Genomic DNA, 61724 nt, shown 5'->3' with positions numbered 1-61724 from the left:
CAATTCGTTTGGCCCAGAGAAATGATAAGTTGGTACGCCTGTGGAACATGTGAATGACAGCTATCACCTATGGCAGAGAATGCGAGAAGCATGCCAGAGAATTTCTCTGCTTGGAACAGACCTATTTACAAAGAAATTTGTTGACACTTAGGTTATGTTCATCTCTGTGGATGAAATCGTTGTTGTTCGTGTTTTCATAGTTCGGGTTTACAGTTAGTTGGAAAAACCTATTAAGGTTTGCTCGATTTGTATGAAATATCACGTAAGCGACGTTGCTATGGATTAAATTGTCGTTGTTCGGGTTGTCAAAGTTCGTGTTTACAGTTACTTGGAACAAACCTAGAGAGGGAATCGGGAGAGATAGAAAAAAACTTTCTTCGGTAAAGTTATAGAGAATTGAATTCTGAACGAAAATGCCCAAAGAAGCTATTGCGTAGAAAATACAGGGTGGTCCGAAAAATTGTGAAAACCTGAAAATTTGTGTTTGTTCGAAAAGTGCTTGTTTATCATCAACTTTATTTATTCCTTTCAAGATTTTTTCGTATGTTCTTCAATTTTGCCGTCTTTCCTGTCAAAATAATCCCTTTTATCCTCAATTTAATTATTGACAGTGTCGAAAATGAAGAAAAGTAGTTGAGAGGAACGGTCAAAACGTAAACGAACTGAATCGCTATACTTGTAGTATTTTATTACAATTTTAGGCCGAAAAATGAACTCTGACACATTATATCTGTTACTAATAATGATAGGATGATTGCTAACCTCGTTCTTGATTTATACAGGGTGGAACAGAATCATAGATAACAAAATGATAATGAAAAGAGTGATATTGACACTAAATTCGATTCTAGAATGGATCATATTGGACAGAATGATATTGAACTGCGATGTATTGTAATTCGATCAGTTTTCGAATGGATGATTTTGGACTGGACGATTTTCGACAGAATGATATTGGATCGAACGATCTTGGACAGAACAATATTGGACTGGATGATATTAGACAACACGATTTTGGACGGGCCGATTATTCATAGCACCTCGTCAAGGATCGTTTTGATTTTTAAACGTTGTTATTGATCATTCCTGATTGTACATTTACATCGTATGAATTTGCTATGTTTTTTGGTTTATGACTTTCTTAATGCTTCAGTGTAATTTGCCGATGGACATATTATTGGGCTTCGGCCTGTCTGTCGATCGTTAAACTGATAAAAAAATTTAAAAAAAAACGTTCCCAGTGACAATTACGAGGGTACCGGATCAAAGTGACGAAAATTTTTTGTTGGTTCGCCAACCTCAGTATCCGAGAAAAATGTATACATGCATCTCCGGCTTCATGGAGCCAGGTAAATGGTGATATTGTTAGGTAACCGTCACGTTCTATTAACCTATTAACTATATAAAACATAGGAGAAACACTTGAAGATTCAGTACACAGGATTCATGAAGCGAAAACAGGAAAATGTAAATTTCTAAAACGTTTTTATTTTCCGATTTTTTACATCACACATAAAATGACATACACATTTAAGTTAGATATATCATTATTCATATATTTTTATAATTTTTGAAATTACTTTTAGTGGGTTTTCAATTTTTATTTTTTCATTTTTTTTTAATATAATTTTTTTTTGTTTTATTTAAATCATTTTTTTCTTATAACTTGTTGTTTTTCATCATTAATTCATTTTGTTGGTTTTCTGTGTGTACTTTTATTTATTTTTTTAGTTTGCTTAACTAATGATTCCTCTTTTGTTATACTCATTTTTTTTGTTTGTTTTTAAATGCATCTTATGTTTATAAATAGTTATTAATTACATAATATGATTAGGTTAATATATTTTTACATTTTCTTTCTTTCATTCTGCTTTTATGTTTCTTTTTCTTCTTCTTCATTTTTACTATCAATAAATATATAATTCTGTAATGATGCGTTTCTCTGGTATATATTTGAAGGACTCGATGACTTTTTGAGTGTGTGTGCTTGTGTTTCCACTAGAATGTTTTTTTTTCTTTGTCGGTATACATTGAAAATTAAACGTTGCATTAAGGAACATTTAGAAAAAGGAGAAGGTGCGGTCATTTGATGGATTTTAAAGGATTTGTAGTGACTAGGATTTGAATGTTATGATTGAAACTTTTGTTTAAAAATTCTATCAAAGTAAATTAGAGAAAGATGAAAAAAGATAAGTTTTATGAAAAGATTTTCTTTTTTGGTTAAGTGAAAATGGCATTCCCTAATGTAACATTGAAGTTCAATATTTTGTTTTTTTGTTGTTGGATGTTGTTTCGTTTATAGTTAAATGATTTTCTTTTTTAATTTAAATGTTTCTTTTGTTTCTCTTTAATTATATCTGTTATATTATAGTGTTAATAATATAATAGTCATATAACAACAATGCGCTTACAAGTTTGTTTGTTTTTTTGTACAAAAAAGAGGAGTTTTCTTTAATCATCAAATTCATTTTAATTTTGTTTGCCATTTTTGTTTTTCTTCTTAATTTTTCTTTTAAATTTAATTTCATGAATAACAATTTTTTTTCATTTACTTCAGAGATTTTTGTCTTAATTTATGCTCCATTGTTTCCCTTCAATGAAAATTAAAAGAAAAGAAAATCCAAAAAATTTTAAAGACTTTTTTTGGTTGAATTTTTCTTCTTCTTCTTCTTTAATTACAAATATTAGCTTGCGATGACTAGAACTCTATATTCTTTTAATTTTATTTAAATTTAAATATTTTTTCAATTAAGATTTTCCTTCAACTTTTCTTGTGTTTGTCAGAATGAACCTCATTTTTTTCAATTAATTAAATGGCAAAAGTAAAAATTACATTTTTTTTAGCTAAATCTTCTTCGCCTTCTTTCATCATTTTTAAATATAACTAGAGAAAAAACATTTTGTTTGGAAAGTAGAAAATAAAATTATTTCAATAAAAATATTTTTTTTTAATTTTACATTTTTAAATGTTATTTTACTAATGCGCTGAGAAGTGTATGTATGTCATTTTGTTTTTTTTTTATATACTTTAAATGCTGAAAAATATGATTTTTTTATGCATTAAATTTAGATAACATTAAAGTTTTGGGTTTTTCTTTTTCTTTTGTTGAATTTAAACTTTAGATTTTTCTGATACAAATGTTTTGTTTTTTTATTTTCAGATTTTTTTATCTTTATTTATTCTTTGGTCTTCATTTTTTCATGTTTTTTTTTAATTTCTTCTTTTTATAAACTTTATATACTAAGCTACTTGTTTAATATAAATTACAAAATATAATTAGTTGTACGGATGAGACATTTGATGGTTGAAAAATTTTTAGTTTTAGTTTTTTTTTAGCTCTCTTCTCATCTACATAAATGTTTCACTAAAAGCATTTTTGCTGAAATTTATGGATTTAAGCTGGCAGTGCTTTTCTAAACTAATATTTTTCGAAAAAATAAATTCAAAATAAAAAACTTAAAAAATGAGTTTTGATCAATATGTAAACTTGCGTAAACTATTTCAAACTTAACCTATCTCATATCCGGGTTGTGCAACACAAAAAAATGATTTCGAATCAGGTTCGACAACATTTTATGTAAAAAAGAAAAGCGGAAACGGGAGATTTTCTAAAAAAAACAAAAATTATGTGGCCGTGATTCTGGTCGTGGAAGTGAAATTATGAGAAATTTAATTTGAAATCAGTTTCCAATTCGAAGAAAGGTTGGTAGCCTAATTTTTAAATTGGTCAAATAAACAAAACAACCGAGTGTAATCGCAATAGTTAACCATCAAATTCTCATCCCAAAAAATTTGCAACAATTGATTAAGTGTTAATAAATTTCAATAAATATTTTTTTTGTTTTTGTTTCTTATTTTTATAATAATTTATGCGAAAAGCATTATTATTATCATCAATTTTTTTACTTTCTTTTTCACTTTTACCTCACTTGTTTTTTTATTTTATTAAATTTTTAAGAATTTTTTTTAAATTTTTTTAAATTTTTACTTTTAATTTCATTAATTAATTTTTCTTTGTTGTTATTGTTTTTAGTTTGAAAAAAGATGTGGTAAGAGAGATAGTTGCTTTTCTTTAATGTGTAATTTGTTTTTCAAATATGAGGTTAATGTGTGTTAAGTAGAAAAAGATTATTTCAAGTGAAAAATATAAATGTAGTACCTTGAATAAATGTAGACGTTTTTTTTCCTTTTCTTGTTAAAAAATTATGTGCATGTTGTGGTTGTACTAAGAAACAATTTTTTTTAAATCAATAAAAATATTTTTCTGAAAAACTTTTTTATTTGAACGATGAAGGTTAATTAATATAAATTAGAAATAAAAAAAAACTTTTTTTTTGTATGGCATTTCGTTTTGTATCTTTGTGCAAAATTTCAAATTGGCGTTATTATAATATAAAGCATAAGCTAAATCATTTTTTGTTTTTTTACTTCTTCTTTCTTTCATTTACAGAATAAAAACAAATTATTTTCACTTCATTTTATTTGGTTGACAATTATGCAATTATAATCCTGTGCGATCCTGTGTGTACATTTGTTTTTTCTTCCTTTTGATATAAAACTAAAAACAATCGAACTAATCCAACGAATGAAAAGTATAATCAATGAATGAATAAACTCACTACTATTTCAACTAAACTAATTTTTTACTTTTTAATTTTTTCTCTAAAATTTTACAATTTTTTTTTCTTCTTAAAGAAAGATGAGCTCATTTTCAATTATAATTTTATTGGCACAACAATTGATTTTTGGTATATTGTTACCTTAAATAGATTTTTATTTTGTTTAAATTTATCACTGTCATTGTAGAATTTTAGATTTAAAGAACAAACATTCTTTATCAAAAAGAAATGCTCATCGAAATAATTTAAAAACAAAAAATAATTTTCCTAATCAAATAATTTTTTTAAATTTTTAATTTTAATTGAAATTATAGTTTCTGGGCTTTTCATTATTCTTTGGTTGATTAAACGTTGTAAACTTAAAATAACAAAAAAAAAAAAATATTCTCGATTTGGTTTGTTTGGTTTTTTTAAGAAAATAGTTTAACTTATTTGTTGTCGAATGGAAATTATGATTCCTGTAATTACTGAAAATTGGAATTCAAATGCAGAAATAAATTATTTCTTCAGTGAGAATGTACTTTGTCCTTTGATTTCTCAGAAAGCCGAAAACAGTTTTGTTGTTTTAATTATTTTTTTTTTTTAATTTCTGAAACGAAGACGACTTATGTTTGATGGATTTGATAAGTTATTCGATTTCACCGAATAAATTTCCCATCAAAATAAAGCGATGAAATTTCGTGTAAGAGAGAACATGCTTCCGTCTTCCTATTTTCCGGTCAAATATTCTTAAAAAGAAAGATTTCTTATTTACCGTTACTGGATTTCAAGGAAATCGCAATTGACTTCCTTTGTGCGCATCATCAATAAATTATGTTGAATTGTTCATTCAATTTTACGAATAATTTTTTTGACATCAAAACCGACGATATAAATTTAAATGAAATGTTGTGTGTTGTGTCTGTTTAATAATACCTTTAAAAAAACGATTCAGTTGAAATTTTGTGTTAAATGACTAATACAAAAACATAAAATCTTTGTTACGAAAAAAAAGGAATGTAAATCAATGTGCGAAATGCAAAAATACTTTACGTTTAAAACAAAAAAAAACGAAGATTTTTTTTGTTTCTTAATGGAAAAACAAATCATTGCTGTAAGTCCCTATTAATCATTGAAGTATAAAAATTGTGCGAGAAGCATAAAAATATTTTCATTTGTTTCGTTCATTGTGTGTTCCAATCTCTATCTATAAATAACAATTTTCGATTTTTCCCTTGACACAAAGTCATACGTCATTTAACAAAAAATTTCTTTGAATTCTCATTCACCGGTATTTTTTGTTTGTTGCTGGTTGTTCCGTTATTTTTCCGTACTATAATGAGCTTAGATTTAACCTATCACGAACAGCAAGTCGTCAGTATTATTACCGAAACGTAGTATTTTTCGACAGATTGAAACAGAATCTTTTACTTCATTAGTTTTAGCATAACTTTTAAAGGATGCAACAACCAGAGCTGTTCATCGATTATTTTGGTCGTCTCTTTCGATAACAGATACCGTCCGTTAAAGCTTAAATTCCAGGGAATATCAGCAGTCTAGCGTTTTTCTTCATCCACCTCCTCTATTTTGTGTGTGTTCAAAAAAAAGTAATCATTTTTGCAAAATTAAGTTGTGAAAAACACAAAACTATCGAAACGAAAGAAAAACCAAACGAAAAATTTGCGAATTCTTACATTTCATTTTATGGCTTATGTACTAAATATATCAAACGATAAGCTTAATAGAGACCACAGCCTCGCAGATTATTAGCTATGATAACATCAGTAACAGCGTCGAACACAAATTGAATATTATTAGTGTCTGTGGCACAGGTCATATGACAGTAGATTTCCTTTGATGTTGATTTATTCTTTGCTTCAAATTGTGCTTGAATGTAGGCGGCTGCTTCTCCATATTCTTGTCCTCCTACATTGGAATAAGTTTTTATTATTTCCCCATCAATCGTCTAACATTAATATATTGACCCATTACGATAGCGTGGTGCCCAATTTTCTTTAAAAGAAATGAAGCCGATAACCCCTAATACTACTGTGACTACGAAAATAACACAACACCGATATCGTCCAGTTGGGTATGGGTATTCGGTATAGTACACCATATGTTTATACAGCTAAATCCTGCGTACAGTTACCTTTGTTCTACGTGAGCATAACTTTTACCAGAATTTTATAGAAATTGGCTACAACCTAATAATCGCCATATGCTGTCTCAACCTTTCAGATCGTTAGTTGAAGCATTGTGTGCCATATCATTGAACACTTTAATGGCATCGACAAAGATTTAATTACATTTTTACATCTTCATTTCGTGTTAATCTTGTGCTGGTAACACACAGATGCGAATCGTAATTCTTTTCATTGAAGTGATGAAATTGTCCGATAAATCTTCTTTTTGTTGTCTCTTTGCAAACACCAGATCCTCCGATCTACCGTTCACATTTAACCAATTCCTTTTAGTGCTATGAGCAACAACAAAAACGAAACTCCCAAAACCGACCATAAATTTATCTTTTCTATCTGTCTACCCACAGTAATATAATAATAATCAATACAGCACACGCCATTCAACAAACCACCCACAATATGAACTAGATAATTTAAGCGAATGACACCATTTATTGTCCCATCGTGTAATAGGTGTGTGCAGCTCAACGTACCTGTATATTCAGGGAAACATATTGTCAGTGGACTTTTGCGAATCTTCTCTTCAAACAAATCCTTTTTGTTTAAGAAGAGAATTATAGATGTGTCTGTGAACCATTTGTTGTTACAAATTGAATCGAACAGCTTCAGCGACTCTTGCATTCGATTCTGAAAATAAAATTCAATTTCAATTTTATATTTAATTGTTATCATCCCATACTGACGGGTATCGATTCAAGAATTTAATTGAATAAACTGACTGAAAGCATAACAACAGAATAGACGAGTGTTTTGTGGCACTAATTTCCAGAGATTATCATCGTTCGATGGATACAATCGAACAGGCGCTACAAATTCAATTTATTTCAATTATATCATGAACAGGTTTAGATTCGTCTTGACCTAAATTTCTGCCGGAGAGCTCACACTGATAGACGTACATTTAAATGTTGTCACTTTAGTTGGATGGCCACTTTTATGGAAACAATGAAGACAAGAGAAAATTAATTTACAGACGAAATAGAAACCAGTTTCCTATTGAGTAACGCAATAGATTCAATTTCATCGGAATCCAACATTAAATCATTTGACAATCCACCCCGTGAAAGTGCTTCGTTTTACATGCCACAATACTAAATCCTTCCCACGTATGCAGTGTGTTATATTGATTTGAACGAGAAAGAGCTAAGGGCGTAACGTGCATAAACTTGTATTTCACACTGAGTGTAATTTTTCACGAATGACGCCACCGCTCAAGGAAAACAAATTCGAGGAAATTCACCATGTAAAGTGGACATTTATATGCATCTACCAACAATCTTCAAACGAGCATCACTTATACAGTGAGTTTGTTTAACGAATTTGAATTTTGGTAGATTCGCAGAGGGTTTGCACATTGGAATATCCTTAAAAAAAAGTCAGCCAATTTTGTAAATAAATTGGAATAACTGGATTGACCCCATTACTTTAACGGAGATTTTCACATCAAGAAAGATTCCTTTTTTGCCATTTTCTTTTAAATTTTCATGAAATCCCACAACGAGTACGACTGACTACAGTTAGCTTACGAAGTTCGACAATGTAAATACTTTTTAAAAGTAGAAAATCCATTCTTCTTTTATGGTTATTTTATGATACCAGCAAAGAATCTCGCGCGTGTAACTTGGTACGTGTTTATAGTTTACTTTTGTATAAACATCAAGACGTGCAACAACCAATTTTCGTGTATCCCTCAAGTAAATATTTAAGGACAATCAGTTGACATTCACGCACGCGCGATATTGTTATTAATTCATAAGTTATATACCACGATTCGACTGCTACAACGGACGAATCATCAGCTAAAGCTAATATGCCCACACATTAACTGCATTTTCACAGAAATAAAAAGGGTATATGAATATAAAGTACATTGTCTTTATGCACCAACCGCATCCAATTATGATAATGTGCAGTGACGCAAATGTCGAATGCAACAGTTCCGACAGACAATTTATTTTCCAAGTATTTTCGTTGTTTCTTCTCCATTTCGCAGATAACTATAAAATATAATGCATTCGTTGTGTGCTATAGACGAGGAGAGCTGTTGCTCAAGTTTTTGATGTTACTTAACATGAAACATTTGAAGACAGTACAGACCGTATCATTTAAATGTACTTGATGTGTGTATTTCACTTGCTGAACACAATTACACAGCATTACACATCATGTTATGGTGTATCTGTTATCGGTAAGCCATTCAAATTGGTATATTGTGATGTAAAATGGAACAATAAAATGTAAATCAATGACCAGCAATCACTGTACCTTGAAATTGGTGTTGAGTCGGTCTTCCTTGTTCCTCATTGTCATAACGTTTGAAGTACTTGTTACGATCAACCGTTAATTACAATACATATAGGGTACAGCAGGTATAACATGTTCTATTGCGGTTATCTAATTGCTTATGCGTCTGGTGCTAGTGCATACAAATTTCACCACAATTTAGCAGAGTTTCTTTTTAACTTCTTTTTTAAAACTTTTTTTTTTAGAACTTCAGAAGTTTATGTGTAAGATGTAAGTCTATCACCTCATTGCAATCACTGCAGACATGTCTAGCATTTTAAATCGTGTACAAAGTGTACATCTGTACGTCGAAAAAATAATAATTTCGGTTCATAAAACAACAGACCACTGTTTGTGTCTCAGCTGTTGAATATGTGGGAGGGACGTTATAAGTTTTGAGCACACTAAACTTTATTATTAAATTTTGCCTTGAAGCAAGAAAATAATCAGATTTTAAGTAATATAAAAAAAAATGCTTTACTTCATATAGATGAGTCTGTGACAAGTATGCGTATAATAAGAAAATAATAAAAAGCAATTCGTCTGCATTTAAATTGATTTGCTAAAATAAAGAGCCCAACATTAAATCAACACGAAAAAAGAAAAATTGTTTCAGTAATTTTACATAAATTGAGCTACATAGCAGACAAATTTGCAAAGTCTATTATTAGGGGAGCGGTGAGTTAGAGCATCCCCAACAAAATGAGTTTGTTTAAAAAAAAAAAAAAGGTCCACTTCTTATGACCGAGAGGTAAAAGACCGGAACAGAAGCAAACACAAACATCGTCATATTTAAGTCAATCTACAATTTTGATTACTTAAAATCTGAAGCATACCAGAAACCAATATGATGAAACTATTGTCGACTCTTTTATAGAAACATGTATCCAATACATGAATGCACTTTAAACAGCACAATTTATAGATACAACTTCCGCCCACCCTAGGAAGTAAGAGACGATAGCCCATGTACTAGTATGGTGTTGAAAGTATTGTCGCCTTTACAAGGGCGGCAATATGCGCATATTATTTTGGTTCTTTTTACTTTAGTTATTATTGATTATGAATATTGAAATTTTCGCTCCTCAAGCCGGAAGGATGATAGTATTATTCAGTCAAAAAGAACAAAAAAAATTGATCAAAAACAAGTAAACTTTGAGCATACGTCGGTCACTTGTTTTTCCTCATTGCTCGATCTCAGACCTCGGAACAGGTCCCTTGAACAGAGCCTGAATTTTCGAATCTTAACTCAAACTGACCTGGTCCTAATTTACCTGAAATCTGAAAATCAGTAAACATTCAGGTAAATCAGCTCATATCTGGGATTTTTTCAGGTATTACTGAAATCTGACCTGATTTACCTAAATTTACTGATTTTCATACTTCAGGTAAAATCAGGTCAGGCAAAAAAGTTCAGTTCAGGTTCAATTCAGGTTCAGTTCTAATCGGATTCAGATAATCTAAACTTTATGTTTCAGGACAGAAAATCAGAAAAATAGGAAAAAACATTTGTTAAAAACATACGAAAAAATACTATTTTCGTCCGGCTATCATGTCTATCTCAGGTCAAACATCTACTTATTGAAGTGATGTTAAAACATATTCGCAGTTTGCATGTCGTATAATTATATTCCTAGTTATTGCCTTGCAATCAACGTTAATGTGCGGAGGTGTTTTTGTGATGATGTTCTTGTCAATTAGTTGCGCATCGATCCATAAACAATTTGTTTATGTAAAAATAGTTGACAACAAATTTATTTTGTAATTCAATTAAAAGTGAATTATGTCTAAATTGAAACTGGTTTCTAGCATTTTTTGAATTTGCTCTTGAACATTTTTATTACAAATTTATCTGATATTTTTGCACAAAATGAGGACGACAAACGTATATATATTTGAAAGAAACAACAACAACTACAACATCAACAGAATCGAAGAAAATTGATTCATTTGTGTCTATATATAGATGGAACATTTAACAAGAAGAGCGGTAAATATGTACATTAACATGTGAGTAGTCTGGAATAATCAAGACAGTGACATGTTAAAAAGGGCTAGACACCAAACACTTTTAATTCGATTGCCGAATGACAGAATCGTTGTATACACTCTTTGTGTGGGATTTAGTTCACTTGGTAAATATTGGAACAATTTATGATGAATGAGATCGATTGGCTATCTTAACGAAAGATGAGAGATTATAATGGGGTCAACAAAATGACCCCCAATGACAACAAAAGAAATGCGACGATAGTTTTGCGGGACAATATTTGTGTGTTCAATTAAAATTCCATTAAATCGAAAGAAAAAAAATCAATTTCTTGTTTACTTACAGTAGTTTCGTCTTCGTGTAGAACTTGATCATATTCCGACATTGCAACGCAAAATATAATAGCGGTGACATCCTCGAAACAATGGATCCATTTCTTTCGTTCCGATCGTTGACCACCAACGTCAAATAGTCTGGATGAAATAAAAAAAAAACGGTTTATTTAACAAACATTCAACGTAACCATTACACACTTGATAGTAACTTACTTAAAGTTAAGATTTTTGAATGAGAAATGAACTTCGACAATACCAGTTGTTTTCACTCGAGTTCGGAGAATATCTTGCTCTGTCGGTTGGTAATCTTTAGCTCCTAGTCTATCCAAATCGTCAAGGAAACTGCAAAAAGAGGAAACATCGGGTTAATATTGAGTGCCGGGATAGTTTAATCAAAATTTCAATAAATATTAACAAAATTGATTTCAGATTTCTGTGGAAGAATTTCCTCCGGGGAAACTAGATTTTCGTGGGAAAAATAAAAACAATTGAGAAAGCAACGTCGTCATTCTTACAATCGTCTTCTAACACAACCTTTTCGGTTCTGATCTTTGATGTAAACGAGCGTATTTTAGTATTTGTGAATGACGATTGACGACCTCTTTCTGCGTAAAATAACATGCAAATTATAAGCATCCGGGATAATCACTGCGTGAAGCATTGATCGTTTTGCGTTTATACACAACATTTTTCGAATTATAAATAAATTGGATTGATTTTCCGGTTCTACAATGAAAATTTTCAATCAAGAGATTCTTTCAAACGTTTCGTGGAAATGACAGTCTCACTAGTTATTTAAGGAAAATGTGGTGTCTGAAAACAGTTGGTGTTGATAAAACATTGGCCATGGAGTTCATCGGACTTTTTCTTACACTATTAAGAACAGCGTATCATGGGTTATTGAAAAGGACGACAATACTCTTTATTTATCAGAATATACGTTAAAAGTAGACACGTTTTAGTTTCATTGATACATTAAAATGCTTTAAACAATTGAAGTAATAGATTTGGATGTTATACCGTGAAACCACTTGCCGTTCCTAGAAGCGTAAGCGTTTTATCAAAATCCAATGAATGACTTGGAAACCATAGCTTAATGATTGAGAGGGCAATAACAATTACTGTGACCTTACAACATTAATGTCTAGATGTCTTTTCGTTTCATGAAAAGCATCCAATGCGGCAGAGTTATTACTACTTCCTTAAATTTTGTGCATTATAATTTGTAAATAATGCACATTATCGATCAACTATCCTAAGAAGGCTATTCTTAACTCGAAAAAATCGACAAGAACATGAAGAGTAATCAAAATTCAATTTACAAGCGGAATCAATAATGCGACATTGCTGTGACAATATTACAAAAACAAAGTCCATTTTTTATGCTATCTAAAATCGTTCATTCACAAAATCATTTTTGTGGAAATGACTGGGTGGATTTGATATTCCTTTTATAAATAAATATAAAAAAAACTGAATTTGTGTAGTCGCCATACATTATTACTTGTATGTCTCGTGTATACGTTCTCTAGAACGCACTAACTGACGACAAACAGTCTAGTCCGATATAGATTAGCTTTTTTCCCATTAATTCGTTATAGTGCATTAGCATGGGTAACATTATAATTTACATCTGAGAACGTGTTTGTTGAACCGACATTAAACTTTCATTATATTTAACTCGACCACTAAATTAAGTGTAATTTGTTATTTACATATCGGATTGTCAGCACATAAAATGATTGACGAAAGGAGCTTGTATTTACCGCTGAAGTGGAAGTAAATTACTGGAGTGTAGTTGTTCCATATTTGGTATTTGTGGAGTGAGGAAAATACATCACAAAGTCAAGCACAAAGTTCGACTTAGACTTTTCGTGTTTTATTAAACTTTTTGATTGCAGATTGGTAAACAGTTAGCGAACACAAACATTAACCTAATATCAATATCGAATCAACTCAGACTCGTATACAGAATTAGAACAACATCGAAAATGTTGGAGAAAACAGAAAATAAATCCACTGAAAAAACACTCGGAATACCAATTGCATTTCATCACTCGGAGCTATGTACAGTCAACATAATGGGAAAAAGTAATTCAACTTTGCATCAATGGATGTTTTGGTGCGCATACCGTGCCATTGTACCTACTCTATTAATTTTAATCAGCTATCATACGACCGTTTAATGTGAGTAATCGCATAATTCGGAACTTCCGTGAACACTTAACACAGAAAACAAAATAAATTATAGTCTGCACAGAAACGTAAAGTCCGTGCAGCCATGGTGCAGACAATGGAATTTTTAATGCAATTGTCATCTCACTTAAATTAGCGCTAAAGCGCCAGTATACTGTAATAATGAAATGATAGAATGCGAATGGTATATAACTGCATTTAATTTTTTCGTTTTTATGAAATGTAAATGAAAATGCATTTTACAATTTATTAACAAATTGAGTTGGTTATAACGAAAATTGATTGAAAAGCATCTTTCGTAACGTAAGCTAAACAAATTATGACATAAAAATGGTTGCACATTAGAAGTAGATAACAAAATAATGCAACTAGAAAATTTATGGGTGCAAACAAATGTTATGCAATCGAATGGAATAACAATAATCGGTTGCGAGCAATTAACCTAACCGTAATTTCCTAGTGGAATGAATATATAAAAGAAATTGAGTAATCGCTGAAAAATTCTTATTCATTGATCGCAATTTTCAAATGATTTCTTTTAATGGCCGCTGAAAGCACAAACACAATTGACCCCGCAGGTTCGTATAGTCTGAGCTTAATCAATGATGTTGATTTATTGTGGATACTAATCATACCATTTATGAAAAAGTGTGAGAGAAATGGCAAACAGACTATGTGCCGATTACGTACCGCATAAGCCCCATCATATGTATTTTACACGTATCTGCTTTTTTAAATTCAATTTTTTAATGGTTTCTAGGAAGGAAAGTACTTGACGCGATACGAAGAGCAACTACAGAAAAAAGGCTGGTGCAGCGAGGTAGTGTTTCTATTCGTATTTTACTCGCCTTCTTATTAAAATATTTCTCATCAAAGGGATATTACATTCACATCAATTTAAACCTTAAATCAGAGATAGAGATGCCAAAGTTCAATGTAAAGTAAAGATATTTCTAAAAGCAAAAGGAGTCTTGGTGGCATGGGAAAAATTATTTAGACTAATGACATTCGAGTTAATATCCAGTTTTCCAGGCCGTCAACGCGTTGACTGCAATAACGATATTAGTCAAGTGTAAAATTACCTCACTAACTCAGACAGAAATTTGTATGTCTCAACGGATTTGCATGTAATCGGTATGGTACATGACACTCATTGGAGCAGGGAATTCGGACAGATTTGAGTGAAGCAAGGAATTCTGTACATAAAGTACATGTATCGACCCTCATCTCCAATCATGCCAAAAATCATTTTCCTTCCGTTTGTCTTTAAAATTGTCAACAAACAATCTTTAAAATGTACCGCAACTTTACGGTACCCGCAAATATATGCAATAGAATCAACAGCCGAAATTGTGTAATCAAATTGTATCCGATAGCCATTAATCGATATTAAAAATGGAAAAAATTTAAGTTCAAGATCACCATCGGCTATGGTGTGACCTTACGATTGCATTTATCGAGTGACGAACAAAACTACAAATTTAAATGACAATGGCTACGATTACAGTCAAGTTTACAATGGTTAGCAAATACCATGGGATGAATAGACTTCGCATGATTTGTATTTTACATTTATGGTAGTTGGTCATAAAGTCTTTCCCAAGCATCTATTAATTTGAATATGGATATTGCCAAATTTCTTAGGCAAATAAGAAGCTTGTGTGGCGATAAAAATGTACAGAAAAAATTTTTGTATTTGAAGAAGGTTAAATTTTGCTACACTACACACATTAAATATTGGAATATCTATTTAGACGTGCCAATGTGTATCACACGGTACCGATTATTAGATAAACATTAGACTTTTCAATATAAATCGTATCTATGGGAAACTTGATTATCATTTAAAGTGCCCTCAACTGACATGACATTACCAGGCAAATACAGAGTAACCTCGCAATTGATTTCAATTGCACGAAGTACGAGTGACAAATATATTGCGTCAGTGCTCAACTTATTGATTTCTTGAACGGAAATTGGGTTAGGTTCTAACATTACTAATTGTATGTCGTGTGTGTGGCCAAGATGACGACTGAAACAACTAAATATGCCAATCGTAAATATTGCACCTCGTTTAACATTTTAATGTCATCCGATTTCCACTGTTTTTGAAAAGAAAGAAAAAAACGCGCGGAATTCGTACGATAGGCAATGGAAAAATTCGGTTTTAGTTTCGAGTTAAAATGATGTAGTCTAGACTAGATCATTCATTGTGAAAGAAAATTAAAGTGTCCGCATTGTTTTTCATTGGATGTGGCTTAAAGCAGCCAGCCACAGATTTTATTGAAGGAAATTTCTATGGAATTTGAGGAAATTGTTGTTTTAAAATACATGTTTCAATGAGATGAAAGTTAGTTCGACATTTTTTGTGGTCTGTAAAGGATTTGTTTAACAAATGAAAATCTAGATTCTTGATATTAGTTTTTAACTCGTCTTGCGGGCGCGTCACTAACGAAAATTTATGAAATAAAAATCTAGATTCTCATTTGTTCAACAAACTTCTTGTGGAATCACTTACCAAAAACCACAACAACTGCCAAATCATAAAACATGTCGAATGTCAATCTTCTCTACCTGCAGGTAAGGAGAGTTCAAGAAGAGTTTTAGGTCCAGTTATATCACCATAATAAGAAATTCGGAAGGATCTAATCTTACACGGCCGAACAGATAAGTGATACATGCTATTCCTATCCCATAAAGAATAATCATCTGTTGTCGATGGCGATGACAGAAATAACCTATAACCTACGGTTATGTGGTCTTACATAGCCAAATTTGTGATAAAACGATGAGAAGTAGAAAAGATGCAATAATATCATACAAACACGTTAAGGAAGTAGCAACAGCCCCTACTCACGTTAAAAAAATTTGGTTCAGATCTCTCGGAGGAATGTCGATTTCGTTTCATTATCGGACACTAAACAATTCTCTAGAACATCATAATTGACAAAAAAATGTTTCTGAGTCGCGCAACGCATTTGAAGTTTACATGAAAACGCATAGAAACGCATGGTAACGCATAGAAACGCATGGTAACGCATAGAAACGCATGCATTTTCGATTGCGTTGCGCGACTCAGAAACAATTCTTTGTCAATTATGATGTTCTAGAGAATTGTTAAGTGTCCGATAATGAAACGAAATCGACATTCCTCCGGAGGATCTGAACCAATTTTTTTTAATGTGAGTAGGGCTGAACACGCGCAGATAGGATGTATGTCATGGGGCTTCACAAAATTTCATGAGTTTTTTTAACTGGAAAATTACAAAAAAATCGGGATTCTTTGTGAAAATATGTTTAAGAAATCTAGGTCCTGGTTATATAGAGGTAGAGACATCCTTGCCGTTTTAAAAGATGGATATTTTTCTGAAATAAAAAAAAAGCCTGAGAAATTAAGGAAATCAGGGAAAATATTTCCACAAAAATAGGTCTGGTGACTGATACGGTATATCATTCTATAAAACTTCGAACAATTGCTGGATGTACGACTACAACGAAATTTAAACTTATTCAATTACTCGTGTTTCAATCGCAACAAATTCTTCAAATCATATCAAAGAATTGGTAAAGACTTTTACAGGTACAAAACGATCTGTGCAAGTCACTTGAAACGCTCTTTTTATTCATGAAATAAAATTATTTTTACATGTAATAAATTTGAAACGTGCTAATATTTACCAACTGTGGGAAATGGTAAATTGTTATAAAATCAGTTGTTTGTGGCGGGGTATTTATAAAATGAAACGATGCGATCTGTCGCTATTTAGTCGGCTTTCGGTTCGTGCGCGGACAATTTTAAAATAATTTTTTCATTCTTCAAAAACTTATTGTTATGATTATTTTTCCAATGTGTAACCGAACATACTCTTCAATGAATGTTTTATATTACCTAAATGCTTAACCGAACATACAACCATAAAATTACATGAATAAAATTCGTTTTCTTTTCGCAAATCAGTGAATATCATCGAAGTGGATAGCACTTTTTTTTCGCTTTATATGAACGAATTGTGTAAACTGTAAAACTGAAATTGTGGATCGAAATTGAAAGTGCCTTTGTATAGTGATTACATGACAAAAAAAAAAGTGTTTATAACTCAAGTTTTGATTGACACGATGCAGTTCGAACCGTATTACATACGTTAAAAATGCCAGTGATACAAAATCAATAATTATATTACCGTTTGGAAAACAATTTAATTAACTTGAGTCTTAGGTATGTAAAATTGTAGCCAATGGAAATAAAAATAAAATTCATCGACAACATTTTACAACTACAATTGCGATTCGTTGGACTGTCATTAAGTCATTTATAGCTCATGGCTAGACCGTTTAGAGATACATAATTAGAGAAAAAAGAATAATTCTCTTCTACTAAGAAGGGCTTGCTTTGCTGACTCAGAATATTCAAAGAGAAAATGTTATGGCGACTCGATCCCTTGATCCCAATTTCAGCATTGTAGGCAAATAGGAAAGAATAAATTTATTTTAGGAAACGATCGAAATTGCAAAAATGCGAACACAATGTCAGATTTCTCAACATAAGTTATGGATCATTTTGAAATGACTGCAAAATTTATCTAATTTTATTTTGCATAAAATTCCATAAATTAGCAAAAAAAAAAAACCGGCACGGCGCTTGTATGACAATGTTACTATAAAGAAACACCTAATAAAGCACAAGCGAATTTCATGTCATTGTTGATATTTCGTATAGAGCGATAAAAGTGGTCAATTTACATATACGTATAGATCATCCAATCGTGTCAAGTAAAATTAGTCTCGTTCGAAGACCACTAAATTTTAGTCTGATTTTATTATTTGATTCGATTTATTATGTGACCCTTTCGAGAAAAGTTCAGAAAAGTGGTAAACAATCTGTTTGCATCGGCGACAATGTTTTTCTGTTTTATAATGAGGAATGCTCAGTCATTTTTTCTCGTTGTTAAATAACAGAATCTTTTATCACTCTGCGCCTGAATATCAGCAATTTCAATTTTCCACAACACCTTTTTCTGTACTAAAATTATTGGCTAACAACCACTCTGTTGACCTCAACCTATTAGTAATATCATCTTGTAAAACCAGTATAACCCTTCCAAAAGAAAAATGCTGAACGTAACTCGAGAGAGAAAAAAATTGTGTGGATGACATAAGCCCAACTGAAATAAATTTAGTTCATTGATGTCATGTACAGTAAAATGAATAAAATTCGTGTTTCGTTTACTTCTTCCATCATACAAGAAAGAAAGACAAAAAAATACCCATACAATGTACATACCTACATACCTAAATGTAATGTTAATTATCTTTAGCTTTCTATAAAACCGAAACAAGTTTTGTACACAATCAAACTCTTTTTAAATGTAATAACACTACTGCAGCGTACAGTTTAGTATTTTGGTTATTTGATGCGGAATGCAGCAGATGATACTTTAAATGTAACAAAAATATGTAACGACCGAGAATTACACAATCACTCAGGGGACATTGTTTCGACGCTAGTAGGTGGCATCATCATATTTGTGTTAACGAACAGCACAAATTATGCTTGGTTGGTTGGTCTATCTTTTTTTCGTATTCAATTAAATTAATTCAAACAAAAAGCACATATTCAGAAAGTGTGTACGGTCTTTTTTCATAGAAAAAAGGCATAAAACGATGGTACTATGAAACGCGAATGTAATAAAGCAGAACTCAACCCTCCCACATGTTTGCTTTGTCGCTCGTTACACATACCTACCATAACTTTATATAAATTATTGCAGGATATTTTCAGAACACGAGATAGTAGAGGCAACATTTCTTTTTTCTCTTTAATAAGTAGACCCATGGGATAGGAAGTATAATTCAGAAGTAAATAGAAATTTCGTTCGTCAGACACAAGCATATCAGAAACATTTAACTTTTAGGCACGGTGTCGAACTATATGCTAGATTGAATGATTCAATGTTCGACAACATTGATTGTTACTCAGAATTCGAGCAATTTCTTTTGGGAAACGTTTACTAATCTCCACGAAAAACAAATTTACGCGAAAAATATTAAGTTAAAAGCTTTGCTATGACTACATTTTATCGGCACCGCAAGCAAACACAAGAGTTCAGCATTGATAAATGCGTACAAAATTGAAAGTCAAATTTAAATGTATTCAAAGTCAACACTTTTCTGATGAGTTTCACAAATAAAAGGGAAGATCTAATTGGATTGAAAAGGTGCAAATTAGAATGAAAAAAAATAATTTTCAAATTGACGAGTTAATCGATAGAAATGACTAGTCATGTGCAAGGTCTATAATTGAAATTGTCGTGTCACAGCAGAAAAAAGAGCGCTAAATGAAAGTGAGTTTAGAACAATGTTTTGTGTCGCTAAACAATTTATTAATTTGAAATATTCATCGAAATTAAAAGTTTTGCCGCAGGTTCAATATTGTCATAACTTTTGAAAGCTTGTGTTAAACTGTTTATATTAAGCAGCGAAGCTAATCATTATAACGAGAATAAAATGCTGTGTAAATATTTAACAGACTCTGAATAAGAATAAATTGGTGTTCACGTGTCATCTGTTCCAATATTATAAAAACCAAACTTGCGTATGAAAAGTTTCTTGACAATAATTTGCCTTCCAGTTACACATGGCTATAAAAGAAAATCAACACAAAGTGGGCCCAAAGTGTTGGGTTGTTTGAGTTTTCGTTTTTGTTTGGTTGGTTGATTGGTTTTCTATGTCGTGAACAATTACATATCATGTTTGTTCACTGGTGATTCCATCGAAATAAATAAAATTTTGCCAATTTAAGAATTTTAAAGCTTTGCTACACATTGCTAGAAAGGAGACTCTATTGGCTCCACTTAGGTTCTTATGTGATATCAATTATGATCTCTACGTCTAAGCCTAGTGTTAATTTGATTATTATCCAATCCACTTTTTGTTGTAAAGTCATTCATACGCACTGGGGCTATGAAAAACATTCCAATTAAATTTTATTTGAATTCAGTTTGCCTTTCTAATTATGGAATTCGACTTTTCGTAGGTCGTAGACTAGACAAATATAAAATTGGTCTTGGAAAGGAACTCTAGGCAATGGAATATTTTGCGTTCATTAGTATACAAAGACAAATTAGCGCGTTTACCGAATATAGACAAAAGCGAAGTGTCACTAATAGATACTAAAATGTGATCAAAATGTTTTTTTTTAATTAGTGGGATCATCTCACAGCAACGTGGACATTTTACTAATTTCATTTACATGATATCGGAGTGTTAATAGAACCTACTTCAATTTTCAGAACAAAAATGGCAGCTCGCGCAACAAATGCACTCGTCAAACGTGCCTCATTTTCATCGGCCGTTAACGTTCTACCAGCAGAGTTAAGTGAAATCGAACCCGATGTCATCAACAATAGAATACACATTGAACATGATTTTGCACCAAAACCATATAGCAGTATTCCCGGTCCGAAAGAATGGCCACTTATTGGAAATTCATGGCGATTTGCACCGATTATTGGTAAGAAAAATATTTTTATCCTACACGAATCGACCGCACAAATCAGCCGAAACTCGAGGCGCATTGTTATTTAATAGTAGGTGAAAGCGCATCATATTAAATTAATATTGGCACTCATTTCACATCGAATGAAATATTGCCACAATGATCTGCAAAAATCGACAGGTCTAGGATTTCGTAACTAATTTTGTAATTCGAGTCTGTTGAATGTTTAACGACTTTTTGATGTAGTTTAAAACGTTGCTGTTCAATCAAGGACTTAATTGAAATAAAGTAACCAAATAAATCTTCCATTCGTCTCTGTGCACAGCGCATGCATGCATATGAAGAGCGTAAAGGTAGTGTGGTGATATAAAACCGTCTAAGCATACACACTTGCCGTTAAAGTTCAAACCCAGGCTATAGATAATTATAGCAGCGGTTTTTCAATGTCGATTTACATCCACCTACCATACCATTAGCTACTCCTTGAATAATTGATTCATAAAATATCTTCGAATGAGTCATTGAATCAATTAAAACAATAATGTCGTAACAGCAGACGGTATCACGATGTATTGAAATTGCTGAGTTCACATTCTACTATCATTTTTGTCGATTCGGTTGATATTCTAACACGAATTGAATTTAAACAAAGGAATTGAGAAAGCTTCGGTGATATAGGTATCCTTCGACAGTTAAAATTTTGGATTATCAAGCGCCACAAACAGAAACTGAATTATTGAATAGACGTCGCGCTCTTATATTTTATTGTTAAAAAAAAGTGGTTTAGTGAACCGGTTACAATATTGATAAAATAATGATAAATGTTGATATCTTTCTGAACACGCAATCGTCGTGCTGTCATACCTTATCATATTTTAGAGCGTACATTACACAATGTTCCCACAAAAAAAAATGAGAACAAATAAGAACGAAATTTTTATGTCAAAAATATACACAGAACTTCTACGAAACCAACCCATTTTCGTCGATATTAGCAAAGAAATTATTGATTTTCTCGTTCGTCCAACAAATTCTATATTTATTGTTCTAAATAAATTCACCGACTCAGGCATTGAATAAATAATACCGATCAACGGATATAATCGGTAAATATTTGACGCGCCAAATATTTGCCCGAATTTATTTTATTTTATAATTATCGAGACGGACAGAGGAGTGAAAAAAAAAAACCTGAACAAAACGTCGATAATGCTTATAAAATAGGATCATTACAACATATTCTAACAAATACAACCATTTCATAATAGCTGATCGATCAGCTATTTGCTCATTGATTAGCAAAAAAATTACTGGCGCAAAACAAAAATGTTTTTTCATACTGAACACCTAGCCACAAATATTTTAAATACACAAAGCTGTTCAATGACAGAGTGTTAATATGGGAATGCGAGCAATGTAATTGCTGTTGCACAATGTAAATAAAAAATAAAATAAAAATAAACTTCCTCGACTGATGATCGCCCTGTTTAATATGAACTATTATAACAACAATCAACAAAACAACAAAAGACGAGTGACATAACTTCCATATTCTTTACTCGCAGCATGTACGAAGAAAAACGTTTTTTTTCGAAGATCTTAACTCTTTGCCTCATTTCTCAAGATCATCATCTGAACGACAACAAAAAAAAAAACGAATTTAACCTTAACATACCGATCGTACGCAATATACCCGATATATCTATCTACGTAATCGTCTCAATTAGCTTTCATTTCTCTTTCTCTGAAGATCGAGATGTCTGGAGAAGTGTCTGTGTCTGCAAGTTGTAATTCACCAGACGAATAATGTTGTTTAGTCATTGTCTAATTTATTGAAAAAAATTTATCTAAAAGATTCGAATTTGTTGTTTTTTTTTGCATGAAAGGAATTGCAATCATTAGACTTCAACGGCAAGAGCTTTTTTTGTGGTTGTATTTGATTCTGTTACACCTGTAATGTTGTTGTTGGTATAGGTGATTGTTTTGTTCATTCACTCGTTAAAGTGAAATGTTTTGAATGAATCATAAGCAAAACTCTTTGTTTCTATTGTAGTACCTGCACCTGTTTTGTTACATTTCGCACAATTATGGCACACATTCATTGCATGGTTCTTTTATATTAATTTCATTTTAATCTATTCAACCATCCATCAAAACATGAAGCATTAGTAGAAATTCGAATTCCGAAATACTTAGCAGGGCAGAAATGTATATGAAAACATGTATATACATCACCTTAACATAGGTTACTTGAATGGACGAAAAACAGGTCATGAACGCTAATTACGAATATAAAAAACAAATCATTCGTCAAGTAGAATCGTTGATTATTCATCAATTAAAAAATGTTGTTTTTTATCAATTGAATAATTAATTTAATTGAAGGAATCAGTGAGCCAATCACATTTGACTGTTGTAAGGAAATACGTTTCAATTCAAACGGTGAAACATCATAGCACACACAATCTAGATCTATTTGGCTACACTAAATAAGTTTCTTTGACCCCTTAATATTACGCAATTTATCATAACCCTACCTCCTGGTAAAACAAAATTGAGTGAATGTAATTCGACTACCACCGCACAATATCAAATAAAAGTGTAGCTGAAACAGTAAAGTAGATATGCATGCTTAAAGGTATAAGAACGAACTTTTACGTTCAAAAAAATCAATTTGAATATCAACATTGTGTCCGCATAACATCCCTTTGTATAGTCAATTTATAACAAAATAATCGTTTTGGTCACAGAAAAGCTTAAAGACATTATTTACTGGTACGTTGGCTACGACGCCATTGAACGAAGCGTTGAATTTCAACGAAGCGTTATTGTACACTGTGAATCTCAATGAAATGTGTATGAATTTCATGGAACGACAACAGAAACGCAAAATGGTCCATTTTTACCTTTGTGTTCCGAGTCTTTATGGATCTCAACAAACAATTTAGAGAAATGCAAAGAACGAAACAATTAAAAATGCGAAATGTAAAAAAGATTTCTTTATTGCCGTCATTCACCTGGTAACAGACTAACTAACTGTTCGCAAACAAGCATCTGAGAATTATTTTTTTCTTTTGTACACTATGTGCCAGCTCAAAGGAATAAAGATAAATCAAATGCAAAAATGTTGCTAATTAATTTCTACATCTGCGAGACATTAAAATTGAATTCATAAAATGGTTTTTTCTGTACACAGACACAAAGACGCTAAACATTTCTATTTGTCTTACGTAATGAAAAAAATGTATAAACTAGTAAAGGCGTTAACTATGTTCCATTAATAAAACGGTCATACTCGCTAAAACAGAGATATAGAGAGAAAAAAAACACGTATGAAATTACACCACTTACGAATCAATAAAATGCCTGTAATCGTGTCTAGAAAAAGCGCCTGTATAATTGAATTAACACTAGGCTGAAATATTAAACAACAAAAAATCATAATTTTATGCAGAGTACTTTGGAAAACCATTAAGAGCGGTGTGTGTCTGCAAGCTAAATTTCTGATCTGACTCGGTACAGACACAAAATTTTTACTTTAATTCAGCAATTTATAAGAAGAAAAAAAAAAGTTTGGTATTTGTGCACTGTGCACGACGTATCTTCGCCGTAATAACGATAAAATGATTTTCATGTTGTACTTAAGCGAGTAACTGCACATTTATAGTGAATCTATTACCAAATAGTTGTTATCGCGACAGCAGTTGTTACTTATTTCGCAAGAGATTTTTCCAATTACATTTCACAAATATTTTTCGCAAATACTAAAGATCAGACCTGATGTATGTGCTTTATGATAGCGAGAGGTATGAATGAAGTAAGTGGGTATCTGCTTTTTAAGTAGTACAGTAAAAGGCGCACGTAACACCATACCGCTGTCCTAGTTATTCTAACATATTTTATGTTACACGTAAATATAATTTGTATTTTAAGTAAAAATGGTTACAAAAGTTACATAATTTTCAATTTCTATTCGCATAGATTGCTCATGCGTTTAAGACTTTGGGTTTTGTTTCATATACAAAAATCTTATGTCATCATAATGCCATGATTGTCAATTTCTTTTCAAAATGAACAGCCAACATTGTTAATATAGGCCAATTAAAATATTACGATCCGAAAAAGTGTCACGCACCATGTAAACATTAAAAACTATTTTTTTTTTGTGGGGCGTAATAAGTTGCATAATTTGAATGTTAATTTTGCGATAAGTCATTTCAACGAAAGTGTTCTTGATCAGGTTTTGCAAAAAATAAAAATAAAGCGAACTGGGTGAGCAATTTCGCTTCCATTCTTTTTCTTTAATCCGCAGTTCATTGTAACGAATCGAATTTGCATACAATCTAATTCAGAGATTCAGAGAGATGTAACATGAGAAATAAAGGTGCGCATTACTCGTGCATTACTCATTTTTTATTAAATTGTTTTAAATGATGGCTGAACCATCTTGACAAAAATATTTATTTTATTCATCCGTTACATAAATGAAATTATTTCTGATGTTGTGCTTATTGAAAGTAAATTGCACTAACATAGGTGTCACCTGTTGAATATTGCAACATATTATATGTATGTTACAAGAGAAGAACCAACTATTTATGGGAATCTTTAATTCATTATTCATCTTTACGACATACTTTAACGATGTAATTTTAAAGCTCGTTTAATGCTATGGCAGTAATTTCGTTCGAGTTTGTATGCTTTCTTAAATGGATTCTTACGAGCGAAAACGCGTCAGCGGTTAACGAGTACATTACTCTCGCGGAGCGCGTTCTTACTTTGGTATGTCAATCAATATTCAACACTAAATTCTTTTCTATTCTTCCAAAACAGGACAATATCGGATACAAGATCTCGACAAAGTGATGAACTCATTGCAGAAACAGTATGGAAAAATTGCCAAAGTCGGTGGTCTGATTGGACATCCGGATTTATTGTTTGTATTCGACGGTGACGAAATACGCAAAGTTTTTAAGCGCGAGGAAGTCTTGCCACATAGGTAAATGATCAGTGTACTACACAACGCATTAACATTGTTCAATATTTAATCATCTTAATGTTTATCGTAGACCTTCAATGCCGTCATTACATCACTACAAGTCACATCTTCGCAAAGAATTTTTCGGTGATACGGCCGGCGTCATTGGAGTGTAATGATATTTCTTAAAGTAACTAATATTTTCAAAACAGACCAATGACCTAACGAATTTTGTATTTTTTTCTTATTTTTGAAAAGGTTTTTCAGTATATCGGAAAACTGAACCGTTTTCGTTAGTCTTTGTCGTTGTATACTGGACTGGTAGGGTATTGGGTTAAAACTTTCCAGTCATTTTGTCGATAATTTTTTTTTTTTTTTTCTTAAAAGCATTTCATGTTCAGATCTAAGCATTTTCATGTTTTTTTTTTTTACTTCTTTCATGTATGCTGTCGTGATTCGCTCTAAAAGACTGTTAAACGTTGTGCAATCGGTATATTACGATACAAAGTTCGTCTTCAATGCAATTTATATCGCTCCATTTTATACACTTTTGATGACATATAAAAAAAGGGGAACAGGGACCGTTTGTTGGGCGTTATGTCAAACAATTTTTTATATCCATCAAGGCAATTTCAATATTTTTATCGACGAAAAATGTTTTAAGTTATTGCATCTTATCTCTTTCAAAGGTTTCGATGGTTTTATATTTATTGTGTTCAGACGACGTTTATAAGTGTCTATCCGATTTGCTTTTAAGTAGCAAACATGTAAAATGAACACAATTTTTGATTTGAAGACACGTTGACAAGTGACGATGGCCTTTTATTATCTTGGAAAATTTTCGTTTTTTTTTTCGAATAAAAGAAATCTCGTAAATTTGATTCACACTTTTTAATAAAAATGTGTCCTTGAAATGTTTACTGTGTCGCTACATCCGAAGAGTATATTGTTCTCTACACGTCTTGACGCCATAATCTCTTCGAATTCAACAAACACAATAAACTTGTCCTTACAAAACGTTAAAATTGACGAAAGCAATAAATTTCAACTTAGGAACGATTCTTCTTTCCCATTCCCATTTCGATCGTTTGAACGGAAAAAGGGATCGAAATTTGAATTTTTTGTCAAATATAATTCATCACGGAAAGGAAAAGAAGAAAGGAAACTGAAACGGCACACATCAATAACTAAAGAAAAGAGAGAAGGAATAAATGGACAAATAGACAGTAAATAGCACAGACACGTACATTCACTATCACGAAAAATTTGTATGTAGTACAGTACAACGAAAATTAAATGTTGAGAAAATGTGTCCGAATCAAATAAATATTTCCAAATGCTAACGTTTATCTATAACCGTACAGACATGGTGAAAAATGGGATACATTTCGGGCTCAAGTTCAACATGTTATGTTACAGCCGTCAACAGCACGAAAGTACATTGGACCGTTAAATGAAATTGCAAACGATTTTATGGACAGGTTGGGCAGACACTTATTTCATTTGATTTTTTTTGATTTTTTGTTGTTGTTAAATTGTGCAATTGCAAGTCGGTGAATGTTAATTGAATTTTGAACGAATTTAGAGTACACGAAATGCGAGATGAAAACAACGAGTTACCAGGTGATTTTCTGCACGAACTGTACAAATGGGCGTTGGAGTGTAAGCAAATGTCTTTTTGTTGTTTTTATTTTTGTGTTCGTTCGATGACGTTATTATGATAGTAAAATTTAATTAACCTAGCGGTTGGACGTGTGGCTTTGGACACGCGATTGGGTTGTGTAAGCAGAGAAGGAAATGACGAATCGAAGCGTATTATTGATGCAATCAATACGTTTTTCTGGACCGTTGCTGAAGTGGAATTACGTATGCCCGTATGGAGATTCTATAAAACAAAAGCTTATCGAAATTACATCGGAGCGCTGGACAGTTTTCGAGAGTAAATTTTTTTTGTTTTTGCGATTTTTCGTGGGCAATTTAATTTTACCTATTGGTTTGTCTATAACAGACTCTGCATGAAACACATCGATATCGCAATGGAGAACATGAAAAGGGATAAGGAGAAATATCGGGACGAAGAACACATTTCAATAATTGAACGGATTGTTGATAAAACTGGTGATCCGAAGATAGCGGCTGTTTTAGCTTTGGACTTGTTCTTAGTTGGTGTTGACACGGTAAGGCATTCGAATGTTCCGTTAACTGAACAGATTTTATTACAATTTCCTATTCAGACATCAGTAGCAGTTACGTCAACAATCTATCAATTGAGTCAGAATCCCGAAAAACAGGAAATGCTCTTCAAAGAACTGCAAGGAATTTTACCCGATCATAATGCACCGATTGATACAAAAATTTTGGAGAGGATGCCGTTTCTGCGAGCATGTATTAAGGAGACCCTAAGGTAACAGTTAGAATTTGGAAAAAAAATCATCGAATTACTTGACCATCAACGGATGTCGTTTTTAGAATGTATCCGGTTGTCATCGGAAACGGAAGAAACCTTCAATCGGATGCTGTGATAGGCGGATACAACGTTCCTAAAGGCGTAAGAAATGTTCATTTTGTACTCAGAATAGAATGATGCCATTCTGTGTTTACTTGCAGACTCATGTCATTTTTCCACACTTGGTTGTATCGAATTTGGAAGAGTATTTTCCCGAGCCACAAAGATTCTTGCCGGAACGATGGATTAAGCGAGGTGAAGTTGGTAAGTAAACTTTCGAGAATCGAGAAAAATGGGCTCCGAATAGCGACTCCAATTTCTGTCTTTCTTTTTACAAACTCAAGCTGATGTAGCACTCTGTCCACATGCTGGCCAAAAAATCCATCCGTTCGTGAGTCTACCATTCGGTTATGGCAGACGAATGTGCATTGGCCGTCGTTTCGCCGAAAATGAACTTAACATAATCATCGCAAAGGTTTCTATCCCCAGGTTATTATTGCTAATCATCGACTTTACACCAAATTTCTTTCAGCTTTTTAGAAAATACCAAATTGAGTACAACTATGGGAAACTTACGTACAAAGTAAGTCCGACATACATACCGGAACAACCGCTAAAATTTAAACTAACTGAACGACAGCAATAAGCATATTTACGATAAGGAATGTGTAATGAGTATGCGTTCGTAAAATTGTACGGTTTTACCTATCAGATAACCGATACAATGTAAATATTGTATAGAAACCAATTTATAGGAATAATAAACGAAAAAAAAAATGAAGAAAAAAAAGAGTTCAAATCAATGCTGTAAAACAGACAGTAAGTTAACGAGGGGCTACTCACTATTTTGCGGAATCATTAAGTTGATATTCGTTGCTTCTTGAGAAACATTCTTGAACTCCGTTGTCCTGCCAGAGTCGTTTCATTGCTGCTAGTAGATCTTCGGAAAACGGCTCTGTGTCATGCATTCTCTGGCACACATCGAATACCATTTTAGCGTCACTCTGCGGAAATATAATTACAATCAGTTGGGCAAAATGGATGATCAATCAAAAATTTACAATTCGATAAATGGAGATCAAACACATCGGGTCGTGTTGCTGATCAAAAAAAAAAACCGAGTCAACTTTGGCTGTGGCGTTTTGGAAAATGATTTTTTTTTTTCAAATTTCCATCGTTGTGCTCTTTGTAATGTAAAATCAAATCGCGTTTAAAGCGACAATTTGTTATTGAAATAAATTCTTTACAATCTGAGTGAAATATGAAAGTAACCATTGACAATGTCGCACAAGCATAAAATTGTATGCTAAGAAATGATTTGAATTTCGCTTTTTTTTCTAATGTTCGTGTATAATTATGACAAAATTATTTAGTCAAAAGTTTGTATTCTGTACGTAACCGAACGCAGTTAAAAAGCAATCAATCATATAGTACAAAGTCAAAGTTCAAAAGCATTAAAACATTCCACTACATTCATTGACTACATACATGACTTCATCTTTATAAAATACAATTTGAAGGGAGCTATGCTGCTTATTTAACATAATTCGTTATATGTACGTGTTCGTTCCATTTGTCCGGAATACTAAACACATCGTTTGTAAGTGGAAAGCGCAACGAACTCATATTATATGTTATGTGCTTAAATAAAATTAGAAAAAAAACTGGAAAATTTAAATCTGATGATATGTTAAGTACCGCATACGCCGAGGTGGGTTTAACACACTCATCAATTTTAATTGTATCAATGAAAAAGAAATCTTTTGAAATTACTAACTTAAGAAAATCGAAAAGCTTAGAATTTTACTGGCTTTTTGTGAAGCTTTCAGAATCGTTTATAGCATCGTTGTCTGTCGAATATTTGAGTAAATCTGTGGATATCGTCACTGCTGAATTTAATGTACATTGCTCGGCACCGCAGACTATATTTTCAATACAAGTCATGAAAAGTTGAAGCTTCATTTGTGGTCAAGGTTAGACTGAAAAAGAAAACTTTATTTTCGATTCGAAATCCATCAACCTATTACCTTGATCATCAAATCAACCTTAAACTATTTATCCGATTCAACACATGGACAAATTATTTCTCGAAAATTGTCTTCGAAATTTCGCAAATTCAACGGAATTCGATACATACAACTGCAACACTCATTATTAGTTATGTCTTAGAAGGCACGAAAGGTCACCAGAACTTATCTTTGACGAAATATTTTCTTTAAATTTTTTGATTTTTTAGAACTTTCTTGATTTTTTAAGAAAACTCTTTTCGAGAATTTCGTGAAAGTTTTCAAGAAAACTCCAGAAAGTAATTCAAGGTTACTCAAAGCCAACAGGTCCCACTTTTTCCAGAACGGAAGCAGATACGAAGTTATCATCGAAAATATATCGAGGGATTCTTTTGAAAAACAGCCTAATGAAATCGGACGCATTTTCTAGTGGAATGTGTGGCTAGTGGGAGGTGATCCGAAACCTCTTACAGAAATTTCTCCAGTTACACTAGCCGTAAAAGGTCGTGTGTGGTGTCATTAGACACGAATAGGGACTTATTGGTTTTAAAATTCATCCGTATGAAATATGTGCAGTTTTAATTTTCAACCTAAGTCGTGTGATTACCTTTTTAATGACACCCCACACGACTTTGTACGGCTTGTGTAACTGGAGAAACTTTTGTAAGTGGTAATTTTCGGCTTTTGATAACCTTTCACCAGCCACAGCCACCAGCTTCGAAGAATTTTTTTGACAGTGGTTTTGGCTTCTAGGGTCAAATACCTTCCTAGGCACATATAAAAAAGTCCACTGGAAAATGCGTCCGATTTCGGTAGGCTGTTTTTCAAAAGAATCCCTCATTATTTTTTCACACAAATTTAGGCTACAACTTAGCATTGTGTCGATTCGTCTTAAGAGACATGGATACTCAGCTGAAATTACAGTCTACATTTGGGCGTTCCGTATCATATTTTTGCTATATTTTTACTCTCAGAGACTTACGACAACAACCACCACAAATGTGTTAGTTTTCAACAAAGAATAGATTGGTTTGTGACCGTTTAACCAACTGCCACAAGTAAATCTGTTTTTTGTTGAAAGATAACACAAATCTGGTAGCTATTGTTGTCTTATATTTTTCCAAACAGATTTTTGTAGAAAAAATATCAGCGAAAATACAGTACTTGAAAAACGCCCTAATGGAGTCTTTTCAACAAAGTATTCATTCCTCTTAAATGTGTGGGAGGTCAGTAATTCGTTCAAAGGGGTTCTTTAAAATGTAAAAGTTAACGATACCAGTTCAGATGACATACTAAAATGCTTTATTGTAAAGTCGTCGATGCTGTTATGCGGAACATTAAAGCTTAATATGAAAAAATATGAAGAATTCAAAAGCACAGAAGATAAAGAATGAAAAAAAAACTTTGAATTCGTTGAACCTGTTAAATGTTTACCAATGGCAAACAAAACCGTCATCCAACTAAAACGTATTCTCTTCTTATGTGTTATGCCATACCATGAATACTATGTCCATTTTTCTACATTTATTTTGAATGAAATTGTTTACAATTGAAGCGAGTGAAGCTTTGTTAGAGTCATTCAATTTAGTCGACTTTTTTGTTTGTTAGCATTAGCACCAGTTCTCTGTCTCTTCTTCTATTGTCCTTAAAAAAACGTATTTCGTTTGAATTGTAACGCGATTTAATTCAGACGACGTTTTTGTCCATAATAATCTACCGAAAATGATTTTTTTGCTTGCACAAAGCACATTGCAAACAATTGTGTGAGCGGCACTGGATATGCTATTTCAGTGTAGAATTTTCATTAAAATTATTACCAGACATATGATAGCCATAAGACAAACAGAACAGAAAATATTAATAGACAAACATATACGAAACATTCAATTGTGTCTGCGCGCTACAATGTTAAGAACTGTAACATTGTGTTTGCAGAGTTGTTGATAAAATAAACTTCTTTTGAACAACTGCGTTATCGCAATATATATGAACTATGGAGGAACATCCAATGTCATTCTTCTTATGTGTATAGACACACAACTTGCACATCTTACAAGAAATAAACTAATTTGCGTTGCATTTGTACATTTTGTATATTGAATTTTATTGCTCTCGGATAACAAACGCTTAATGGACTACTTGCAAGAAAATCGAATAAAAACGAAGATAAATTCAAATCGCAAATGCTCCTGATTGTATGTGAGTACAGCAATATTATTCACAATCAGTGTACACCATACAGTATCTAATGATGTACCGGAAATTGGAAAAAAAATCACAGGAAATTAATTAATTGAATTTTGCTATATATGCATGGAAAATGGATGAGAGAGACAGAATATACAATTCGTCAAAGTTCAAATTAATTTTCATTTTATGGATGCCAAAGTTTAGTGGAAATTTACAAAGGAACAAGCAATAAAATCCATCGCTCGGCGTTAATATCTATAGCGACAGATATGTCTGTCGAGGCAATACTTGCGTATATATGTGTATGCAACGTGAATAATGTTGGGTTCGGTAAATGACTGCGACATTTCATGTGTATCAGGATAAAGCGTGGATGTTACGTAAATTATAAATGACATTGTATTATATAGAGAATACACAGAAAAAAAATGATATTATTTACCAGCTCTGTGGTTTTTTAGTTATATAGTCGCCCCCCGCTCTCTCATACCGAGCTAATATTTTATGAATTTTACCGCAGAAAATAAACATCAAATGGGTTTTTTTCTCGTGTATACCCAGTGATATTTACACTGCACCACCACAATTCATATTTTTAAATATTAAAATGAATTTATCATGGAGGATGGGAGAGATGATTAAAAACTCTAATTCGTTTTTAATTTACTGTGTAGGTATCAAATAGCCGATCGGTGATTATTATTCACAGTATAAACCACTAGCTCTTTACAGTAAACCACAGACTCGTTAGTGTAATACGATCGTCGGTTCTTCCATTCAGAAACAATATTTTTCAACCTATCATTTTCCAAATAACTTACCTCTCTTTCATTGTTCCCATATTGAATACTTAAATTTGGCATAGCTCTTAAAATTGCAACTAGTGATTGTATTGTGTTGCTATATACCACAGGTCGATATTGTTTAAAGTCTTCAGACGTGAAGCCACTTTCGTGAATGATTCTAAAAAAAATATAAAATGGAAAAGAATTGAATAGAAAATTGAATGGATTCGTTTTTATTATTCATGAAAATATTTATATTCCACTAGAGGTTTTTGAATGTTTTTTCGAGGAGTAGATTGCCACTTTTTTATATATATAGACAAAGACGTACACAATCTGACATAATACAGTCTTGCGGTAATGCTGGTGATGATATTCTTCACTCCGAATGCTTTTGGGTGCATTTCCAACTCTTACATTATTAAAACATGAAGAACAATTTCCATGATTACATTTTATCTGGGAACAGTGGGTATGGTAGGACATTATAAAATGATTCAATTTAATTCGGTGTAGTCGAAGCTTTTCAAAAATTTAATTAATTTTATGAGTGGGGAGATGTAGGTCGGCTGGAAGGCTTATAAAATATTATCGTCAGCAGCGTCCAGGGCTTATTTCAGGGTAATTCATACGCTGACAGGACTTATGTTGGAAAATTCTGGAAAACTCTGAAAATTCCGAAAAAATTCAATTTTTTTCAGAATTTTTCCTAATTTTTTTCCCGAATTTTTCGGAATTTTCAGATTGTTTCAGATTGACCCCTGTCAGCGCCTGACTTGACTACAAAAAAAAATCACCGGAAAACCATTAAATGGACGAGAATCTGACGTAAAAGTTTGAACACATCTCGAATAGTGCGCGCGGGACGAAGTTTCCGGATCATAACTCAATTTGTCGGCGCATTCTTTTTGTCAAATATATATTAATCAATGAAAAAAATGTACACGGCATTGGTTTGGTGATTGGTGTATCATCATACTACTTCAGTGACAGGTGGTATAGATATGATTATCACACATCACCATCATACTGTTTGACGCGATGACTGAAACGTTGCCTATATTTAAAAACGTACGCCGAAACACAACATATGTCGATTTATTTATTCTGGCTATTTTTGGATGCGAGATTATAAGTGGTTGTATCAAATTCTGGTAAAGAAAGGTGCGCTTCGTAATGTTTAACAGTAAATTTATTATACGATTTATTAATAACCATTGTCGCTTGCTTCTAACGTATGAATTGGAGCTGGAGAACGTTTAATTGCAAAGGTACTTGTCGGTTGTTTGCTGATACGCTCGAATGACTGAAAAACCTTTGTAAGCAGCAGACCAAATAAAATCAATAAATTAGAAAAGGGAATCATGTTGAGGCTATTGTCCCCGTCAAAATTCTAATTTGTTGATTCGTACACGAGGCACTATGGAAAAAAGGGGGCGCAACTTCCATTAATTTTAGACTTTCGGAAGTATGACACACGGCATACGCGAATATTTTACGGAATATTAGTAGCAACTAATGACTAAGGAAGTTCTTTTCGCAATCGAGTAACATACTTTAGATAATGTGCTCATATTTCGCCCTACAAAAATACGAACTTCAATCACGACTCAACATTTTAGCGTACAAATCGATAAAAGCCTAAATATTGCCATTGATCGCGTGATAAGATTACTTTTTCCTATAGATGAATTATTATAATGAGGAAAATATACTCGTCTGTTATATGGCCCGGTTTTTTTTTATATGCTCGAGTTGTGAGTTGTGTGGTTCGTACCGTTTTTGGGGGTATAAACGAGCTATTTTGGAATGTTGTGATTTTCTTAAATTAGACGGAAAATTAATTATTTGAATAATACACGGAATGTCGTTGTAACTGGGTAGAAATGTAACGGAGAATTTAATTAACGCAATTCCTCCGTCCTCACTCACGTGCCTTATTAAAATTAAAAAGGACCAAGACTCTAGTAAATTGTGTGTTATCTGAAGGTTGCGCGTAAGAATAAAGTTGACGTAATGGTATAATGAAATATCAAAAGATTTTAGTTGTACATCTACGAATGACGTCAGAATTAAATTTAGTTCGGAGTGAAAGAAGCCGAGAAAAGATAATGTGGAAAATATCCATCTACAAATTCGATTTAAAGATTTAGAGCGGAAAGTTTACGATATTATAGCCGATCAAGTATGGAATTGATGGAACATTAAAGTGGACTTGGGATTCATCTTCTTGAAAGGAAAATTATTTTTGTTCATTCTAAACGATTAGCAGAGACATTTATTGACACCAAAATATACTCACTTCATTTGTTTAACAATTGTACTCTTTCCGGATTCACCAGCACCTGAAAGTATAACATAACATACATTATCATCCATGTATTGACGTCAACATATCAAAGAGTTTTTCATTTCGCTCCAGATTATACTCAAAATTATTGCCAACTAAAAATTGAAAGAATTACACCGAACGGAAACCGGCAAATAATGAAATTAATTTCCAAAGAAAAAACCATCATTCAAATCCCATAATCTATAAAAACCGTCCATATTCAACACCTCCTTTCAGCCACATTGTGTAATTAATAATATTACTTCCACGTAGAACATTTTCCAATATTTTATAATCAATTTCTCGATCGATTATCGAAAGAGAAACAGAAAATAAATTTTCGAGCATGTGATAATGTAAGTGTTGTTATATATAGAGCGTATGTAAGTAGAGGATCCCGAGAGAAAATATTTATTTTATGTTGAATTGAATTCGAACACATTGTTTACATAAAACGGTTTTTCATTGGCCCTGAGCAAACTTCTTATTAAGATAAAAAAAAAAGTTTCCTCCAGCTGGTTTCTGTGAGCAAACACACACTGCTATCTTTTTCCATTTTTCTTGTGTACGCAAACGAGACGAATAGGATTTTACTACACAAAAAAAGACTCGTGTTAAGACTTTCCATATGCAATTCTAACATTCGAACACAAGAAAAACGAAATGAATCAAAAGACTGTACAGAGATAAGAAGGAATAATTAAATGTAAGCCGAGACGATTCTGGCTTCTAGCGTTCACTTCGCATGGTAAGTGGAAAGTGTGGAAAAATAAATGTTTTATTCATAAAGGTGAGCCTACATTGGTCGTTTTTGCTAAAATTCCATTCATGATATACATAGAAAAACCGTGTAATATATATACATCTTGTTCATGCATCACGACCTCCGGAATATTTTTAAACCAAACATTTTGATTATTTCTTTAAACGTTCTAAGTTTAGATTATTGTTTATATTTATTTTGTACTTTTTTCAGTGTGTTTTATCGAGATAAAGTGTGGTTTTCTCTTTAATACAATTTATATATTAGAATCACTCCGGTCTATATGATACGTTTTCTTTCTTCTTCTTTTAAGTGTATATGAAAGCACTTTCAGTAATTATAATGTGGAGTGTTTATGGTTTTGGAAAATTAAAAAAAACGTAGACTGTCCGTTAAGAATGATTACCATAATATTGCTTTAGCAGTTAGATAAATAACGTTGACATTCTGGATCTGATTTTTCGTCTGTATCAAAGGAAATATTTTACATTTCACTCTACCGTTCGAAAATAACCGTTGAACGTAGTGGAAAATTTTTCATTGTTCTCACTATTCTCTGCGAAATTTGCTAAAACACCAAAATAAATTAGAAGAAGAGTTGTCAGAGCAGTTTAACGATAACAAATTTCCGCATATAAAAAATCCATCCATCCATGAAAATCCATCCATTCATGCACCCTTAGATTCCACTATCAGGGAATTATATGAACCAATCCAATTAAATCCAATTCTCTATAATACACAGGCGTTTACAAGATTGGAAATAAGGCGAGTAGTTGGTGCAATTACGAACCACTGCAAGCTTAGCAATCATATCCACAGAATAGATCGACCCTATCTGTTCTTGTGGTTTGGCGCCTGAGACTTGTGTACATTGTACATATCCTTAGGGATTGTCCGCTCTATACCAATCTCAGGTTTCACATCTTCGGGTATTGTGAGCTCCAAGATGAGGATCTACCATCATTAGATGGCAAGTGCCTTAACGACTTCTTATTGAAAACAAAGAAATTTCCCTAATAGAAGTAGTAAGGTCAGGGAATAGGGAAAAAAGAAGCTTTGACATGGGTTCCCACTTCTCATTTGAAAAAAACTCCCAAAAAGTAATCTATTTAACTGCACATGTGTTTACCACAAGTAAATCAGCATACAAACACATACGTGCATGTTTAACTTTTCAGTAGTGACAGCCTACACTTCACGGTGTGCCTGAACCAATTTTCAGTGATAACTTTTGTAAATCAGATTTCTTTACTAATTTGCACGGCGCATCGGTTGAGAAATGTGGATTTTACAAATTATTTGGACGACGAATATGCAGCACATTGCGGATTCTATCGACCTAAACAAATTCCTAAATCGAAATTTCTCACTCGATTTCGATGATCTTGGATACGTCGTCCTAAGTATTGTCACGACTAGTTCGTATGGTGCCTAAGAAACAAAATCAGAAGGGAAATTGTGATTTGCAAAAATTATCCATTAAAATCGGCTCAGACATATCATAGGTTTGCTTTGCTACCAAGTGGAACATTGAGCAAAAGTGGTGAGAATGAACGACGAATTTAATTTGAAAATTTCCACAAAATTAATCGTATGACCGAGACATCAACGCAAGTGGTTATCAAATGTAATCGAAATTGATCTTCATTTCGACAACAATTCTATTTTATTGACATTGACAGCATTTCCATGAACATGAATATAACATGAATATGTGCGTGCATGTCTATTTGGGAAATTGTTCCTCTTTAACACATTTTCTTTTTCCGATAAGATGATTATCTTCATATAATTTTTCCAACTATAAATATCTACACAACAGACATTGGTTTAACCCTAGTGGCGTCGGGTCAAAAAACTCATTATCACAATTATCTATTTTAGAATGTAATTGAATCCCTTGCTTCCTCAACAGTTCTGTAGAACAAATCTTTAACTCGCTGGCGACATAATGTTATCGTCTTATGTAACAAGCTAATTATCTATGATAAATAATTCAATTTGCTTTTCTGGTGCCGTATTTAAGACAGATTAACTTACCGAGTGGAATCAATGGGATACCGAAATGTCAGAATCCTGAAACTGATTATCTCTTCGAATAGAAAAATAGAGAGGCTATTCGCCTAGTCGGTTGGCCTGTAGAGGCGCCACATTTTTTATAGTACTTCAATCTCACTGGACTATTTTTTTGTGTAACAACTTCACATAGATTCATTCCCATGGAATGACGCAGCAGTGAAGTTTGTTCATGAAAAAATAATTCAGTGACAGCAGTTTTTTGTATGAAGAAAAATACTAAATTGTATTAGATTTTACCCTTAGTTTCTAAACTCCATTCTCCTATAGGGAAACGTCTTTTGGAAACTGCAACTCAAATGTAATAGATTTTTGTAGAACTCACATTTTATTACATTTTTAGTACATTTCACCATAGAACTACTAATGTCACCGATCTATTTTTTTGAAAAACCAACTTTTCTTTTTTTTTGTCCCTGCGTCGCTATTCTTCTGATGTTAACACGTGACATTTCATGGAGAGTGAAGTTTTTTTCACCAGAAAATAGAGCGCAAAAATTCATTAAACAAAGACTGTGGCGCCTCTACAGGCCAACTGTGGCTTCCTATCCAACTCAATCATTTCTACAATGAAAAGTAAAAGACATGGCTAGATCTTCAGGTGTAACTCAGTTGTACTACAGGCTACACACGTCTGGAGTATCTGATCAGGTGATAAGATGTTCAAGAAATTGGTGTCATATGCTAAAATAAACGACTTATTTTGATACACAATCAAACTCACCTAATAACAAAAGTTTAATATCCTTAGCCGCTTGAATTCCATCTTCTTTAAGATTCCGTTCGATCAATCTACTGCGCGCTGCTGCCGCTCGTTCTTCAGCTGACTGTGCGCAGCCCATTGTGCGTATTGCCTCTACGCAAAACGTTTTGGAAACTAATTACTTCGGCCTCAAGTGGCCGAATATCGATATTCACAAAAAAGTAGGTGTAATAGTGGTTTTTAAACACTGATATCCGCTTGTAATTACTGGTAATTCACTTATAGTTTAATTGTTCCACAAATTGGTTCGTTCTTTGAACTTTTTTTTTTGTTTTTTTGTTTTTTTGTTTTCACTCTTATTTGTTCTTGTTATAATAAATCACTGAAACGGAAAGATTTTTTTGAATTCATTTATTTGACATCATCAAACTAAAAACAAAACAAAACAAAAATAGTGAAACACGAGAATTGGGGACGGACAAACTTTTTTGAGGTTTTGATGCTAACAACTATTTTTACATCGACCACCCCTCCATTTAAATATGGCCTTGCTCAATTAATGAAGAACTAAAATTAGTGAAGTTTAATTTGGGTAACAAAATTTTTTTCCTAATGAACTAGAACAGTAAGTGGATTTCAAATCGGTTCGAATTTTTGGTTGAATATTTTCACGTCACCCGATAAAGAACTCAAATGTTGGAATAAAAGTAAATTTAAAATTCTGACGATCCAAAAAAAAATTATTTGTGAAGGAATTACGAGTTAGAGGTGATATTATAAGCGTAACACAGCAAAGTGTCAATTTTTTTTGATTGATGAACGTTCGCATTGCACGACATTATATCATATGGAAAGTAGAATGTGCGAAGGTCGTACGCTTAGGTAATTCTAACAAATATCTCTTAGCAGATACTCAATACAAATTGGAGAAGGGTTCGAAAGAAAATCAATGAATTCCAATTCAATAGAAGTTTAATCGACCTTGTTTTGCTTCATATTTAATGTATCAACCTGAACGTACAGCTAAACGGCAGACAATATACTATTCATAGCTATGAATGTCTGAATTAACGAGTTTTAAATCAATCAATTTTATAGAGAGAAAAAACAGCAGACCAAACATCAGAACATCATTCCATATATAAAAACAGAATGTGACATCATTAAATGACATAAAATTCATTTGGTAAATCGAAACAAAAATTCTTTTAGTCTAACGATTACATTTTGCTTTTTTCTATTGGTGCAACGGCGATAGATGATGACTTATGACCTACATAAATTATAATGTCGAGAGTTGCATTTGGTATGATATTGAATGACTGTTGTGATGTTTGTTTCTTCTGTGTATGTGCAATGTGAACGAATGATTTACAGTACTCGTATAACATATGATGAATGAGATCTGTTTTATAATAATGAAATTGAACACAAAAAAAAGTGTTGGCTAAATCAAATACATTTTTTTTTCGTTCGTGTACACAAAAATGCACTGTAAACGAGTTCAAGTAATTCATAATACCGAACCGACGACAACACACTATTGCAACAAAAAACCACACACATATGGAATAATGAATAATTTAAACAAAATATAAACGTGTCTGACATCCTGTTTGCTAAAACATCATGTTACATAGGTACCTAATCGGTAAAAATACACTAAACACCACGTTCACAATGTACTAATGTACATTACATGTTGAGTGGTAACTATACCGCAATACAATAGAATATCTAATCAATTTTAATGGCATTGTATTTTAGGAGTCTAGAGGTGTCAACCTTTGATGATCGTAGCGGAATTGATGAATATTTAAAGTTAAAATATGTAAATAACAGCAGCCCAGCGCTCAACTATTCCACCCATAACAGTGTGCAAAATGAACCTTTGATTCAAGCTTAATGGCAAAAATCAAAGTGGAAAAATTTATTTAAATGGGCAGTGCCCTGTTGAATGTAGTGCGCTAAAACGGATCAGAGAAACCATCACTTATTCGAGTATTGTACACACTATACGAAATAAATGCGCAGAATACGAAAAACGGAATGGAATGGAATTAAATCGCTCGATTTAACCGTATTCAAAAAAGGCTTTGACTTGACACGGTTTGTTTAAAGCATAATCACGAAAATTATGAGTTAAATTTTAGTTTCGCCCGTAAAATGGTAACATTTAAACGCATATCATAACGACACGTTGTCCGACTAAGTAAAACACCCCCCAAAAATTCTATGTATTATACACGGTTGTTCGGAAGAAGAGAAGCAAAAAAAAGCGTCAATACATAGGGGTTTATTTCATTTAACTACCGTTCTTGTACGCATAGAGGGAAAATCGATATTCGTATGACAAGCAATATGTTCGTGAGAAGAAGAAAAAAAAATTCAATCTTTCGACGGATTTGTTTTAACTCAAATTTTGACTAATGTTTCAATAAAGGAAATGAGAATGAAAATTCCAGTCCTGATGATTCAAACATTTCTTAACCATATAACCAACCAACCATATATTGATTTTGTTTTTAATGCACAGATATCACACACTTAACACGATGTTTAGCTATCAGCCAATGGTAGTAGCACTTAACAGTAAATCTTTTATTCTTTCTACTAAATTATAAATTTTGTTTAATTGCTATTGGGCTGCACTACGAAAATTAATCCAGTCGGATATAACAGAAATTATGTCAAATGAATAACTTTGAATTGGTATAACTTTTGCACCAAACATCCGCCATATTTATCGATATACTTTTCCACAAACTGTTGAAAGTTCTTTTTTTTTTTCTTCTCGCACGTATTTTATTTCACGGCTTGTTGTGCTATATTCTTTGATCCAAATATTTATGAAAAACCAACTAACAAACAAATCAACTCAAATCGAATTTAACTAAACTTTATGCGGATGTATGAGCTATCAAAGAACCGTCACATTAAGCAACAATTTCGATTAACAACAATAAATTTTCTCTTCTTTCATTTAATTTTTTTTTCAAATTTTCATGGACAAGAAAATTTGGAGCCGCCCTAAAAGCTCAATACAAAAAACTGAACCGGGGAGAAAAATATCATTTGAGTTACAGTCAGTATAGTAGCTTCGATTTTACTTTTTGCATTCTCGGGTCGAACGAATCGTTATGCTGTCGGTTTTTCCATCGGCTACATGAATATAATATACTAACCATGACGCATGACTGGAATTTCTCGTACACTATACGATGTAAATATTCATTCCTTACTTTTCCATCGCAGAATGAATACATTTTACATGTGTAGAATGAATGAGACTATATACGATATTAGGTATAAAATGTATGAAACTTGTAAGAACTAAACCATTCCTCCAATAAAACCACATACGAAGATTTATAAAATGTACACAGAAAATCATCGCATATATTGGAATTATTATATTTTCTTTATATGTTGTACGTATATACACGTCATTTGTTCTGGTTTAAATATACAAAAAACCGAAGAATAAGTCGAAATCATTTTATAGACTAAAGCAAATTCACGGTGTACACAAATCTACTTTCCCTCATACCAATTACATGATTTCCATAAATAATTGTTGCTATACTTATGTGACATAATAAGAAGAGAGGAGTTGAAAATCGGAAAAATTCCACATTTCTACCTGTTACGAAAATTTTTGTTCATCCAAATGATATTTTTCGTTCGTTCGAATTGGAGCAAAATTAAATTCTAACCGAAAAATTTGAATTCGTTTAGATCATATTATTGACATCTGTGTGGTATACTTTAATTGTTTATCAGTTTCATTGTTTATGTGGAATTAATCTTGAGAGTTCATCTGTATGGAATCTAAAATTTTAATTAGTAAAAAACGTAAATTTACGAAACAAACAGTCCATTGAACTGTGACCCTGTTAAGCAACATTTTCAGAGAATGACTAGTCGTGCAATAATCGAGGCAATAAATAAGAACGAACTATAACGCATGCAATATATAAGTATAGTTCAGGTTGTGTGTTCATTGTAGAAGTAAAACGTAAAGTTTGTAGCTCTCGACCGTCCCATATTCCGAGAAATTATATTACTGTGGTGCTTGATGAATTTCAGTTTCTAAGCGCTACATTTATGTTGTGAACTATTCAGAAAATTGTGGTTCCACTGGAGCCGTTACCAACTAAAAGCGAAACTTTGAACATTTCATTAGTTGGCATCTATGTTGATGCTTAAAAATGATAACCAAATCAGTTAGTTTCGAACGTACTCTGCATTTTGTCTAATTTCACATCAATTTCATCAGATACTTATGTACACGTACAGGGTACGTTAGTGGAATTTAGACATGAATTTGCTTCAGCTGCGTTCTAAAGCTGATTGCATCTAAACATTTTCGTTAACTAAATGAATTTTGAACACAATGGTCATTTACCTAATCATAAAATTACTAAAGTTACCCCCCGTTCGTCACCATTCAAATATTTATGAATAACATCAAACTAAGCAATCAACAACTTACTCTCTCGAAGTACTCTCACTGACTCTCTGTTAATCCTTTAGCAAGTGTAGTCTTAGCAAATGTATCATGATATAATCAATCTGCTACTTCTTCTGTTCAAAATATCACCCTGTGTTTGGTACAAAGTCGTCTTCTTCATTTGTTCTACCATTCGTTTTACTGTGTAAGACGAAATTAACCGTAGATCATCGCTGATTTTTAACCTTGCTGTCGAAAACAAATGACTAGCTTCAATGCAGAAATTTGTCTGATAAAATAAACGAAAAATATTTTTTTTTTCGGAAAAGAAAAACATTTCCCAAAAACCAAATGGGAAACTTATACAAACAGACATCGTAAAATTTATATGACTAGTTGCCATAATTTATTAGGAAACAAACAACGCTAGATGAACTCTAAATAATTGATTGCGACGTTACGAGGTGAATTTCTCCACTGTATGCAGCTCATCATAATTCTGTTATTTTAACAATAAAGGCGACAACCGAAATAAATGTTGGTAGCACCCAATTGAAAATCGGTCGTGAAGTTGATAATGGTGATGGTGATGATGATGATGTATCGGAACAATTTTAAAGTGTAACTATAAATACTGTACATATATATGCAACAGCACTCTGGTGGAAAGACGATAGTAGAACACAATTCCAACGATACGTATGTGTAGCATACAAACTTAAGTGGATAGTGTATCGATTTGTTTATACGTTGTGCTCTTGTAACTAAAAAGATAATGTTGCAGCGCGTTTCACACGCCAGTTGTTTCTTGCCATAGATTAAGTCACTATGCAAGTCGTCAGTCATTCGAAATGCTATCAACTTTCCACCTTCGTCGTTGTATATAAATATTATATTTATAGTTACACGTCAAAGTGGTGTTCGACACCTCATTATCATCGTCTTAAAGACCAATTTTCAATCGGGTGTAACTAACACTTAACTGCATGCTGTTGCAGTTAAAATAACTATGATGTGTTGCATGTTGAATGCGTGTGTCATTGTTATCGACAGTCACGACAAACTCGGAGCTGTGGATCTTTTGACTTTAATAGCAAAATTTATGTTAGGACTACTGTACTAACTATCGATCAGGATAAAAAAAATTTAACAGAACAGACAGCAACCCGTGACCATATGGCATAATGAGAGAAGGAAATGATTTTAGAGAAAATTATCGAATCCGTCATTCTGATGTTCACTGTAACTAAATGCCGAAAATTTCCTCCTTATAACAACCTTAAAATATCCACAACATGAGTACTCGAGTCGTTGTGCGCATAGTAACACAATTGAACCTGTCCGTAAAATTGGGTAATAATTATACGTTCCATGAGTTCTCTCACGTAATTAACGTATAAATCTCGAGAATCATGTAAATTCTAAATGCGAGAGTCTTTATTTTAAGCACACTACTTCAGAGTTTGCTATTGTATCAAAGTATCCTGCGGCTACAATATTTATAGGTTTCATGATTCATGTTGATTTCATTAATAACAATCTGGAGTCCGCTTAACACTGACAGTGTTAAGCCGCTCGTATGCATGTAGTTGTAAATATAGTAACATCCAACAAAACCTCTACATCTTTTAATTGTAAAATTACTGTTTGTGATGCAAATAAATAAAAATTAATTGAACAAATTGTGGTTAATTGAATCAATATTTGGTTTAAGACGAATTCAAAAACCAGAAAATTTATACACAAAACTGTCAAGGCAGATGAACAAACACCTCACAATACTAACCCGATCAATCACTTGGAACATTCACTTTCATCAGATTCACACTCACTTACATTACTTTCAACAAAGATTACTTTTGATTTATGTATTTTGCAAATTCTGTAAAACTTCCATAAAAATTAGTAATTTTTCACTAACCCGCCTTGAAAAATTCAATAGGACTACCAACGCGCTACCTGTTAAATGTCATTGCCGCAAAGTTTGAGTTATGCGTCGCCGTTTTATTGTTTTCTTCTTCTTTAGAATGGGCATCATTTTTTGAAAATTTCAGAATAAGAACTTAAGGAAAATCAAGGCTATTCGCCTAGTCGGTTGGCCTGTGGTCGTGCCTCATTTTTTTTATAATACTTCATTCTCACTGGACTTTCTTTTGTGTAACAACTTCTCATTGATTGATTCCCGTGAAATGTCATACATAGCAGTGAAGTTTGGGAAAAAATAACTCAGTAACACATAACAAAATGCAAAGTTCTGAAAGAACAGGTTAAGACAACCACGAAGGCGGGTTACACCAAATTTTAAAAACAGATAGAAATCAAGTTGAAAAAAATATTTTTCTCGAAAATTCAGAATTTTGTTTTTGTTAAGTTCCATTTTACATAAACTTCACAGCCGTTGACGCAATTGTGTGTCACCGCCCTAGTGATCAACTCAGCGTTGTCTTAACCTGTTCTTTCAGAACCTTGACAAAACGTACAAAAAAGTAATAGTAGTTGTCGCCGTACAGCGTGTTGTAAAGTGAAACAATTTTTTCCAGCTCAATGTCGTTAGCTTCCTACAAATAGACCTTTTAAGTTGATAAAACGACTAGATGGTCTGGAGGGATGAATTGACAGCTGACAGCTGCAATCGGTTCGCTTTTCATTGATTGTGTTCACTTTCGTTGAGTGACAGCTGTCAACTGTCAACTCATCCCTCCAGACCACCTAGTCTTTTTTTCAACTTAAAAGGTCTATCAGATCTACGGATTGCAGTAATAAAATATAGATCCGGACGCACTTTTAGAATAAAAATCAAAAATTAATACAAGATTGACTTGTCCATGTGTATGCATTCAAAATGGTCGCCATTTTTGACGGGGCATTATTGTTGGGAATTATTGTTATTGTTGGACATTACCGTTTTTGTCCAAAAAAGCTGGCGTCCTCTAGTGACAGCAGTTTTTTTTATGAAGAAAAGTACTAAATTGTATTAGATTTTACCCTTAGTTTCTAAACACCATTCTTCTATAAACTTTACATATCTGGAGTTTATCATAAGCATAAAACTGTAGTCGATAAAAAAACATCGATAAAGAGTATTTGTAAGCCCACTATCTGTTAATGTGAGTATGAAATCGACAACTTATTAAGAGAGTATCGTGACCCAGACCGATTCTGCGATTCGTTAGGTAAAATTTCTTACTTTCCATTTTGATTTTTTGGCATTTCATCCGTTGTCGAATCGATGAAACGTGCATAATTGTAGATGTGAAATATAGATTCAGTGTTAATAAAATCCTTGATGTTTATTACTGGGCGCCGATTCTAATGAATTTAAGAATTAGTAACTTATCAAGTGTCACCTTAAAAGTCACAAATCGTAGATTTAAGGTGTCAACTTTCAAGTTACGAATTCTTAAATTCACGAGAATCGGCGCCCACAGGTATCTAATAGCAAAGTTCTATAGAACAGGTTACGTCACTACAGGAAAATTTGGCTGCCACCACCCAAGCAGAAAAGGCAAAGGTGTCGTAACCTGTTGTATACAACTTTGCCAAATAGATCAAAATTGTGTCTTTTATGACCTGTTGAGGCACCGCAATTTTTTCACTACTCCATTCTTTCCGCTCTATTTTTTGGTTATCTCAACTCTGGATAGATCTGGATAGAATTCCTTATAGTACTCAACTCACTGAAAGATAAAAACTGCAAAATCTGTTTCTTATTCTTCAAAAACAACAGAAATGTCACGCTTTGAATGCAATTCTCATACGAAAATTCAAATTTTCAGATTCGACGAGTTAATTTGCGCCAAGCCATCTGACATACGCTGATGCCGCACAATACTGTACATATGTACTGCTCGCGGTATAGACCCTGCATGAACTGATGTTCAAGAACAAGATTTCCTGTCAAATGTGTTGATGGGAAAACGTATCATTAATCTCAAACGTTTCTTAGTGTTAACATCAAGATGAGTTCCAAAAACTCAGCTCTAGCATCACTTACAGCTACGTATACGGACAGTGAAAACGAAGACGAATATGATTCGCATTCAGATAGTGAAAGCACTTCCAATTCCGAGTACCCAGCGTCAACAAGTACTTCGCCGAAGCAAAAACAGGAAAAATCACCCGCGGGAACTAGTGTAACTCTTGCTGCGTCCAAATCGACGCGTCGCCTTGTCAGCTACAACGACGACAATGTTATTTCAGACGACGAAAACGAAAATGTGTCACCAAACATTGAAACAATTAACATGGAAATATCCGAAGAGGAAGAGACGTCGCAGGAAAAAGCTGACAGAAACAAAGCGAAAATCGATCAATTTGCCGAGTATGGCTTCAGTTTACCAGCTGAACCGAAAGGCAAGTGTCCACAAGAATTGCAGGATAAAATCACAAATATGCACGAGAAGATGAAGAGCGGCATGGACATGAATAAACTGATTCAGGAGCGTAAAGAATTCCGGAATCCGAGTATTTACGAGAAATTGATTCAGTATTGTGACATCGACGAATTGGGAACGAATTATCCACCGGAAATCTACGATCCACTTCAATGGGGTAAGTTTGCTTTGAAAACAAATTTTTTTTGCAATTTAAATTCATTCCCCGGTCTGCACTTGTGTTTCAGGAAAGGAATCATTTTTCGAAGAACTGGCCAAAATACAAAAGGCCGAAATGGAGAAGCGGGAGAAGGACAAACGAGAAAATATCAAACAGGAATTGGTACTGGCCGCCACTAAAAAGGCCGAAGAAGAAGCCAAGAAAAGGTAAAAACGATTTAACATCATCCGCGAGAGAAATAACAAGAAAAATGCTAAACTTTCATGATTCATGTGCAGGAAATCGAAATGGGATCAGCCGGCCCCAAGTGCTGCATTAGGCCAAACTGTACCGATACTACCAAAGCCGATTTCGATTCCAGCTACCATTCAGCCATCCATTACAACTAACGCAACAGGGACGAAAGGAACTGTAATTTCGGCATTCGGATCGCTGCCCAAGAAACCTAAAGTGTAGCTAAGTTAAGTTAATTCTATTAATAAAAACTGTATATTATAAACGCCGGTTGGTATCATTACGACATACGTCCTATAGCGTGCAGCACTGACACTCTTAGAACAAGCTTAATTGGCTATCAGCTGTCATATGATTATTCTGTTAACTCTACTTCATGATCTTCATAATACTTAGACCATTTGAAGGAATGGGTCGACCTGGAGTTCTGGAAGCCATTGAATACTAGGTATGGCCAAAGGATAAAATTTGTTCTGACGGATTTCGCTTGTCTTCGCAACAACTTTCAAAACAAATGAGTATTTATTATCGACAAGCGAAATCCGTATGAGCTCCTGTGCGTATGTTTTGGCCTTTTCTAAACTTCGTTGCGAAAAATCGGAGATGATTCATAATTCATGGAACTTTTAAAAAGATTCCTTCAAAGGGAATCATGCATTGAGTGTTGTCTTCAGAGGAAAAAAGGCGAAAGAAATACGAACGGTAGGTAGAAGTCGTCTGGGATGAATTATGAAGAGTCAAGACCTTAAGATTCTGTATTTTCCTTGCTTCGAGCAGCAAAAATACCTCAATGAATTGTACCCATCACCTCATAATATTACCTGCATCACTCTACTTTTACTTCCTCGATATGCCTTCAATCTGAAGAAATTCTGCGAAAATTTGCAATTTACCACGTCTATTGCTAGCTGAGAATCGATACGAGATGGCGCTCAACACGGTCTAAAAACGGGGTCGTAAACGTCGTAAATGTCACGATGACAGTGACAGTTCATGTTCCTTTTCTTCGGACGAGAAATATATCGGAAAAAACATCTCATTGCAAAATCAACTCTTCGTAAATAATTGAAAATTAACAACAATGGGTAATGTCCTAAACAATCCGATAAATGTGCCTAATCCTGCGGAGATCAAGGGTCCTCATTGCATGAAGGATCCAACATATGATCCGAATTTTGGCTTTCCATCAGGTCGTAAGGAGCGAGGTTTGTTGATCAAATATATTTTTCATAAAAATAATCGGTTCCGTGATAGAAATGTTCCTAAAATTCTCTGTGAGCTATGATGCTATGCCTCTTCGGCAGTGGCAAAACTACACCGAAATAAAGTTATCAATTGTCGTTTTTATGGTGGAAAAGTCAATATTTTTTAAAGGAACTTACGTAACGAAACGGTACACTCGATATTCTCATCATGTTGAATCAAAACAAATATCGAATTTTGATCCGAATCGAAATTGTAGTTTCTCAGCCAGCAATAATAATGACAGAAATTGTCTATCGCTCCAATGACAGAATAATTAACTAGGAACTTTTGATTTTGGTTTTTCGATGATTATTACATAGAGGCTACGATAATGTTTTCGATTTTCTAAAACTTACCAAATATTACCCAGGCGTCCCGCTTGTCCGAAATGTCCGAAATTTTACACATTTGTCCGAAATTGTCCGAAATGTCCGAAATTTTCTTCAAGATCTGACCGGATTTAAATATTGAAACTTATAAAAGACTCTACAAAAAAAAATCGCCTGCGGCGCGCTTCATACATTTTTCAATTATAATTTCCATGTACCAATTCTTTGTCTTAAAATTTATGAGGGAGTAAATTAATTTTACGTACATATGTACATATGTACAACCCTTTGAATTATTTGAATTAAGATTCGTCCATCAGTCAACAACAGTCATTCGCTAATTAAATAAGTGTTTTACTAAAAACGATTTTAATTTGATTAAATCGTTACTGAATTTGTTAAGGGCAGATTCCGCCAATAACGATCTGTTGCGTTACAATTTTTAAGACTAAAAACTCTAGTTTCAAGAAAAAATCGTAGTTTTAGGCATTAGACTGATCCTTTCTCTATTGCCTCAAAGTGTTAAAAATTTGATCTGAGGTAACTGGTCATACAAAACTATTGCAATTGGCGGAGGTCTGCATTTTCAAACCCTTATTCTACGGCGATCTCCGCTATCAAAATTTTTTTTCCGCCAACAACGGATTTGTTCACGCTCTATCGTCTAAAGCAAGTTTTTTTTCGTTCACCATAGAAACTCAGGCGATTTTGATAGACGATTTTACAGATTTTAAAATTTATCATCAGCGAACCGGCGAGCCGCCATTAACTTAAACTACTTTCATTTCACTCGTCACAATCCGAGCCTCCACATAGATATTTTAATAATCGATGAGATAGACACGCTCTCCTGGTTTCTTCAGGATAACTTTAACTTCTGAAGGCAGTCAAATTCAAAAAACTCTGCATCCCATATTGACAAATTTTTAAAGATTTTTTATTCAGTAAGGGAACTATCGATATTGTCGAATTTTTTAAGTTACTTGGAACTAAATAGAAAATTTGCCTGCCTGTGGCGTATCGAGCTTCGAAAAGTAAAAATACGACTGATGTTTTGAAGGTCAACGTATTAGTAGGCATCTAGCACAAATTTGAAGTGCGAACAATAGTACATTACTAAACCAGTGTATAGTATGGCGTTTTACTTTACGAGCGAGGGAAAGGGTTTAAACTAGTGAGAGAAAGGCGACATTCCCTCACTAGTAAAGTAAAATACATTTCTAAGCATTAGTACAAAATTTTCTGCGGTAAAAAAGTATGTTGCCTGGAAGTTCAACTAGTTTTATTTGAAGAAAGCCGTTCTAAAACTTTTTCTTTCTTTTTTAAATATTTTCAGCCAGGTTTCAGTTAACCCTCAAATTGAACAATACTTTTAGTAAAACATTTTTCAAGTCCTATATACCACTTAATGATCAATTCATGTCACGTCAAAATATACTCCAAACAAATTTTTGAGTTTAGAATTTGTCACCAAATTCTGCTGATATAAAACGTTGAAATTTGGTGAGGGAATGATTTTAAATGTCTCACAGACTATTCCTATTGCGATTCTTTAATGAAAACTGGAAAACATTTGTCCGAAATTTTTTCTGGAAATGTCCGAAATTTTATACAAATTGTCCGAAATGTCCGAATTTCGGACAGAGCAAAATTTAGTGGGAGGCCTGATATTACCGAAATTTAACTAAAATTACTGAATTCATCGAAAAGAATTTCGGTAAATTTTTTGGGTAAATTTTTAGTAATCTTTAGCAAATATCCGTAATTTCGGTAAACAAATTTATACGTGTCAATAATATGCCCTGGTTAAATAAAAGAAAAAACAGTAGGACTGACTGCTCGTAGTACACATAACAATCGGAGCTTTCGGTTCCATTGAACAATTCAAGAAAGTTTTTAAACTCCGAGTTTTCAACATCCATCGCCTTGATTGAACTCGGCACGATTAAGCTTTCTCGTTTCATTAGTTCCTGTATTTTGAGATAGACGAACTTAAATTAGTTGTTGAAACTCATTAGGGTCCGAACATATATCGATAAGATTCAATTTATTCATTTGAAGGTCTATGACATACGAACAACCTAATGCCAACCCTAATGCTAAAGTTTTACCGTGTTTAGTTTTCTTATCCAATTAATAAATTTGTAAGATTTGAATTTAAGCTCCTAATGTTCCCTTTAAACAATAAGTTAACCAAAAAAAATCTCTAATTTTCAGTTATGATTGCAACCCAAGCAGAAATGGAATCAGCTAAAATTCCAATCGAGGAACGCGATTATTGTGCACATAAATTAATCGAATACCGCGCCTGTCGTGCTGACGTATTTCCATTTGTGTATAAATGTCATCATGAGAAGCACGATTATCTTAATTGTGAATTCGATGAGTAAGGACACAATGATAACAACTTCAGGATGTGAAAGAGCACAATCTAAGGCGTTCACTTTTTCTTTTCTTTTCGTAGTTACATTCTTCGCATGAAAGAATTCGAACGGGAGAGACGACTATTTGAACGCCAAAATCGAATCGATAAACGTAACAGCGCTTAGGTGGCATTTGTGTTATTCAATTCGTACATACGAATGTGTGGTAGTAACATTTCTTTTTGCAAATAAAAAATTTCGTTCAATTTAGGATTTTGTATGGAAGATATCATTCGTTAATCCAGAAAACTGTAAATAATGTAGGGGTGAACGCAAATACACACCATGTGGCAACACCATACAATCACAACTAAAAAAAATTGGCTTTTACACTCCGACCCCTGACGAAATAAGATAAAATCAGTCATACAAATAGTGACAGCTTATTCGGAACCGTTGGCACCAAAGTATTTCTTTTTTTTACAAAAGTAAATCTTTTGTGGCAATCGTCAAACTGAAACAAATTGTTTTCGTAAAGATTGACTAGGAACTATACCAATGAATAAAAAGAAGTAGCATTTCGATATTCGACCCGAATCTCATTTTTGATACTTGGGAATTCAACTTACACCGAGAAAGAAGAAGGTAATTGAACTTGAATTTGAGAAACCGGAAATCTATATTTCATAATTGGGTGGCTAAAGTTATAACGCAAATTGCTACAAAAGAGATTTTTTGCGGTAAACGAAAGTCCTTTTTCACAAAAGAGAAACGTTTTTCACGAAAGAATTCCGTTTCGGCTTTTTTCTACGTGAATGTACATTCGTCGGTTTTTTTTTCACTTGAAGTTGAACTGATTCACGAAAAAGTTCATTACATGGTCGGTTTAATCGGCGGTGCATTTCGATCAATGGAAAAATTGTTTGACGATCTCTATATATACATGCATGTTTCCAAATGATTTATTTTTATTTGACGTCAATTTTAAATTTAGGCTATGAAAAACTTTAACAAATATGTTATTAGAACCGGGTGCCAACAGTCTCTTATACTGTGGCTAATAGCACCTGGTGCCAATAGTCTCTTTATGATAGTAAGGCTAATCGCACACAGTGCCATTTGCCACAGTATAACAAAGAGACTTTTGGCACCCGATGCTATTAGCTACAGTATAATAGAGGCACTATTAGCACTCAATATGAAAAAGTAGATTGGAAATATAGGAAAAATGAAACTTTGAATAAAAAATCCGGAGATTTCGAAAATAAAGGTGTTTTGCACACAATCGATGGAACGTGAAGGTGTTTCGTTCGATCCTAGGAAATTCATTATTTTGCGAAATGTAACATAAACGTTCGATACTAGGGAACTCATCTTTTTATCAAATGTAAAGTTAAGGCGGATTGTTCGATCCTAGGTAACATCGATTGCACCGAATGTGGCTAAGAATACCAAAATTACCGAAGTACGAGCGACAGTTTCTGATGATGCAAAAAGTGAAACGAAAGCGACAGCAAGATACCCAAGCTGTGAATTTGAATTTTTATTGAGTTTTCAGCTTAATTTACTGAATATACTGTTGTAAGTTTTAGGGAATTTTTGTGAAAATTAGAAAAAAATGGGAATTTTGTGAATTTATAGAATTAATTCCCAAATTAATATTAGGCTCTGATTGGACGTGTAGACTTGTGGCTAACCTTAAATACTACAGCAATATTATCAGTGTAATAGTCAGATCTATAACTTCATTTGATCGAAGCAGGAGCGCCGACTTCCACGGGTAGCCCGGGCAAATTTACAAAAAAAAGTTTCGTCACGTGGGACTAATGATCTGACTGTTCTATCTTGAAATACATATTTTTCTCTATTTTAAAAGTTTCTTATAATGGGTTCCCTCAATGCGACTGAGAACGTCAAACCTCGTTGTATACAAGAACCTATGCTGTGCGCACCATGCATAATAAAAAGTAGCTATATATTATTAAATAGCATAACTATCTTCAAATCGAACTCGAATGAATGTGCAACAAGTGCAAAGAATTATTCGAAATTTAGCTACGTTATCTATTAAAGGTTTTTTTTTAATCTCATTTTTATTTTCAGTTATCGATTTACTTATCGACTTATAGACTATCATGTCATCACGGTAGTGAGGTGTCGTGGCACAAGTCAAATTTTCTTAGGAACTGTCTAGTCTATTACATAGAATGTAATGAGCTATATAGGTTGATGGTGGTTTCAGGGCGATGGGAGAGAATTTGGTTAGCAGTTAAAAATAGAGAATATTGTTGAACGGGGAGAAAAGTACTTTTTCGGAAAAGTTGGCAAATTTTTTGGGCGGTGACCCAATGGAACGCATAGCTTGAGCTGTTTAAAGAGTCTTGGACGTCCTCCTTGCCACACAGAACTAAACAACATTCTGCAAAATGCTTTACAAACTGCAGCAATTCCATCTAAAAGAGAGCCAGAAGGCTTATTTCGTGACGATGGAAAAAGAGTCGATGGAATGATTTTGGTACCATGGAGCCGAGGTCAAATGTAAGTTTGGGATGCGACGTGTTCAGATACGTTGGCGCCGTCGTACATTCGTTATTCTTCATCAAAGAACGGATCAGTTGCCGAAAATGCAACAAAAAAGAAACAGACAAATACAAGAAACTACTCGAGCGGAATTATATTATTCTTGCTTTTGCAGTCGAAACTCTTGGGCTTTGGGCCACAGAAGCTATCAATTTCATCAATAAAATCGGCAAGATGATTTACAATGCAACCGGCGAAAAAAATGCAAAGAAAAACAGAGAATAAGTTTGGTAATTCAAAGATCTAACTCAACTTTCAATGCTTCAAGTCAATGAAAGAAATTTTTTATATTTTGTAATTACTTTTTGGAACCTATTTTCATGTCGTCAACTCCATTGTTTTCTTCGAATAAAAAAAATCGCTACTAGACCAAACACAACGACTTGCGTCCCCACTATCTATTGAGAGGTTTTCCTTGACTGAATTAATTACATTTTGATGCATTTAGCAAGTTGAAATGTTGATGTTGTTTCAGTAATAAGTTGCAGGTCGTGATAACAGTATAAGTGTTTGTATCGAGACGTTTTAAACAGTTCAACAAAAGAGAAAAGTTAAAATCAATGTGTCGTTGATTTCTCAGCCCACCGAGAACATTAAAATACAAAAAATGAGTTTGTTAGCTGAAATCAAGAGTTCGAACGCAGTTCACTTATGCTTTTGCATTACTTACTTTATATCCGGCCTGATAATCAATATCGTTCAATGCATACTGTTTTACGGATTAAGACCGATTAATAAACAACTATATCGTCGTATTTATTTTATTTATTTATTTATAGATCAATAAACAGACTTTTTCAGCCCAATAACATATTAATCTTAAACTAAAAAACACAAATTATCATAACCAAAATCCAAATCCAGATCATTGCTAATTTCTAATCCAGTCACATTGTTAATCAGTTATTAAATTTAGCTCTAACCGTTTTCTTAAACCAATCAAACCTCCCATTAATTATATCAACACCTGAGAAATATTCGTCGTGATTTTCTTGCATCCGATGAAGAGGTTCATTACGCACAATGTTGCTGCTCCACTGTGGGGTATAGAAGACCCGATTGTTTTGTCGAGTCTCACGACTTCTATTGTGGTACGAAAGTTGACGAATTAGAGAAGAGTCAATCCCGTCATGAATCAGTTTGTACAAAACTATCTCATCATTTTCCAGTCTCCTGTTCGCCAGTGAATGCAGTTGGAGGTGCCGACATCTATTTACGTAATCTACTTTCGGGATTCGAAACTTGTAAAAGAACATACGCGTAAATTTGCGTTGAACCTTTTCAATGATCTCAATGCGATCTTTGTATATCGGATTCCAAACTGAAGCACAATATTCAAGTCGGCTTCGAACAAGCGAGTTGTACAGGACAAGCAAACTCTCCCTAGACTTAAAGTATTTACCACATCGAAAGATGAAACCGAGCATTTGATAGGCTTTCCGTGTTGTCATGCTTACGTGTTCTTTGAAAGATAATTTATCGTCGATCATAACACCCAGATCTAATTTCGAACGTACTCTTAGAAGAATGTCGTCTCCAATTTTATATTGATATTCCAGCCTGTTGATTTCAGCTTTGTGGGTGAATGACATGATAGCACATTTTTTGACATTCAGGTCTAGTCTGTTCAGGGTACACCATTTGCGCAATTGATTCATTTCCAGTTGAAAAATGTAGCAATCCCCGCCGTTGTCAACTTTTCTGAGCAGCTTGAGATCGTCAGCGAATCCAAACGACGTTTCCAATGACTGAAGCAGATCATTGACGAATATGGTGAACAAAAACGGGCCCAATATTGAACCTTGAGGCACACCGGAAGTCGGAGTTATCTTTTTTGACTTTCCACCTCCAATTGACACGAACAACGAACGCTCCGATAGATAGGATTGGAACCATGTTACTAAGGGTTTGCTGAATCCAAATTTTAATAGTTTCTTGAGCAGAATGTCGTGGTCGATGCGGTCAAATGCCTTGGAGAAATCGGTGTAAAGTACATCAACTTGACCACCTTTCGCCATCGACTGGGAAACCGACGTCACGAATTCCATTAAGTTTGTTTGTGTCGACCTTTTAACGAAAAAACCGTGCTGGGATGGATGTATGTATTTTTTAAATTTTTCGAACAGGACGGTAAACAGCAGCTTCTCAAAGACTTTCGAAACAGCGCATAAAATAGAAACCGCACGGTAGTTCATGACATTAGATTTATCCCCCTCCTTGTAAATTGGCGTAATAAAACTCGTTTTCCATTTATCCGGAAATGCACGCTCCTTTAATGACTTATTGAACAATATCATAAGCGGCAACGACAACGAACGCGACAGATTTTTATAAAACATAATCGGAATATCATCCGGGCTTGTTACTTTATTGACGTCAAATCGTTTCAAGACATTCTCGATATCGTTAGCACTGAACATAATTTCACTTTCATTTACAGCACAATCTTCTTTCACAGCTGTACTCTCGACCCGATTTGTATCATTTAGATATACTGATTGGAAAAACTTCGAGAACAGGTCACAGATAGAGTTCCTGTCCGTCGCAACCTGGTCACCATACTTCAAGCAATTCGGCAAAGAGTTGGTCTTTCTCATTGACTTAGTAAGCGAAAAGAAACACTTTGTATTGGACTTGATCTTAGTTTCACAGTCGTCAATGTAGTTCGAAAAGCAAATCTTAATCTCCTGCTTCACTTGCTTTCTCAGAGTTGAAAAAGTTTTAAAGTTTGCAACGCTGTCATACTTATTTAGCTTACCTTTTGCTCTTTCTTTTTTTTTAATCAATTTTATCAATCTCGGCGTGTAAAAAACGGGAAAATCTCTGATTGAGCTGCGAACTTTCGGAATACTATCAATAATCGGTTCCAATATTTCGTAAAAACGATTGACTGCATCGTTTACACCAAGCTCATTTAGTTCCATTTCCCACTCAATACCTTGCAGTTGTTGATTTAAATCGACGTAATTGGCACGCCAGAAGTTCGTCTTAGGCGGTCTTTTCTCAACAAAATATTTAAGCGGACTTACATTCAAGGTTACCTTCAACGCTGGGTGATGATCGTCTTCAGCAACTATCGGCTTCTTACACCTTTCAATTCGAAACTTACTTGGCTCAATATCTGACAGAAGAAGATCTAACGTTCTACCCAACTCATTCCGAATCACATTTAACTGATTTAAGTTACAAAACGCCTGAACATTGAACAGCTCATGAGGAATTCTCTTATCGACCGTGGTCCGAGGATTCACTTCCGCTTTATATATACCCGATTCCTCATTCCACACTATACTGTCACTAAGGTTATAGTCTCCGAACATCGCAAAGGAATCACTGTCATCAGCAGCAGCAACTATCTCACAGACCTTATCAAGGTGTACCTGATACGCCATCAAGTCACTGTTATTCTCAACATATCTCACATTCAAATTCGTCTTCGAACCGTTCTCATGAAAAATAGAAATCCACACATCTTCCTTGCTAAGTTCCCACTCTTTTCTTCTCATCGAATGAAGATCACTCCTGATCGCTATAAGACAACCACCTCCCTTGCTCAAACCTGTGCTAGCTCTGTCTCTATCTACCCTGAAAACGACGTACCGATTATCGAAGAATTCACTGTCATACAAATCACTATTCAGCCACGTCTCGCATAGCAACAGTATATCGTACGAATTAGCCATAATCTCGGGTAAAAAGTCTGCGTTCTTCGTCCTCATTCCCCTAACATTCTGATAATAAATACTCAATTCACACCTGCTGCTCATATTAGCCACTTACGTCAGCACTTCAGGTTTCAAAAGCTATGGCCACAACCGAAATTTAGCTAGAAGCACTGAATCAACTTCGGAGGATATCACCCAACGTAAATAAGGAATTAGGTAGAATGCACGAAGAAAAAAATTTCACGAAAATTTACGATTTCTGCAACAAACTTTAATTGGTCTTACGTGTCGGTCTTACTTATTCTGTTGCAGAAGCAAACTCGAATTTTACACAATCTAAATGTGGACGATGTACTAGTATTGGTCTTACGCTTTTGGTCTTTCGATTTTTATCCACTTGTTGATTATGAATGTACCACTTGAATTTAGGCTTACGTTCTGGTCTTTCGCTTTCAGAAGAAGAAAAAAATAAAAGAAATCGATTTAGAAAGATCTATACCTGATAAATGATATTAGTAATAGCAAAATGATAAAGAAAATGATGTAAAAATACTTAACGAAAACTTGCCGAATTATGTGGAGATGTTCAATTGATATTGAGGTTATGTTCTCGTGCTGTCTTCGTTTCCGCAGATTTCGCACTTATTTAGGCACTAAACTAAAAACCTTCATACACTTATAACAAATCATACGTTCAACTTTACTCAGAATGTATTTCAGCTCAAAAAAAGTAACGGCCAAACGTTCAATAATCAATTTTCGCACGAGCTCCGTTTCGATTGTAAACACTTCTTCTTCTTCAGCTAAATCGTATTGGATATTACTTGATTTATTCACTACTTAGCCGTAAGTCTCTCTCTTATATCAATTTTAAATCATTTATGGAACTTTCCCTATACAAACAGAATCGGTATTTTTCGCCGATTGGTGGTCTGGCTCGAAATTGTATCTGTATTGTGATGAAGAAGTACGAAAACGATATTTGGGCAAAGAACATACACTGTGGCTGATGAATCATTCGTATGAAATTGATTTCGTAATTGGAGGAATGATGTGGGATAATGTAGGTGCGCTGGGAAATTGCAAAGCGTATGTGAAAAAAATTATTTCCTATTTTCCAACGCTTGGATGGGGCTGGAAATTCGCTGAGTATATATTTTTGGAGCGGTCATTTGAAAAAGATAAACAAATTATTGAGCGACAAATCAACGAAATTTTGGATTATCCGTATCCGGTGTTGGTATGTGATGACGAAACATTTTTTTTTATACAAAATGCATTCTATAAATGCTTTCACATAAAAATCAGCTACTGTTTTATGCTGAAGGGACCCGTTTTACTGAAAAGAAACACGAAGCATCCGTTAAATTTGCACAAGAACGTGGAATGCCTGCGCTGAAACATCACTTAATTCCACGGACAAGAGGCTTCACAACAAGTCTTCCAACGTTAAGAAAAAAATTCACCGCAATCTTAGACTTTAACATTGCATTCCATAAAAATGGACCGGTTGAGCCATCTGTTGCTAATCTAATGCATGGTCGTGGCGTCGAAGCACACTTATTCATCCATCGTGTTGATATGAAATCGGTACCAGACAAAGAAGACGAAGCTGCTGAATGGTTGCAGGAAATGTACCGTTTTAAAGATAAGATCCAAGACAGTTTTCATACGCACGGTGACTTTTTCACTGGCTCTGGATTGACACCAATTGAACCGGTTTGAAAACAATGTTCCGTTTTGCTTTTACCCAGGCAAATTACAACAGATGGCGCTGCGGTGAAGTGACATCAACGCCTTCTGTTATAATTTCTCTAGTTTTTTTTATCAATTATATTCGATAGATGCTAGGTGCCGATAGATCAGAGAAATGATGACAAATGGCGTTGCTTCCAGTGGGGTCAACGCAGCCCCACCTGTTATCATTTCTCTACAATAGATAAGGCTGGGTGCCTAGAATTTGATTCACTATTCCGTTGGTGCTGGATTCCTCAGTGGAATCATAGAAATTGTTCACAAAAGTTTGAAAAAATATTTCTTCTTCATATCAAATGATTTGATCTTTTGTCTTGAAGTTACGCCAGCCGACAGCCATCCCGATCTCGTCATCTTTTTTTAAATTTTTATTTGTAATGGCTAATTACTAATTCGAATTCTAAAGAGACTCACGGAGTAGTGATTCAGGTTCAGGGCATCGAACTCTATTTAACCCGCTAAAGCATGATTAGTGACGATTCATAAAGATCAGAAACAAGTTGCCAGGCAAATTGGAATTTTTGATTTTTGATACAGATCTTGGTACAGCGAACAATGGGAACATTACTAAACATGATATTTTGGACAATCGTAACGCTCCCACCAATTGTTTACTATTTAATTAGCCTAATGCTCAATGGAAAATTTTTGTACTTTTTCATTGGAATATCCATACTGTCACTGTGTAAGTGCCAATCGAGATTCACCAGTTTTCCTCAACACATTATTCTATTTCCAACTTCCAGTTTACATTTTGGTTCAAAGGTTGATTGGGACAACTAAAATTAGCAAGGGATCATCTTATGGTACCAGTTCAACTGCTCGGGAATAACCGCAACAACGCTGAATTTGCAAACAAAAAGTTAATGAAACGATTTGGCCGGCTTCTAATGGAAAATATTGAAATGACAGACTGTTCCAATAAAATGTGAATACAACCCGTTCTGATAGTGTTTGCATAGAGCCCACATTTCCAATGGAATAGAATATCTTAAAAAACATTGAGTCTCGTGGTCCGTATATAGTGATTAAACAGAGCTTTTTAACAACTAACTAACGTAGAAAATGTCAGTTAAAAATTTGGTTTGTAGAAATCATCAAAGAGCGAACATTTTTCCGCCTAATTTTAAGCTATAAATTTTCATTGCTCTTAAGAGTCATC

General features: G+C 33.6%; 5 protein-coding genes across 9 annotated transcripts; 4 read left to right on the top strand and 1 right to left on the bottom strand.

Annotated features, from left to right (window-relative positions):
- Window positions 1–5368: 5368 nt before the first annotated feature.
- On the bottom strand, window positions 5369–45835 carry LOC119073873 (G protein alpha o subunit). 5 transcript variants are annotated; one of them, XM_037179744.1, is made up of 9 exons: window positions 45624–45835; window positions 39406–39766; window positions 35810–35852; window positions 33544–33685; window positions 29370–29530; window positions 11625–11753; window positions 11420–11549; window positions 7277–7430; window positions 5369–6525 (listed from the first exon to the last, which is right to left on the bottom strand). In XM_037179744.1, exons 2-9 carry the CDS (start codon window positions 39521–39523, stop codon window positions 6338–6340), a joined length of 1065 nt encoding a protein of 354 aa, XP_037035639.1. In that variant the 5' UTR covers window positions 39524–39766; window positions 45624–45835; the 3' UTR covers window positions 5369–6337. The 5 variants fall into 5 exon arrangements, with proteins under 5 accessions (XP_037035639.1, XP_037035641.1, XP_037035640.1 ...); XM_037179746.1 differs by having other exon boundaries at window positions 45674–45789; XM_037179745.1 differs by lacking the exon at window positions 45624–45835 and adding an exon at window positions 41892–42454.
- On the top strand, window positions 17363–29307 carry LOC119073848 (probable cytochrome P450 49a1). The gene is made up of 13 exons (XM_037179690.1): window positions 17363–17823; window positions 20897–21117; window positions 25936–26101; window positions 26172–26252; window positions 27445–27561; window positions 27666–27742; window positions 27824–28019; window positions 28089–28257; window positions 28315–28484; window positions 28550–28628; window positions 28688–28790; window positions 28871–29001; window positions 29059–29307. The coding sequence occupies exons 2-13, from the start codon at window positions 20904–20906 to the stop codon at window positions 29170–29172; spliced, it is 1617 nt and encodes a 538-aa protein (XP_037035585.1). The 5' UTR covers window positions 17363–17823; window positions 20897–20903; the 3' UTR covers window positions 29173–29307.
- Window positions 45836–47731: 1896 nt separating the features above from the next.
- LOC119073879 (SAP30-binding protein) lies at window positions 47732–48885 on the top strand. The gene is made up of 3 exons (XM_037179759.1): window positions 47732–48388; window positions 48459–48597; window positions 48670–48885. Exons 1-3 carry the CDS (start codon window positions 47797–47799, stop codon window positions 48845–48847), a joined length of 909 nt encoding a protein of 302 aa, XP_037035654.1. The 5' UTR covers window positions 47732–47796; the 3' UTR covers window positions 48848–48885.
- Window positions 48886–49611: 726 nt separating this feature from the next.
- On the top strand, window positions 49612–52832 carry LOC119073903 (NADH dehydrogenase [ubiquinone] 1 beta subcomplex subunit 7). The gene is made up of 3 exons (XM_037179793.1): window positions 49612–49830; window positions 52417–52585; window positions 52664–52832. The coding sequence occupies exons 1-3, from the start codon at window positions 49707–49709 to the stop codon at window positions 52746–52748; spliced, it is 378 nt and encodes a 125-aa protein (XP_037035688.1). The 5' UTR covers window positions 49612–49706; the 3' UTR covers window positions 52749–52832.
- A 2756-nt stretch (window positions 52833–55588) lies between these two features.
- Window positions 55589–61503, top strand: LOC119073870 (1-acyl-sn-glycerol-3-phosphate acyltransferase delta-like). Its single transcript, XM_037179741.1, has 7 exons — window positions 55589–55642; window positions 55730–55892; window positions 59616–59653; window positions 59713–60047; window positions 60116–60526; window positions 61100–61247; window positions 61309–61503. The coding sequence occupies exons 2-7, from the start codon at window positions 55750–55752 to the stop codon at window positions 61392–61394; spliced, it is 1161 nt and encodes a 386-aa protein (XP_037035636.1). The 5' UTR covers window positions 55589–55642; window positions 55730–55749; the 3' UTR covers window positions 61395–61503.
- The last annotated feature ends 221 nt before the right edge of the window (window positions 61504–61724 follow it).

The sequence above is a fragment of the Bradysia coprophila genome, unplaced genomic scaffold, assembly GCF_014529535.1.
Source record: "Bradysia coprophila strain Holo2 unplaced genomic scaffold, BU_Bcop_v1 contig_138, whole genome shotgun sequence".
NCBI classification, from domain to species: Eukaryota; Metazoa; Arthropoda; class Insecta; order Diptera; family Sciaridae; genus Bradysia; species Bradysia coprophila.
This window is presented reverse-complemented; position numbering and strand designations above follow the sequence as displayed.

What these genes read in the sequence shown, in the direction of transcription:
- LOC119073848 (XM_037179690.1), top strand. Translation starts at nt 20,904, where the DNA reads ATGGCAGCTCGCGCAACAAATGCACTCGTCAAACGTGCCTCATTTTCA. An exon ending in ACGGCCGGCGTCATTGGAGT is followed by an intron (nt 26,253 to 27,444) that starts GTAATGATATTT and finishes ATAACCGTACAG; the next exon opens with ACATGGTGAAAAATGGGATA. An exon ending in TCTTAGTTGGTGTTGACACG is followed by an intron (nt 28,258 to 28,314) that starts GTAAGGCATTCG and finishes TTTCCTATTCAG; the next exon opens with ACATCAGTAGCAGTTACGTC.
- LOC119073879 (XM_037179759.1), top strand. Translation starts at nt 47,797, where the DNA reads ATGAGTTCCAAAAACTCAGCTCTAGCATCACTTACAGCTACGTATACG. An exon ending in CTACGATCCACTTCAATGGG is followed by an intron (nt 48,389 to 48,458) that starts GTAAGTTTGCTT and finishes CTTGTGTTTCAG; the next exon opens with GAAAGGAATCATTTTTCGAA. An exon ending in GAAGAAGAAGCCAAGAAAAG is followed by an intron (nt 48,598 to 48,669) that starts GTAAAAACGATT and finishes ATTCATGTGCAG; the next exon opens with GAAATCGAAATGGGATCAGC.
- LOC119073903 (XM_037179793.1), top strand. Translation starts at nt 49,707, where the DNA reads ATGGGTAATGTCCTAAACAATCCGATAAATGTGCCTAATCCTGCGGAG. An exon ending in ATCAGGTCGTAAGGAGCGAG is followed by an intron (nt 49,831 to 52,416) that starts GTTTGTTGATCA and finishes TCTAATTTTCAG; the next exon opens with TTATGATTGCAACCCAAGCA. An exon ending in CTTAATTGTGAATTCGATGA is followed by an intron (nt 52,586 to 52,663) that starts GTAAGGACACAA and finishes TTCTTTTCGTAG; the next exon opens with TTACATTCTTCGCATGAAAG.
- LOC119073873 (XM_037179744.1), bottom strand. Translation starts at nt 39,523, where the DNA reads ATGGGCTGCGCACAGTCAGCTGAAGAACGAGCGGCAGCAGCGCGCAGT. An exon ending in CTTAATGATTCCGCAAAATA is followed by an intron (nt 11,754 to 29,369) that starts GTGAGTAGCCCC and finishes CTCTTTTTGCAG; the next exon opens with TTTCCTTGACGATTTGGATA. An exon ending in ATGTTTCCCTGAATATACAG is followed by an intron (nt 6,526 to 7,276) that starts GTACGTTGAGCT and finishes ATTCCAATGTAG; the next exon opens with GAGGACAAGAATATGGAGAA.
- LOC119073870 (XM_037179741.1), top strand. Translation starts at nt 55,750, where the DNA reads ATGAGTTTGTTAGCTGAAATCAAGAGTTCGAACGCAGTTCACTTATGC. An exon ending in ATTATCCGTATCCGGTGTTG is followed by an intron (nt 60,048 to 60,115) that starts GTATGTGATGAC and finishes CATAAAAATCAG; the next exon opens with CTACTGTTTTATGCTGAAGG. An exon ending in AATATCCATACTGTCACTGT is followed by an intron (nt 61,248 to 61,308) that starts GTAAGTGCCAAT and finishes TCCAACTTCCAG; the next exon opens with TTTACATTTTGGTTCAAAGG.